At 37.0% G+C, this 60948-nt stretch overlaps 1 long non-coding RNA gene across 1 annotated transcript; it reads left to right on the forward strand.

The window, feature by feature from the left end:
• Positions 1-6807: 6807 nt before the first annotated feature.
• LOC150092759 (uncharacterized) lies at positions 6808-58653 on the forward strand. Its single transcript, XR_016550508.1, has 4 exons — positions 6808-6864; positions 21296-21439; positions 37897-38006; positions 58537-58653. It is a non-coding gene; the product is annotated as an uncharacterized LOC150092759 (long non-coding RNA).
• The last annotated feature ends 2295 nt before the right edge of the window (positions 58654-60948 follow it).

Genomic DNA, 60948 nt, shown 5'->3' on the forward strand with positions numbered 1-60948 from the left:
CATACGCATCTCGACAGATTTGTGTGTCTGCCCGAAATAAGGAATATCGCAGTCACATAATATTTTATATACACCAGGGTATTTGAATTGATGATGACAAGGTTTTGGGTGGCTAATTAAGGAACGGATCTTTGGAAGTGGAGTGAACAAGGTTCTGATATTGTATTTTCTTAGAACTTTTGCTAATTTGTGTGAAACAGTACTTATGTAAGGAATAGATATATTGCCTTTGAATCTATTTGTTTCTTCTGAGTGATGTCTAGGAGGATTAAGAAGGAATTTGTCAATGATTTTCTTGGAATATCCATTAACTCTGAAAGAAGTTTTCAGATGGTTTATTTCTGTAAGCAGTTCATTTGGGTCATCAAGAAGAGAACGTGCTCTATGTCCCAAGGTGGAAATTATTCCAAGCTTATGAGGAGGGAAATGATGAGACTGACTGTGCAGATATCTGTTGGTATGTGTGGGCTTTCTATATATCGATATTTTTAGTTTACCAGAAGAGTGAGTCAGTTTGACATCAAGAGCGTAGAGATAAACGTTTGTTTATCTCTACGCTCTCTCCATCCGTTAATTCCTCGCATATATGGTGTTCCTAAAATCCATAAAGAGAACACCCCATTACGCCCAATTGTAGAAGGTATCGATTCTCCTACATACAATCTTTCAAAATATCTTGCCAAATACCTCAAAAGTTTTTCAGGGAAGTCACCATCCTTTATCAAGAACACTACAGAATTTGTTACATACATCAAGGATATTACAGTTGATGAAAATGGACATAACTTCTTTGTTCACTAATGTCCCTACAGATGAAGTCCTAACATTACTCAAGGACAAGTTATCCAAAAAAATGTTAGCCTTGCTTACACATTGCATCAGGTACGGTTACTTCAAATTTCAAGATAATATATACAAACAAAATCATGGACTGGCTATGGGTAATCCTTTATCCCCTGTACTCACAAATATTTACTTAGAGGATTTTGAAACCAAGGCTATCTCTTCCTTTATTTTAACACCTAAAGTTTGGAAACGTTATGTGGATGATGTCTTCATTGTTTGGAGCCATGGACATGAATCCCTTATGGTTTTCCTCGAACATCTCAATAGCCGACATCAAAGTATTAAGTTTACTGCTGAGCTTGAAACAGATAATTCCTTGCCTTTTCTTGATGTCAAACTGACTCGCTCTTCTGGTAAACTAAAAATATTGATATATAGAAAGCCCACACATAGCAACAGATATCTGCACAGTCAGTCTCATCATTTCCTTCCTCATAAGCTTGGAATAATTTCCACCTTGGGACATAGAGCCCGTTCTCTTCTTGATGACCCAAATGAACTGCTTACAGAAATAAACCATCTGAAAACTTCTTTCGGAGTTAATGGATATTCCAAGAAAATCATTGACAAATTCCTTCTTAATCCTCCTAGACATCACTCAGAAGAAACAAATAGATTCAAAGGCAATATATCTATTCCTTACATAAGTACTGTTTCACACAAATTAGCAAAAGTTCTAAGAAAATACAATATCAGAACCTTGTTCACTCCACTTCCAAAGATCCGTTCCTTAATTAGCCACCCAAAACCTTGTCATCATCAACTCAAATACCCTGGTGTATATAAAATATTATGTGACTGCGATATTCCTTATTTCGGGCAGACAGACAAATCTGTCGAAATGCGTATGGAAGAACACATGAGAGACATTACTTACAAGAGACAGCGAGCGAGTGCATTATCAAGTAGAATATCCTTTTCTCGGCTAATCCTAATGATGATAACCAAAGTCACAAAGTCTGCTGGGAAAAATCTACTAACATCTTCTGTTGCAGTGACGAAATAGAGAGAAAAATTGTGGAATCTAGAGAAATCATCTTCAATCCTGTTCATCTAAATAACAACTTAAGCTACAACCTCCCAGATAGTCATTCAGCTGTAATCATGTACTGGCGTTCATGTGATGCAGCAAACACGCACTCTCCCAACAATGCAACAAATGAAAGAACAGCTTTAAATACAACTACAACGTTTTCATGCTAATTATGTATAAAGACTGTCTGTGTTGTTCATAGTCTTTTAACCCTCAATGTTTAGTGTTTTTTCTTTTATAATGTCACCTGAAGAAGGCTGTTACAGGCTGAAACTAGTAGTGTGTTTATATTAAAACCTTTTTACTTAAATCTCGGTTCTAGTCATTTAATTCTTCATATATATATATATATATATATATATATCAGATATATTACTACACATCACCTTTTTCAAACAGCATAGTTAGTTGGAAACAGATGATACATGTAGTAATAAAGCTGCATATCTTTCCAGAAATTATTCACAGTATTGTTAATATCGCATTAAATAACTGATGTAAGGAGTTTTATATTTTGCAGGAATATTTACAGTTAACTAGATGTACTATTATCTACCCATATGTTAACAGTAAACTCTCAGTTATGTAATTCTTAAATAATCAAACCTTCAGTTAACTAGACTTCAAATTGTTTGGTGTATCAACTGACTGTCATATGATTTACATTTACTAAAATGGGAGGACGCTCGTGAGTCAAGCGTGGTGGACGTGTGTAAGACGAGCTCTGGATTGAGATAAGTTATTCTTGGACTACTTACGTATATATGAGTATTTGTTTGAGTAAGAGCTACTGAAAAAGTTGTGCGCTACCAGTATTATTAGCGTGGGGGATTTTTTGCCTCAACTTAATTACGAATTCGTTATTATTAGACCTAAGAGTAGTAACCGGCAGACGAAACATGGCGGCAGCTTTGTCATTCCGTGACTTTAACTTAGACGTCAGTCGTTGCAAGTCTAGCTGACCCTGCACGTAGTGCAAGACCAAGGCAACTCATGGTAAAAATAGAATAAGCTCCGATCACTAATCTTAATATTTACTCTTAATGCAAAGCACATCTCCTGGAGGAGATGTATGATGCTTTGTATTAAAGGCAAGGGGCCACTACCCAGACCGGTTTCGACCTTTATTGAGGTTTCATCAGTGGGAGCCAGGCTAGAAATACCAAGATTTTAGTAATACAGAGCTTATAAGTATTTTACCAGAACAAGTTACCATAAGGTGTTTTAACCTTATTAAATAAAAAATTTCAGGAGGAGATATAAATGTAGAAAGTATTTTACCTTGGGTATAGTAAATGTTAAAGATACTAAGCTTCACTTGTTTTGTTAAGTGTGAGGTGTGCTATATGTATTCTTTCAATTACATAAATAATTTGTGGATGTTTAGAGTGGATGGAAGGAGGGTGTGTGGGAAGTGTGACTGAACGAGGAATTGATGACAAAGTGTTAGTAGCAAGAATGTTGTGGGGAAAATGAGTGCACGTACGAAAGAGGATGGTGTGAAAGAGAGGCGAAAAAATGTTAAAATATCAGTGAAAAAGAAAACGAGTGATTTTAAAACTGTAACGGATTAAAAAGGACAAAAGTGAGGCGAGAGTGGTGGAAGGAAATGAATTGAGAGAACAAATGAAGCCGGAAATGGCATGAGGCAAGAATCGAAAGTGAAAAACATCGAAAGAATGAATGATAGCGAAAGTTAGACGCATCTTGGACCGAAAGTACGGAAACTCAGAAGGATCAATGAAAGTGAAAGTGATAAGAGAGGGTCAAGAGTTAGAAAATTAGAAAGACTGAATGATAGAGAGAACGTGACACGAGATTCGAAAGTTGAATTGGATTGGATGAGGCAAGAGATGAAATGGATGCAGAAAGAAATTAAGGAAATTCAGGTAAAAATGATCAAAACAAATCATGATGGCATGAAAGAGTTAACGAGAAATGAGCGAGTGGCGTTGTATGACGACTCTATTTATTAAAGGTGTGCTGGATGATAGAATGCACAGGATATGTTTTCCAGGTGGTAGGATGAGTAGAGTGATTGAGGCATTGGATATGAGAATGCAGCAAGCAAAGGAGTTGATGGTTTTAATAGGTATGAATGATTTGACAGAGGACAAAAAGCACGTCAGAATGGATATCAGGAGGCTGCTTAGAAGAATAAAATAAAAGAGAATAGTGTGACACGGAGGGTAGTCAGCGTGTTGCCTAGGTATGACTGTGGTGAGATGAGGCGGAGACCAAGAATTACGAATGATATGCTGGCTGCAATGTGTGAAGAGAGGGAAGTACAGTTTGTTAATGAGTTTGAAGGATGAGGTGAACTGTATGGGAGTGATGGACTGCATTTCAGTGGTTATGGTGCGAGTCGCTTGCTGCTGGAAGGTAGAAAAGTGAATAGAGAGAATGAATCAGATCAAGTGGGAAGTGATGTGGAAGAGCAGGAGTGTAAGACAGGAGAGACTGTGGTTATGAATGGAGAAGTGAGTGGTATGAGTAGAGTGTGCAAGAGGAGCAGGAAAACAGGGAAGCTCAAGGTGGACAGGGGTACACAGCATGAGAAAGGTGGATGCTCCAAGAGGAGGTGAGAGCATGTGTTGACAGGAAAGGAATGGGATGACCTGGAATTAAGAGGAAACAGTTGGAATTCAAAAGGATTCTAAAATGAATAAGCAGAAAGGGAAATGGCCCCAGTCGAGCATGGAGAGATCACATCGAGTGAGTGGTATCAGTGGAACTAGTTGTAGACCCAGAAATGAGCTGTTGTTTGTATACAAATGCTAGAAGTATAAGAAACAAGGCAGATGAAATGGGTGCACTGATTACATCTGTTCACCCAAAAAGAATGGTGGATTAAGTGACACATGGTTGGAAGAGGACGACATCCTGACAGGAATAGAGATGGAAGGGTATGATGTGTTTCGTGAGGATAGAAGGGGTGAAAAGGGAGGGGGGGTGCTATTGTTGATAGAGAAAGAGTTATGTCCATACAGTAGAGATGCAAGAGGGAAATAGTGCCAGTGTTTTTGAGGCAGTATGGTGTGAGATAGAGGTGAATGGAATCAAATACTTGGTTGGATGTTATTATAGACCAAGTAATGTGGATGGTGGTAATAATGAAATGTATAATCAAATTAGCCAAGCAAATAAGGGTGATCATTATGGGCGATTTTAATTATGGCAATATAGACTGGAATGATGAGATAGCAACTGGAAGTAAAGAAAATGAGTTTCTTGAGTTTTTGTGGGATAACTACCTCAGACAGTATGTAACAGAGGGGCACACGAGGATTGAGGATCTTGGATTTGGTTATCTCATCAAAGGATGTAATCATAAATGAGGTGTTAAATCATCCATAGATTGGTGAGGGTGACCATGAGGTGATTACCTGGGTGGTTTCCAGCAGTGTGAGGACCTCTGTAAGAAAAGGGTATATGTGGAACTAAAAGGGGGGAGGGGGTGATTATGAAGAGCTCAGGGACAGCTTGCGGGTGTAGCATGGAATGAGGAGTTATCTGGAAAAGAGATAAATGCAGCTTGGAGGATTTTCAAAAACTGTCTAGTAGATGCAATGTCTAAATGTATTCCAAGGGTGAGAAGGTTAAATAAGGTAGGTGTGAGATGGATGAATAAAGAGATTAAGTATGTGATACAGAGAAAAGGGGCATTGTGGAGGCAGCATAAGAGAAGTGGAAATAACCAATTCCATGAGGTCTACAAAGACCAGGCAAGGAGGATGACTTGATTGGTGAGGGTAGCTAAAGAGAGGTATGAACAGCAGTTAGCTAATGAAGCCAAAAAGAATCCTAAGGAGTTCTTTCGATATGTAGCCAGCAAAAGAAAGAATGATTATGGAAGGATGACATTAATTGGAGAAAATGATATAAAGACAGCTGTTGCAGAATGTGATGTGTGGTGGAGATACTTAATGAGCAGTTCATAAAGGTCTTTCAATCTTGTGAATGTGACTTCATGGAGAGATTGAGAGCAGATGATGATGGGGAGGAGAGACTGCCTGTGAGTGAGTAAGAGGTGTATGGGGAGTTGAGCAAACTAGATGTTAATAAGGCTGTGGAACTTGATAATATATCACCACATATTCTGATGGAATGCGCCAGGGAGTTGATACCTGCCTTGACATAATTTTTTAATGCGAGTCTTGCACTCGGTCAAGTTCCTAAGGAGTGGAAGGAGGGCAAGGTTGTGACACTTCATAAAGGAGGTGATCAAACTCAAGCATCAAACTATAATCCTATATGTGTGTCAGGTGTTGTGGTTAAGTTGTTGGAGAAGGTTGTGAGAACTAGGATCCAACATATACAACATTACAATAAAGTTACTGTTCCCTTGGACAGAGGAGAAGGACAGATAGTAATATACTTGGATTTCACAAAGGCTTTTGATAGTTTGAGTGTGTTTAAGACATGGAATGATAAATTGTGTGTGTGTGATAAAAGGACCTCCCAGATGAGTCTTTGACTGCATGAGGTCTTGGAGTAATAATAATGATAACTGTATTGTTTGTTAAGTGACCACAAACTCGATTTTCCAACAAAAATGGTAAACTGAACAAGTTTTATATAATGGGGAAAAAAGTGCCAAAATGACAGTTGTCAACTGATATACCAGCAGGCATTTTGAAGAGCTGTGTACTTTTCTTAAGAGAAGAGGAAAGTTCAAATTCCATGGACCTGCCATACATACATGACTGATATACACTTATGCTGTGGCTCAATGTATTTGTTTCATGATAATATAAATATATAATTTTGCCATTTTTAAAGAACAACTTAATGTATATTTGATAAATGTTTATTAATTCAGATTGTCAAAGCTTTAAAAATTAAAATCGGCTTCTTTCTAGGTTTTAACAATTGTGAAAAAAGTGAATGTGATCATATATGTCTTTTACGTGTTGGCGGATACTCCTGCCACTGTTATAGTCAGTTCGTTCTTTCAGATGACAATAAAACATGTGTTCATGTATGTAAGTATGTCTTTTACAGAATAGTTTTTGTCAGTACAATTTCTAAATAATTTGATATGTTTAAACTTTTGTTAATGCAAAAAAAATAAAGTAACTAAATTTTTGCATTTAGTTACTTTATTTAGTTACCTTGCAAAAAAAATTATGAGTTACATTGCAAAAAAAAATAAAGTAACTAATTTTTCAGGAGTTATTATCAGGAAAGTCCTTTCAAAATGGTTAATGAAATTTTTTCAAGCAATATAAAACATCAAACTAACATCTTGATTTTCTCTAGTTTTTTATTAAAATTTAAAACTGTAGATTTATGTGATTACCACACTAGTAGTTTAGTCTATTTTATACAAATTCGAGTTAAATTGGGTGGTATCTCTTTTATATTCCCCACTTAATCTCCCATTAGTTAGTATGGATTTATTGTGATACTGTGTAAAAAGGTTTATCTAAAGAGTCAAAAAAAAATAACTAAGAATTTTCCAAAACAAAATTGCAAGGAATTTATTATGAATTGCAGTAAGAAAAGAACAGTTTATAGGAGAGTGACTTTTCTGCAGTTTGTAGTACAAACTGCAGGAAAGTAAGAAGTGCAACAGAGGATTTGAAAGGTGATGATCAAGATGTTCTGTATAAGTGCATATTTTCAAAATTTGGTTGAGAAAGTAAAAGACTGCATATGAGACCTGAGAAGTTAACTGCTGTAGAGCCAGAATAGGTATGACAGAAAGGTGCAACAGCGAGAGAGCAAGGGAAAGAGAGAAAGTTGAGAGAGTGTGGGTGTAAAGCATAGAGATGAGGTGGAAGAAGGGGAAAGTGGATGAGAAAGGACAGAGAATGTGAAAGCGGAAAGAATTAGAGATGTCAGTGAGAGAAGATGGAGCTACAAGAAGTGTGATGTCCATATATGCAATGATTTGAGATATGCATAGTAGAGTGTTACAGGAGTGCTTACCTGGAGGAGGAATAATGATGTGGTGATGGCAATGAAGCGGAGTGAAAATGTTGACAAGATGACAGTAGTTTGGTACAAATGATCTGAGAAGAAGTGTAAATTGAATAGTGAGATTTGTGATTGATGTTAGGAATTGTGCAGCAGAAGAGCTTAAGAGGAAGATAGTATGCTTATATATAATAATACAAAGCTAAAAAGAAAAGCAATGATAAGGAATAAGGTGATAGCAAAAATGTGTAGAGAGAACAGAGATCTGGAGTATGCAGATGCTTAATGCACTTGAGGAATTGAATTTGAATGTAGGCGGATTGAATTTGAATGTAGAACAGTGCAGGCATTTTTGGAGAGGCTGTTCATTTACTGGACAAGTGAGTGTGCCAGGGCAGAGAAGCTAAAGTTGCCAGAGTGGGAAGTAGTGGGGTGGGCTTGTAGGCAGAGTAGCTTGGAAGATAAGAGTATATAGTATATTGCAGAGCCAGGTGGATGCTATAAAGAATAATAATAGTTATAGGAATACTGACAATGTGGTGATTTTTCTGTTATACATATACAAGGAGTATTAGGAATAAATAAAGGGAATGAGTTTGTGGCATTGATTGACTTAGTTTGTTCTAAAGATTATTGGTATTAGTTTAACATTGGCAACAGAGGAGACTGTCATGATAGGGATAGGAATTGAGGGATATAACATATTTCAGCAGGATAGAGAGGGTAAATGGAGTGGTGAAGTGTTATTTATGGTAATGATGAGTTCCTCTCAAGGTAGATAATCAGGAGGGAAATGGTAATGGGATTTTGAGAGTATATGGTGTGTGTGTGAAGGTGTGAAGGAGGATGTTGCTGTAGGTCTTGAAATATAGAGATATTGAGCAGAAAATGTTTAGGCAACTTAATTTGGCAAGTACAAATCAAGTAATCATTATTGGGACTTTTACTATAGCAATGTAAATGGGCAGAGGAAATGGCATTCTGTAATAATGCACATGAATTTCTGGAATTTCTGACAGGGACAAATGTCTTAGGCAGCATGTGGCGAAGGGAACACAGTGATCAAAAGATTTGGTCATAGCATCAAAGAATCTGATTGTGAATGTTAAACTTGCACCCATCTGATGAAAGTACTACATGAGTAGTTCTGATTTGGAGGATGAATAGACATGCTGAAGTATCAAAGCGGAAGGACTTTATGCTGAATTATAAGGCAGTTGATTATAATAGACTTAGAAGCCAGCTTGAAGGAGTATAATGGATGGAAGAATTTCAAAGAAGAGCAGTTAGCAGTGCATGAGAGCTGATTTAGCAGCCACTGCAGATTACATACCTCAAGTGAAAAGGACACAGCAGTTTGGTAAAATTGATGACTAGATGCATCAAGTAAAAGTGATTACAGATGAAAACAAGACTCTGTGTGTGTGTGTGTGTGTGTGTGTGTGTGTGTGTGTGTGTGTGTGTGTGTGTGTGTGTGTGTGTGTGTGTGTGTGTGTGTGTGTGTGTGTGTGTGTGTAAAAGACGTAAACACAGAGTGTTAACAGTTTCATAAGAAATATAAGGCTCAAGCTGTTAAGAAAATAACTAGGTTAGTAAGGAAAGAAAAATTAGAATACAAGATAGACTAGCATTATGATCAGTGAAGAATACTAGCGAGCTCTTTCACTATGGAGTCGGTAGGGGAAATGATTGTCGATTGTGGATGAATAACCTTGCTTGGATGATGAGGGTAGTCAGGTGACAATGCAAATTATGTAATAAGAGCTGTTTAATGATCACAATATCAGGACGTTTTCATCTTTATAAAATCAGTGTTACTGCTTTTAAGCAGTGAGGATAAGGATTAGAAGTAAATGAAGAGGATGCACTCTGAATGCCAGTAAGGCAGAGGACAAAATAGGATTTCATCACATTTTAAGAGTGTGCTAAGAACTGATCTGCCTACATAATAAAAGTCTTGCAATAGGGTAAGTTCCTAAGGAGTGGAAAGAGGATGAGATAGTGCCATTGTATAAAGTTGGTGGGTGGTAGAATGAAGTATTAAACTATATATATTAGTTTAGATTTCTCTTGTGATTGTTGAGAATTTGAAAAAAAATGGAAAACGCTCATATACAGAATTGGGTGGAGGATATTAATATTTATGAAGGCCTGTGTGGATTTGTTAAGAGGCATTCTTGTATCAATTATCTGATGGCCTTTTATAATCAACTAACCAGAGTAGTGTATGGAGGTAGAGTCACATAATGTAATTTTTCTGGATTTTGCAAGCCTTTGACAGAATGCCACATGATAAGTTGATATTTAAGTTGCAACATATAGATTTAGATGTTAAATATCTAAATACAAGGGTGGTCTGAAAAGTTCTTGACCTAACAATGAAAAAATGAATTTATAATTTCAAAATTATTATTATTTTTATTTTTCAACATAATCTCCCTTAAGACTAATACATTTATTTCAGCGATGCTCCAGCATCATTATAAAATCCCTGTACTAGTTCTCAGTAAGATCTGCAAAATACCCCTCTACAGCTGCAATCACCTCTTGATTCGAAGATAAATGCTGACAAATTAGGAAGAGTTTCAGTTTGGGGAGAGATAGAAGTCAGAGGGAGCCAAATCTGGGGAACAGGGTGGATGTTCCAACAATTCATAGTGCAGATCCCTTAATTTTCCCATTGCCAAAATACCTTTGTGGGCAGGTGCATTGCCCTGATGAAAGATAATTTTTTCTTCTTCAAACTGGGTCTTTTCTCAAGAATTTTTTCGTCTAGTCTGGTTAAAAGATCGGAATAATATTCCCCGGTTATTGTTTTACCCTTTTCAAGATAATTAATAAACAAAATGCCTTTATCATCCCAAAACACCGATGCCATGACCTTTCCTGTTGATGGAACCGACTTTGTCTTCTTTGGCGCTGAACAACTGGCTTCTGTCCACTGTTTTTGATCTGCTGTGAGCAAGCGCAGCACCCATCTTGTACAAAGCTTTTTCATTTGAAATTCTTCATGCAAAATATATCCTACACGTTCTTTTGAAATGCCTATAGTATCGGCAATTTCACACACCTTGACTCGCCGGTCATCCAATACCATATCGCACACTTGATCAGTGATTTCTGGTATTACACTTTTTGGACATCCTTCACGTGGATCATCTTCAAGGCTGGTACGGCCATGTTTAAACTCGGCAGCCTATTTCTTAATTGTTGAAAACAAAGGAGAAGCATGCCCATAAACTTTTATGACTTCGAATGAATTTCTTTTGGCATTAAATCTTCTTTTACAAAGAATTTTTTAATGCACGATACTGAATTTTATCCATTTCGAGGAATACAGACAACATTTTTGCTTCAGACAGTTGTATAAAACAAACTACTTGAGAGAATGACTTGCAGTTTCACATGGATGCTTATGACAGATGTACCAACTTAGAAAAAAAAATTTTTCCAATAGTGTTGCTATCTATGGTTGAGGCTGAGAACTTTTCAGACCACCCTTGTATATTAAAAATATAACCCCACTCATCTGTCAGTCCATTCGAATCTTCCTGAAGAACAGTGTTTCTGAAAGCATGTATATGGACCCATACGGGTATGTAAAAGGTCTACGGGGGAAGGGGGGGGGGTATGTGGCACTTTTTCAAAAAATTTTGATTTTTTTTTTTTTTTACTTTTATATTTTTGTTATCATATTATTGCAGATAAGTGCAGATCTTTTCTATAATTAGATTTTTAAATTCTTGAAAACTTAAAGGAAGTTTTAAACAAAATGTGTCTTGGCATATATGCAGAAAGACATTTTGCCAAGGTCATGCCATCTGGTTAACAGCAGAGTTGCATTCTAATATGTGGTTTGATTTGTTTGCAATAAAGAGAGAGCATGATGTAGAAAAGATGATAGTTATGGTGGATACAAATGACCTAAGTGGTGGTATTAATCGGGTAGCAACAGATTTAAGAACATTGTTAGATATTGTGAAGAAGAAATGTGTGTGTGCTGCCTCATTATGAGTTAAGTAGATGAGCGATGATAATGAATGATATGATTGCAAGAATGTGCAAAAAAGAGGTCTGGAATTTGTTGATGTATGGAGTGTGTTTGAAGGCAAAAGACAGCTGTATGCAAGAGATGGGCTGCATTTGAACATGGAAGGCCATAAGAAATTGAAGAAGTTACTATTTTCTGAACAAGTTGAAGCAGAGAACTAAAATTGAAAAGATTGAGTGTAAGAGGGAGAAACTTAAACTTAAGCAGGGATTGTATAATTTTGATCCTTTTTCACAGAATAAATTCAAGAATAGAGTGGATAAAAATCGGCATGGGACTATTGAAATTAGTAGCATTTATATATGTTCTAAAGCTAGTACAAGAACTAAAGGGAATCTGTAATTTTTGTATACTAATGCAAGAAGCATTCGAAATAAGAGGGAAGAATTTTTGACATTAGTCAGTGTAATCTCACCAAAAGTTGTAGGCATTAGTGAAACTTGGCTGTCAGCAGAAGATGTGGTTACTGGAATTGAATGTGATCGGTACAGTATTTTCAGGGAGGAGAGAGAAGATAGAATGGGGGGGGGGGGGAGTACTGTTGATGATAGCTGATGAGTTTCTGCCAAAGAAAGTAATATATCAAGAGGAGAGACGTGTGAATGATAGTTCATTTGAGGCGGTCTGGTGTGTGAAATAGTGACCAACAAAACCAAATATACAGTTGGATGCTGCTAGAGTCTGGGGGGGGGGGGGTACAGGGAGTGATATTGAAGTCATTCATCAGCAAATTAGTGCTGATGCATGAATTAATGCATCAGCACTAATTTGCAATTAGTGAAAATTAGTGCAGCAAATCACTAACCCTGCAATGAGTGCAGGGGGTTAGTGATTATTATGGGGGATTTTAATTATGGTGATATCAATTGGAAAGAGGAAATATCATGTGGTGAAATGGAATTCATACACCTTCTAAGAGATAATTACTTGAAAGAGCACATGACTGAAGGGACTCACTTGTGGTGTGAGAGCATTGGATCTGGTCATAGGTTCAGAAGACCTATACATAAGTAAGGTGTCCTTGTTACCTCCAACTGGTGAGAGCGATTATGTGGTATTGACTTAGGAGGTTGCAAAATTTGTGAATTTCTCTCTTAAGAAACAGAATTACAGGTTAGGTAATTATAACAAGCTTCGTGGTGAGCTTACAGCCTTCCCATGGCAGAACATATTGCAGGGGAAAGATATTAGCAGCGCATGGGATGTAATCAGCGGGTATCTGAGGAAGCAATATCAGAATGTATTCCCATGGTTAGGAAGACAAACAAGATAGATGTTAAATGGATGAGTAGTAGTATTAGGCTTAATCGACAAAAAAAGAAAATGTTATGGAGAAAGGCAATCAGTACACCCATGAGCAATACAAGACTCAAGCTAGGAAGGTTACCAGCATTCTAAGGAAAGCTAAATCAGATTATGAGAAGACCTTAGCCAAAGAGATCAAGAGTAATCCCAAAGAGTTCTTCAGCTATGTGGCAAGTAAAAGGAAGAATAACCTTAGTGGGTGTTGATGGTATTCAGGTGACCAATTCAGATATAATAGGAGAGTTACTGAGTGATCACTTTTCAAAGGTCTATCACCCAAGTGGGGATATCTCTGTACTTGTAGCAATAACTAATGTGAGAATTGAAGTTAATAAATCAGAGGTACTTAGTATATTGCAAAATTTAAATGCAAACACTGCTTTTGGTTTAGATGGAATATCAGCTCGGGTGTTGCACGAATGTGCAAAGGAATTGTCAACTCCTCTTACTTGGTTATTCAACTTAAGTTTGAACTCTGGTATGGTCCCTAGGGAGTGGAAGGAAGGCAAATTGGTTCCTTTGAATAAAGGTGGCTCTAAGACTGAGGTAGTTAATTACTGACATAGGTAATGTCGGGAGTGGTGGTAAAAGTATTGGAAAAGTTGGTTAAAGACAGAATTCGAGGATGGGTGGATCAGAATATGATACTCAGTAGGGGCCAACATGGTTTTGTTAAAGGTCAATCCTGCCTTAGCAATTTATTAACTTTTTATAATAGAATGACATCTGAGTTGGACAAAGGAAATGACTACACAGTGGTACTTCTGGATTTTGCTAAGGCTTTTGACAGGATACCCCATGGAATACTGTTGCACAAATTAGAGCAAATGGGGATGGATACTAAACTGGTGATATGGATAAGAGAATGGCTCAGGGAGAGATACCAGAAAGTGGTGTATGGAGGAGCAGAGCCCAGGATGAGGCAGGTGACCAGTAATGTGCCTCAGAGCTCTGTGCTTGGGCTGTTATTGTTTAATTTCTACATAAATGATATAGGAAATGGCTTGAAGGGAGACATTCAGTTGTTTGCTGATGATGCAAAGTTGGGTAACGCAATAGAAAATCAAGCTGATGTTGAGAGCTTGCAGGATGACTTAAATAAGCTGGTAAAATGGGCAAAAGGTAATTGATGTCAGTTCAATGTGGAAAAGTGGAAAATTATGCATTTTGGGATTAAAAGATTACCAGCTATGTACCACATTGATGGAACTGTACTCCAATGAGGAGTACAGTTCCATCAATGTGGTACATAGCTGGTAATCTTTACAGTTCCAGTTCTTTACAGTACTTTACAGTTACAGTAAAGTACAGTTTCAGGATGAGGCTAGGGACTTGGGGGTGTTGGTGGATTATGAAGATCATGAATTTTGGAGGGCACATTGGTAAGGTGTCAAAGATTGCATATAGGATTACTTGGTTATTGAAGAACACACTAACATCCAGAGATAAAGAGGTTATTATTCCCCTTTATAAGGCATTGATACTTCCACATTTGGATTACTATGCTCAACTCTGGTCACCTAGATTCCTTGGAGATGAGGAGGTTGTGGAGAGGGTTCAGAGGAGAGTGACTAAGTTGGTGAGTTATGTAAAAAAATGTTCCCTCCATTGATAAATTGAGAGCTTGTGGATTGCACAGGTTGAGTGATAGGCAGAGAAGAGGGGATATGATAGAAACATTTAAATTACTACTACTAAATCACTTAAGGAATTGACAACGTACATAAGAATATAAATTAAATTACACTTTAATAAATATTTCCGATATTTCGGCAAAGTCATGTTTCCATCTTCAAAAGTAACTTACAAAAAAAAGGCACGTCCACGTAGGCACTACATTATAAGGCATTGATACTTCCACATTTGGATTACTATGCTCAACTCTGGTCACCTAGATTCCTTGGAGATGAGGAGGTTGTGGAGAGGGTTCAGAGGAGAGTGACTAAGTTGGTGAGTTATGTAAAAAAAATGTTCCCTCCATTGATAAATTGAGAGCTTGTGGATTGCACAGGTTGAGTGATAGGCAGAGAAGAGGGGATATGATAGAAACATTTAAATTACTACTACTAAATCACTTAAGGAATTGACAACGTACATAAGAATATAAATTAAATTACACTTTAATAAATATTTCCGATATTTCGGCAAAGTCATGTTTCCATCTTCAAAAGTAACTTACAAAAAAAAGGCACGTCCAGGTAGGCACTACAACACAGTAACTGAGAATGAAGTGAGGAAGTTATTGTTCTCCTAAAAGTCCTGATGGTGCCCCCTAGTGGGCTATGTAGGTGTTCTTGGCCGCTGGGCTGAAGGTCTGCTGATGTAAGCCTCCCAAATTTGGGGCAATCTCATGCATCATCAGGACTTTTAAGAGAACAATAGCTTCCTCACTTCAGTCTCAGTTATTGTGTTGTAGTTCCTACATACATGTGCCTTTTTTGTATGTTCCTTTTGAAGATGGCAACGTGACGTTGCCGAAATATCGGAAATAGTTATTAAAGTGTGATTTAATTTATATTCTTATGTACATTGTCAATTCCTTAAGTGATTTAGTAATGCATAACCAATGTATAAGCTTGTCTATGAGAATTTAAATTACTAAAAGGTTTTTATAAGATCGATGAAGGGGAAATATTTCAGCTGTGTGATAGTGATAGAAGAACAAGAGGTCATCCCTGCAAATAATATGCAGTGTTGTTGGCATCAGGAAATTAAGGAAAAGTGTGGTTAACAAGGGCGTGAGAACTAGATTTCACCTGGAGGGTTGGGAATGAGTGGAATGCATTGTTTCACTCAGTTGTGAATTCTTCATCTGTAAATGAATTCAAGAAAAGGTATGATAGATATTGTTTTGATAGTTTGGGTGATGAGTCTACGGACTCCATGGAGGTACCCATAATAATAATAAATAAATATTATTACTTGTTTCCTTGTGTTTTTCATGTGAATTAAAGAAAAAATAGTTACACTGATATTCAATTTGTTGTCTATTAAATACCAGTGCTTTGTGTAAGAGAAGCATACCAGGAAAAGAAGACAACCACAGAGGTCTGTTCAGTTTATTTGTTAATGATATTTCACTGAAGGGACTTGACTTCACTATTACTCCTTATATATTTCCCCAAATTTGCTTCATCAGCAACTAACTGAATATTGCAAATTTGGAGAAAAAATATATAAGGAGCAATGCTGATGTTAAGTCTCTTCAGGAAGTTTAAATTAATAAAATAATGAAAATGCTGTTTTAATTTTTCGAATTGCAGGATATTACACTTAATTACATTTAATGAAATTTACATTTAATAACAATAAAGAGAAACTAAGTACTGTGCATAAGCCTAAAGTGGCTCTAAATGACGATGAAGCACTTGGTTATATATATGAATGTGCAATGAACCATTATTTCTATTTTCCATAGTTATTTAATATTATTTTCAGTATTTTTTTTAAAAGAAAAATTACTTTTTGTCATATATACATGTCAACCCATTGATATTTTTATGGAAATTTTATATAGTAAATATTTCAAGAAAAAATTCAAGGCAGCGTCCTCAAATTGCCGAAAATTGTGGTGGTGTGCCTTGTTTTAGAGGCACATGTGTTGTTATAGCAGGAGCTCCAGTATGCAGGTAACTCTTAAAATAGTGATGTTTCTGCTATCATTTTATTCTTTAGTAACAAATAGATTACACTAGAATTAGTGCTGCTACTGCAGAAATTGGAAAACAGTATTATTGTCAGCCATAGTCTCTCAAGCCATTGCAGGAAATCCATCTCAAAATTCATAATTGGACTTCATCCACCACTCTACACACACACACACACACACACACACAGAAAAAGTCAGAATTTTCTTTCGTATTCACCACATTTATTGTTATTATTCATACCAGAATATCATGTATCAGTATCATGAAGTTATAGAGAACTTCCTGTAACATTCCGTTAAGATATATGCTGATATGCCAAGTCCTATTCCCTTATTAACATCACACTTAACTCCTCACATACTTCTTGCTTGCTCACCAGTAAGTCATCTTCTCCTGTCTCTATACTTGAGCTTCTCATCATCTCACACTGATGAGGATGAACCCCTCCCCCCTCTCTCCATATTTTGGCTATGGCCTCTGCAGCAGTTACCAATCTACCATTTCGATAATCATTCTTTGTTATATTTTTAATTTCCCATAATCATATTGGACAAAAAATATAATCCTCAACTCCTCAATGTAGCTAAAAATGCTTAAAACATCGTCATTCTCCTTTCCAGAAAACTGTGGAATAACCTGTTGAGGGTTGATGATGACGCTTCGACAGATGGCACGTATGACTCGGCATAAGGCAGCGGTCTCCACTGGCTGCATGGCTGTGCCGTTGCTATGCTTGAAGCGGATTGCTACCTGACTTTTTAGCCATCGTTGACCTTCCTTCTAGTTATTGCCATGAACTGCTTCCATCGGAACCCACTTTTGAGAGAGAGAGACACCACCAAGAACAGAGGACTAAGAGAGGGCTATATTCGCTGGAAAATCCTTATATATCCCCTAGTTCACTCTCCCAACTACATCACTGGTTGCTCACAACACCTAACTCTTTTTTTTGCACACTGCCCTATGCTTCTCCCCGAAATGCACCCCATCATGTGGGTGCCGTACACGTGTCTCAGACTTCACATTGCAATGCCCTGGGGTTATGTTGAAAAGCCGATTAGACTAAAGTGGACTTGGCTTAAATTTTCTTCTTCTAAAGTAACTTTCACTAAGACCTTTTAGACTCGGGTATATTATTTCTAAGACAGTTTACAATTTATCACTTACAAAATTCTGTTAATAAAATATTAATACATTAAAGTTTTCACTTACACCTATGTACAAGCATTTCCTTTTTATAGTTTTTAGACCTTAGTAAAATCCTGAATGAAATGCTCAATAACAAATTGAACCTTTCATTCCAGATTTAACAACAGTACCTTCTTTCACATTTCATGTTTAATCCCATCATTCATCCATCTCACACCTACTTTATTCAGCCTTTTGACCTTTGGAATATGTTCAATGATTGATGCTGTTAATTATCTTTTGGTCAGTGCCCAAACAGCATTTATCTCCTTCTGCTTTACTCCCCATTCCATGCAATAGCTCCAAACTGTCTTGTAAGTGCTTCATAATAATCACTGACCTTGTAGCTACATATACAGGGTGTTCGGGATAAATTTGACAGTTTCGTAAGGAAAAAGAAAATCTTCTTTGTATCTATTAAATTTAATGAATTGACAAAAAAACATTACAGGCAGAGTTAATTACAATACTATCAACAAGATTTACTCAAAATAACCACCATTAGCATCGATCACAGCTTCAATTCTGCTTCGGAACCTCGAACAAGCTGATGCTACAGTCTCCCTGGGAAGGGCCGCAAAAACTGTTTTAATTTTATCCATTAACTGGGCTTTTGTATTACTGGAAGTGCGATTGGTGTCTTTTTCAACTGCTCCCCATACAAAATAATCCATGGGGTTAAGGTCTGGGGAGTTTGGAGGCCAAACATTTGGACTGGTGAAGTCGTAGAAATTTTCAGACAACCATTTTTGACTTTTCCCAGAGGTGTGGCAAGGGGCCGAATCCTGATGCCATACATACGGCCTACCATTGGCTACCCTTGTTATCCAGGGCTTGACTACAGTTAGCAACTCCACGAACAAAGCCCGAATTCCAATGCCAGGGTTCTTCAACACCTGTTCCTGCAGATTTGCGAGGAATTCTGCTGTACGAACGCAATCAGATCGTCTGCTAGGGATCTTTCTTCTTGCTACATCCTCGTAGTCACCATTGCAAGTCTCTAGTTCATGCCTGATTGTTTTTACTGTATTCAGGGAGCATTGGGCAGCAGTCGTAATATCCTTATTTTGATGGCGGGCACGAATCATCATGATACAAGTTATTCTCTTCCATGATTCAGGTGGGTTCCAGCTATCCATCCTTTCTGACATCTTGTATATGAATGAAGAAGGGTCCAAACTTTTAAATGAAGAGAAGTGTGTGTTAATACATGTAACTTACGGAAAAATATAATTAATTATAAATATGTCAAATTTATCCCGAACACCCTGTATATACTTTACTCGCAGTTCTTCATATGGCTAGCCACCATCCAGGTGATCACTTCATGATCACTCACTAACTGGAGGGAGATTTAAACCCCACTCACAATCGCATCCTCTGATAATGATTGGATCTAAGATTCATTCCTTGCATGCCCTCCTTTACATGAGAAAGTGGATCTCCTATCTGCAGGAGATCCACTTTCTCATGCAAAAATAACATCAAACCATGCTCTAAATCTTCATGTTCTGCACTCATTGCATTCTCAGGCAGTACATTCCACCACTTACCAACCATTCGCCATACAAAGAACCTGCTCCTTCCTTACTCACACCCTTCTTCTACAGCTTTCATGGGTGACCTCTTGTTCTACCCTTGTCTCCCCCTCTATGCTTTGAAATATAAGTTTGAAATTCTACATATTCCCCATGAACTGTTATGCACTTGTTATAACACTGCTGCATCATTTGCAATCCTCTGAGAAAAAAGTATTTTCTTTGTTGCACAAACCAATCCTCAACTGCAGATATGACTTCATCTGTGGTAAATTTTGGAATAGGAAATAGATGGTGACTATTTCCTATTGATGTTTCCTCACCCATCCTATTTGCCAGACCTGGGTCTGCTGAATAGGGTGGATGAGGCAGACACTGAAAGCCCAAGTTCTATATTGTCTGTTGGGTTTCATGAGCATTGTGAGCAGGGCATTGTCCTGCAAAAGCAACACAACTCTGCTCAGTTTTCCACACTGTTTTTCTTTTAGTATCTCCTTCAGATACTAAATATGAAAAACTGCTTTCAACTTTTTCAACAACTTTTTTGAGGCACTTGGTAAGGATTATACCATCCATATCCCAAAAGACAATGGCAAGAACCTTCCCTGCTAACTTTTGGATTCTGAACTTCTTTGGCTATGGAGAACCTTTGTATCTCCATTCCATTGACTGTTGTTTAGTCTCTGGAACATAGTGACGAAGCCATGTTTCACCAACAGTCACAATACAAGCCAGGAAATTTGCACCTATTTCTTAAAATGATCCAAAATACTTTGAGATGACAGTATGCATTCTCTCTTTTGGTCGGCATTCAAACATTTGGGGACCCACTTTGCTGAGAGCTTCTGCATGTACAGATGTTGGTGGGCTGAAAAGGTTCTACAGAAAATAGTGGGAGATCAGGGGAGAACTAGAGGTCATCCCTGGAAGCTGTATAAAGAAAGTGTGAGTAGGGGAGAAGCAGGTTGCCTTGCCTGAGAGAGTTTGAGAATTTGAGTATGTTTAAAGCACGGTATGATGAGCTGTGTGTTTGATAAAAGGACCTCCTAGATGAGTCTTTGATTCTATGGGGTCTTGGGTAATAATAATAAGTCATTCCCTGGATATCCCTAGAATCTTTGCAGTTGTTTTATCTGGTATTCATCTATCATCAAGGATTCTGGCATGCACTGCATTGAAGTTTTCAGGTGGAAGGGCTCCCTGACTTGGGGCATCTGTTGTCTCATGATGCCCAGTTTTAAATTTGGCCGTCCATCTGTCAACTTCACATTAAATAAGTGCATTACTATTTCTACATGTTTACTTCATAGAATATTAATGACTGATTTATTAATTTCTTCTCACACTGCACTTCGGCTGTCCTTTACCAATCAAATCACTTTCCTGGCCTACTCTTTATACAACTGATCATTATCAACATTTATCTTGTGTTTCCTCCAGTGCTTTCTTCTTCCAGATTTTATGCTGAATCTCTTCATTCATCCATTTTACTCTTATCTTGTTTATTCTTTTCATCTTTGGAATGCAATCAGACATTGCTGCTATTAGATAACTTGATCAATGCCCATGCAGCATTTATCTCTTTCCCACTCAATGTATGGTTGTAGAATAATAAAGAAGAGAAGTGATGTTTTGCACATCTTTTTGAGCATTATTATACACACCTATCTACTATGATAATCATATCCCATGAATGACTGGGAAAACTTATAGTGAAAGCATAAGTAACATGTCTTTTTTTTTCCCCCCCTCCATTCTATAGGTGTTCAGATTCTTATCATGGACGCAGCTGTGAACATAAATTATACTCTGAAATCCCATCTAAGTGGAGTCAGATTATTGGATTAGTTTCAGGTATAATTGTAATAGTTGCTGTTATTATCTTAATCATCTGGAGGCAACAAAGGTTGGTATTTCAGAAGTTTGTGATTAAATCGTTCAATTAATTTAAAGTAATTTGTTCTTTACCTCCAGTATTGCAAACAAGAGTGAAGCAAGGGACTATGATGCAACCGGGGGGGGGGGGGTGAACAGTCACACTGATACTTCTGCATTTGACAGACACACGGGTTAATACAACTCAGAGGAATGGATCTGCAAAGTAGGCTTCAGACAGAAAGATAGTGGCTAGCTAACAGATATTAGATAGTGTGATGTGTTAAGGTGCTGAATCTGAGAGGAAAGTGCAAAGGAGATCAACTCTGTTAATTCCTTGGATACCTCAGCGAAGTTGCAAAATAAAAAAATAATAATTTATTACTGATGTCTTGATGAATAGGTGACTGTTATTTTGTTAATTAGCAAGTTGTCTGGGACTGATAAAGGATACTGATAGGATAAAAATCAAGAAATCTTAATTTTATTATTTTATTTATTTATTTACTTTATTTTATTTTTTTTGCCAATGATATTTCAGTTGATTTAGTAAACTGAATATGAAGTATGTAATATTTAGACATTAAACAAAAGCTTAATATTTTTTTTTGGTTTTGAGACAAAATTTGGTTGACTGCATCTCTTTGAAGAGCATCTAATTTTATGGAGAACACTTGGATTGTTTATGCTGTAGCATAATAAAACAAATCGGACATCTATATAATAATAATTAAATAGATTTAATTACAAAGTCAGTATTTCATCTTTGCCACAAATACGTTATCAGACCACAATCAACAAGCGAATCAAGAGGGCACATCAGTGCATAGCCACTATGAAGGAAATTGGAAACAAAAGATTGCATATAAATAAAAAGAATGTACATATCTGACCCTAATGTACAAAAGAGTGAAGAATACTCACAATATAATATACAGTCAAGTTATAATGGGATTCCATTCCAATGATGATTATTATTAGACACCTCCAGGAAGTCCAAAGACTCATCGAGGGAGGGCACCTGCTCTACAACTCTGTCTCCGCTACTCAATCCACCAACTGACTGCAACTACACCAACGCCATCTACCACTGACCACCACCACTAGTATTTCCAAAGACAATTACAAACATCCATGCCCATGGAGGGGTTGTAACCCGCAGTCTTTTGGCTGGAGAGCGGATATGCTAACCACTCAGCCAGCCAGGCTGATCCAATCATAAGTTGGAAATCACTATCTGAACCATAAGGAAATGATAACAGTCAACATGCCTGAATGTTAAAATGTGTATAACTGTTTTGGTTATATTTTTAACTAGTTTTATTATTTGTCTATAGTGAATAATCCTAATCCTGTGACTTTCTCTCTTTGAGAGGATTGCAGCTATTACTAGGGAGATAGTTATGAAGCAAGATGGTTTCCCCATTGCCTTCTTGCTGATAGTGAATAATACAGTTTACAAATTATAACATAAAATTACTGTCTACAGAACTGTGCCATAATATATATGAAACATGAGTGCACAGTGCTTCTCTGCACTTACCAGTAAAATAATCAGTTGGAAACATGTGGAGCAGAAATAATTCTTCCAAGTTGCTGCTTTATTAATTGGATGAGTCATTAAAGTAAGCAGGGGAAGCTAGGTCATCAGCAACAATAATTCAACAATTGCAATTAAACATTCTTATTATGGGTCACTGTATGCATAACTTGCAGAAGATTTAGGTTCATCTTAAGGGGATGAGGTGGCAGCAAGAGAGGACTTCTTTAAAAAATATGTACATTTATGTCCAACTTAATCTACACAGTTGCCTTTTCTTTTCTGCATAAATATTGCTGAGCTTGCATCATTCTTGAGCATCTCACTAAATCTCTATGTTTGGGGTCCATTTCCTGAAACAACCAAATTGCTTTATTAAAAGAGATGCCTCTGCCAATTTTTTTCACTGTAAACTTTTTGGGGCTTGGTTCCTTCTTGATTTTTCTTCTTTTCTTTCCTATCTTCATCTGTGTTTTTAGCTCTATAAGGTCTTCATTTGAGAGCTCTTATGTCACAGCTTCCACTAACTGTTCATGAACCTTCAACTCCAACTCTTTGCTCAGGCTATGGCTGTTAGTGACAATATAGTATTACTACATAAAGTAGCAATACTGTCTTGTCACTAACATCAATAGCCTGAGTAAAGCATGTCTTAAATTCTTGAAGGCAGTTATAACACCCTGTTCCTGAACCCTGTTCCATACAGGAGTGAGGTGGTATTCATGAATATGTTAATAGGATGATGGCCATAAGTATCAGTGGTCAAAAGCTGCACACATCCTAAGTTGAGGACTGACTGTATATTCATAATAGAATATAGATGAGATGCTCCTGGAAATAAATTTAAAATATATATAAAAAATAAATAAAATAAAGAGAAAACACTTTTTATTAGTAAAGTCTGATTTTAGTTAGTATGGATCTCTTAGGAAGTGTAATGTCAAGCATATGAAAGTATGAGGGCAGTATGGTTGATAAAGAATGTGTGTGATATCCAAAAGAGTGCAAATAATAACAGACATGATAATTTTATGAATAAATGTGAAGCACGAGTAAATACGAGAATTAAAAGCTGAGTTGTGAGAATTAAGGAATGAACTGAAGTGAATAAAGAATGTAATTAGACAACAACTGGCATGTCGAATTGGAACAGTGAAAAAGGATGGGGATGTAACTGTTACTTAAGGTAGTTATGTCAAAAGATAGTCTCAGAATTATTATTTATTATTATTATTATTATTTCGGGCGACTCCAGGAGTCCTTAGACTCATCGAGGGAGGTCCTAAATATCATGTCCACAAAACTATGCGATTACATTCTCACAGTATCTATCATACCTTGTCTTGAACTAGTTCACCGTCATAGCACCCACAACAGACTCTGGCAGCTTATTCCACTCATTTACCACTCTAAAAGTAAAGAACCCAGGTCTAACACCCCTGCTAACCACACTCTTGCCAAGCTTCCATAGGTGTCCCCTAGTTCTCCCACCACCAGTCCTGATCTCAAAAATATCCTCTGAATTAATCCTATAGAAACCCTTTAGTCATCTGAATGTCTCAATCATATCTCCCCTTTTCCGCCTATCAACTAATTTCTGCAACCCACAAATCTTCAACCTGTTCTCATATGGTTCATTCCATAGACCTGTTATCATCTTAGTCACTCGCCTCTGGATCCTCTCCACCTCCTCCCCATCAAGAAGGAACCGAGGTGACCAAATCTGGCCACAGTAGTCGAGATGAGGTCTTATCAAGGCTCGGTACAGAGGTACAATAACTTGCTTGTCTCTGCTCGTCAAGGTATTTTTCAACAACCAAGTGAGTTGATGAGCTGATTTAGCTACTTTTGCAGTGTGCCCCCTAAACTTCATCTCCCTATCCACCAACACTCCCAAGTCCCTGGCCACATCAATCTCTTGGAGTACAGTTCCACCAATGTGGTATACTGCTGCCAATCTTTTCACCCCAAAATGCATAACCTTACATTTTGTCACATTAAATTGACATTCATTCTCCTTAGCCCAGAACTCCAATCTATCTAAGTCATCCTGCAAGACTTTGACATCTTCTGCATTCACTATTGCCATACCCAACTTTGCATCATCAGCGAACAAATGAATTGTTCCACTTAGATCCTTCTCTATATCGTTAATGAACAGATTAAACAGCAGTGGTCCAAGAACAGAACCCTGCAGCACACCACTAGTCACAGGCCGTCTTTTGGACTCTACTCCTGAATAAACTACTCTTTGATATCTCTCCATCAACCAACCACCTATCCATCTCACCAACCCTATATCCATTCCCATATGTTGTAGTTTACGGATTAGTATTCCATGTGGTATCCTGTCAAATGCCTTTGCCAGGTCCAGCAGTATCACTGTAAACCCATTTCCCTTATCCAGTTCAGCCGTCACCTTGTTATAAAACTTGAGCAAGTTACTGAAGCATGATCTACCCTTCACAAAGCCATGCTGTCCGTCGTACAGTATCTCATTATTATCAATCCATTCCTGTATTTTTCCCTTGACTACTTTCTCCAAGTCCTTGACAACGATTCCTGATATTCTGATCGGTCGGTAATTTGCAACCGTAGTCTTGGATCCTCCTTTATGCAGTGAAACTATTTTCCCCTCTTTCCACACCTTCGGGACTAAGCCAGACCTGAGACTCAGATTAAACAACATGGTCAAGGGCACTGATAATTCTTTAGCCGCTTCACGCAAGACCCGTGCCGGTATACCATCCAATCCCACAGATGTGTTCACATTAAGGTTCTGTAATAGACTAGTCACCTCCACTTCATTCATCACTATTCCCGTATAAACTAATGGTTCCTTCATTTTTTCAATGTCACCACCTGGATGATATGCTTTTGCAAAGTGCATGCTCAGTAACTCCACTATATCGACTGATTCAGTGACCTCCTTACCATCGTCATTCCTTAAAATCATTTTGCCGTGTACAGTTTTTTTCTTGCTTGCAGCATATTGAAAGAACTGTTTTGGATTCTCTTTTGCTTGCAAAGATAGTTTCCTTTCATAATCCGCTTTTGCTTTTTTTACCACACTCGTTACCTTTCTGGCCTGCACTTTATACCGTTCGTGTGCCTGCAGGTCACCCCTTTCTTTAAATTCCCTCCACAGTTGTTTCTTTTTTTGTAGCTCTAGCTTAATGGTGTTATTCATCCATTTAACCTCTACTTGTTTTACTATTCGGACCCTAGGTATACAATCAGCCATTACCTCCTGTAAATGCTCCTTGACCACTTCCCATGCTCTATCGACGTCCAGCCTTTGCAGTTGTACATGCCATGGCACTGATCCAAGCAATCTCCTAAGCTTGTCATACTTGCCAGCACGGTAATTCCAAATATACCCTGTCTTAATCGAAAATTCCACACCTTTAGCCACCTCCCAGGTCAAGACCTTATGATCACTCTCACCAATAGGTGGCAACATGGTCATATTCGTAGTCAAATTCTCAGATGCTATTACGAGGTCAAGCACTCTCACACCCCTAGTATTTTCAATTACATGCTGTCTCAGATAGTTATCCCTTAATAATTGAATAAATCCTTTTCCTTCCTCACATGTGTCCTCTCCTCCTTCCAATCAATGTTACCATAGTTGAAATCCCCCATAATAATTACCCTCCTTCCACTCATTTCATCAATTTCCCTATGCATACTATCTCCACCATCTATTCCATCACCTGGTCTATAGCAGCACCCAACTGTATATTTTATTCTGCCAGTCTCAATTTATCACCTTTTTTTCTCATTTATCACGTTTCATCAATTAATACGTTTGTTTCTGTGATGGTGTCTTTTAGAGTAATAAGTCCACTCCTGAAAGGTTAAACACCATATTAGCACTATTTATTAGTCACGAATAAAATAACTAATCCATTGTCATTATCATGAGTAAAATGGCGATTTTCAGGCAGTGAAAATCATCTACCATCTAAAGATTCAAAAAAGTTCCATATTTCATCTGAGAGTCCACATCTCACCCTTAAAGACCAAATATATTAGTACCATGGATGGAATAAAGGGTCTGTAGTTGGCCATTATTAGCCTATCCATAGTAATAGTATATTATAGATTTACCAAGTTTCATGGGTAAGACTGTCATATATATAAAAAATAAAAAAAAATCCAGGTCTGCAAAAAAGTGATGATCAAGATATGTAAAACTGATTAAAAAAAATAAGACGTGTGCAGTATATACATTCTGCCTATTTTGGCATGATTTTAAAATGTAGATTACCAGTGTAGATTACCATAAAAGCTTGCCTATAACATGTACAATTCTTCATACCTGTTTTAGCTTGTTTGAAAAGAAGCTGCATATTATGCATGTGTATAATTATAATGGTTAAACACATGTAATAAATATTGTACTGAATATCATCCATTAGAAATCCTTTATTGTGGTATAAGTATCTAGCTATACATCTTTTATGAATGAATATGCTTTATATATGTTATTTTGATAAAATGATCTCAAGATGGATGCCAATGTTATACTGCCTCAAAAAAAGTTAATAGTCTTAAAATATGCTGAAGTTCATGGCAATTAGAGAAGACCGACGTGCGTAGTTTTAGTAAAGAGCTCCAGAAAAGATAGGTGCTATTTTGCTTAATGATAGGCGATATTGCTTGAATTTTAGTATACTGTTGTTTATTTTTGATGACTTAATGTGTCTGTGTGATTTTTGGCCTTGGAGAATTGTTACTAACTTTATTAATTGGAATTTTGAATCGTGCCTTCTTTGAATATAATACAATTGCAGTACTCAAAAGTACACCCATGGGATGTCAACTAGTGTGACTAGGTGAGCATTGCAAAATTCAATTGCTGTTAACGATGTAAATTTTTCAAAAATGGTTGGTGTTGGGAGTGTAATATGTATGCATGGTGAAATGTGAGAGACGTGTTTGTGGAGAGACTGTACAGGTTTTGATGAAAACCTGAAAGATTTGATGAAACAGTTATTCAAACACTGAAATGCAGATTGATATTAGACGTTTAGTGGAAACAAATGAAAATGTGCAAAAGAATAGGATGAAAGAAGTGATGAGTTGATTCAAGAATTAATAGTGTATGGAGATTCCATTGCTAAAGAATTGGTTTATGAGAGAATCCATAAGGTCTGCTCTCCAGGAGAGAGAATGATCAAAATGATTCATGCTTTGGACATGAAGAGGAAATGGACAAGATAATTAGTGGTGGTTGTGGAGACAAATGATTTAAGTGAACATAAGGAGAATGTAAAGGCAAATATCAGGAGGTTATTGAAGATAGTGAAAGATAACAGTATAGTGGGAAAGACTATCAGTGTGCTGCCAAGGTATGACAATGATGAGTTGCAGTGGAGAGCCCATATCATTCTTGATTTTCTGTTAGCAGAGCTGTGTTAGGAGAGGGAAGTGCAATTTGTGAATGTATGGCATATATTTGAGGGAAGAATGGAATTATACAGACATGATGGATTGCATTTGAATAGCTTTGGAGTGACTGAACTGGAGAAACTGTTGCTAGATAGAAGTGCAGTGTGCGATGCAAGCAAGAGATCAGAAGTAAGAGATAAAGTGAAAGATCAGGAGAGTGGTACTGAAGAGACAGAAGTACTTGGCAATGGAAACAGTAGTAGTATGAGAAATGAAGTGAGAACAGAAATGCAAGAGGCAGGGAAACAAAGAAGGAGTCTAGGTGAACAGGGAGACACGGTATAGGGAGAGTGGATGTTGGAAGTAATAGTAGTGAATGTATGTATGGGGATGATCAGCATAGAAATAGAATAGATCAGGATGTGATTGAGGAAGTTGAGACTAAGTGAATATATGTGGTAAGCAGTGATAAAGGTGATTGAGCAAGGGAGCAATTGTAGTGGGGAAATCACAACTAACAAGTGGCTTGGGTAGGACTGGTTATAGATCCAAAAGTGAACTACTGTGTTTATTTACAAATCCCAAGAGTATCAGAAATCAGGAAGATGAAATAGTTTCACTGATTGAATTTATTCATTCCAAAATCATTGGAAGAAGTGAAACATGGCTGAATGCAGATGATATCCTAACAAGAATAGAAATGGAAGGATACAGTGTTTTTTGCAAAGATAGAAATGGCAAGAAAGGGCGGGGATGCTGATATTAGCAGGTGAATGAATTCTCATAAAGTAGACATGAAAGAGGAAAATAGTAGCAATGGTTATGAGGCAGTGTGGTAATATGGAGGTTGAGAGGAAGACATATTTTGTTAGATGTTGCTATAGGCCAGTGAATGTGGAGAATGGTGATGAAGAAATGTATAAACAACTTGGATTAGTGAACAAAGGAATGGTGATTATTATGGGCGATTTTAATTATGCTAGTATAAATTGGAATAAGGAAAATTAATTTCTTCATCATGATCATGAAGTGATCACTTGTGTTGTGGCTCATATGCAAAATATGAAAAGTCATATGCAGACTTTTCTGACGAAAGGATATATATATATATATATATATATATATATATATCCTAAAATTATAACAAGTTTAGGAGACAGTTTGGAGCTATAGCATGGAATTAGGAGTTGAGCAGTAAGGAAATAAATGGTGCTTGGCAACTGCCAAAGCAATACATATCAGTATCAATGTGAATGTATTCCAAAGATCAGAAGGCCAAATAAGGTAGGTGTGAAATGGATGAATGAAGGGATTATGCATGAAATCTGGAAGAAGGCACTTTGAAGGCAGAGATAAATAATGGTAATAATCAGTTACATGAAGCTCATAATGAACAAGCCAGGAGTGTGACTCAGTAAGAACAACAAAAGTGCAGTATGAGCAGAAATTATCAAATCAGACAAAGAAAAACCCTAAAAAGTTTTTTAGATATATGGCAAGTAGAAGTAAGAATGATTATAGTAAGATGATGTTAATGGATGAAAATGATAGAAAGGTAACTGCTGCAGAAGGCATCCTTGAAGTATTCAGTTCAGTAATCAGTTTATAAGTCTTATTCATCCTCATCAGGATGAAACCATGAGAAACTCTAGTGTAGAGGATATGGGAGAGGATGGATTAATTGTGAGTGAGCAGGAAGTATATGAGGAAATAAATAAACCTGTCAATAAGGCAATAAAATTTCATGACATATATCACCACGTGCCTTAAGGGAATGTTCCAGGGAATTGACAATAGCATTGGCATGCCTGTTTAATAAGTCTTAAAACAGCACAGGTTCCAAGAGAGTGAAAAGAAGGTAAAATCGTTTCACTGCATAAAGTTGGTGATAAGGCTGTAGCTTCAAATTATAGGCCAATCTGTATATCTGGAGTTGTGGTGAAGGTACTGGAGAGATTGGTGAAAAGTAGGATACAGAAATGGGTCGATAACAGCAGTATTGTCTGTGGTTATCAGCATTGGTTTGTTAAAGGGAGGTCATGTTTTACTAACTTATGTACTAGAACAAGGTGACAAATGTCTTGGACAATGGAGTTGAATATACAGTGGTATACTTAGATTTTGTAAAAGCTTTTGATAGACTGCCACATGACAAGCTGTTAAACAAATTAAAACTGATGGGACTGGATAACAGACTCCTGAGTTGAATCAGTGACTGACTGTCAGATAGCTATCAGAAAGTTGTATGTGGGGGTGCAGTATCCTGAAAGAGGGAGGTTGACATGGAAGAAATTTTTTATAGAATGGGAGAAGGGTGGTAAGAAAAGAGGCCATCCATGGAAAATGTATAAGAAATGTGTGAGTAGAGGAGTTAGGATAAATTTCTTTACATGTAATGGTTGGTGAGTGGAACACATTGATTGAAGAACTTTATTGATAGTATTTTTGCTATAGCCATTATTTATAAATGTATTGCTAATAATTTGTAATTCTTGTTTAAGAGCTTGTTCATTAGAGCAAATTGCTACAGCTCTGTTTTTGAGGGTTTTAATGACTTGAAGCTTTTGTGAAGGGTGGTCTGCAACTCTACACATACTGGCCAATATATATACATGCTAACTCTTATCACTTCCTTCACAAAAACTTGGAGTCATTAACACCCTCAAAAACAGAGCTATAATAATTTGCTCTAATGAGCAAGCTCTTAAACAAGAATTACAAATTATTAGCAATACATTTATAAATAATGGCTATAGCAAAAATACTATCAATAAAGTTCTTCATAAAACTTCATAAAAAAAATGCATATAATATAGATTACAGTAAAACCATAGTTATCCCATACATTAAAGGGTTATCAGATAAAATAAATAGAATTCTACACATTATAATCTTAATGCTACTTTTAAACCACCTATGAGATTAAAAAGCATATTCAGCTGCTCTAAGGATCCTCTTCCAACCTGGAATATACCATATCCAATACACTTGTAATGTACCTTTTATTTGTGAAACTGGACATACAATTCTTATCCATGTAAAAAAAAATAAATAAAATTTTTAAAAAATGACACATTAAATTTAACAATTTTTGTGAAACAGACCTCTCAGCTCATGCTCTCAACACCCTACACCAAATTGATTGGAAAAGTACCTGTTCGTTACATCATACAAAAACCTGGTATGAATGGAAATTTAAAGAAGCCTCTGAAATTTTGATCAACCCATCCTAATCCTAACAATAATGGTAGCATAAAAATAACAAGAATTTGGTTGGCACACATTCAACCCACTTAAGTTCTAGAAGTTTTCCAGCAAACCCTTACTTTAGGGCTCCTAGAATAATTTCAGCATATTAGTCACCATCCAGTACAACCCATACTGTTTTATTCTAATTTATATGTGTACTTATTTGAGTAATTATGTGAGAGCATGTTGCTCTGAAGCTTTATATATCTCTTAATGATTTGTTAACCAGATAGATAATGTTAATAACAGGACTCTAGCTTTTATGTAGTAAGGTTTTTTTTCCCCATTAGTGGTTAGGCCAGGAGTTTAACAGTTGACTAAATTAATGTATACAATGTTTAATAATGTTTGTTTGTATACAAATGCTAGAAATATAAGAAACAAGGCAGATGAAATGGTTGCATAAATTGCATCTGTTCCCAAAGATTGTCGAAATAAGTGAGACATGGAAGAGGATAACATCCTGACAGGAATAGAGATGGAAGGGTATGATATATTTCGTGAGGATAGAAGAGGTAAAAAGGGAGGGGGAGTACTATTGATGATAGAGAAAGAGTTATGTCCATACAAAGTAGAGATGCAAGACGGAAATAGTGCCAGTGGTTTTGAGGCGGTATGGTGTGAGATAGAGGTGAATGGAATCAAATACTTGGTAGGATGTTGTTATAGACCAAGTAATGTGGATGGTGGTGATAATGAAATGTATAATCAAATTAGCCAAGCAAATAAGAAAAAAGGTGATCATTATAGGTGATTTTAATTATGGCAATATAGACTGGAATGATGAGATAGCAACTGGAAGTAAAGAAAATGAGTTTTTGAGGGATAACTACCTCAGACAGTATGTAACAGATGGCACATGAGGATTGAGGGTCTTGGATTTGGTCATCTCATCAGAGGATATAATCATAAATGAGGTGTCAAATCATCCACCAATTGGTGAGAGTGAGATGATTACCTGGGTGGTTGCCAGCAGTATGAGGGCCTCTGTGAGAAGAGAGTATATGTGGAACTACAAGGGAGGGGGGGGGGAGGATTATGAAGAGCTCAGGAGACAGCTTGTGGGTGTAGCATGGAATGAGGAGTTATCTGGAAAAGAGATCAATGCAGCTTGGAGGATTTTCAAAAACTGTCTAGTAGATGCAATGTCTAAATGTATTCCAAGGGTGAGAAGTTACATAAGATAGGTGTGAAATGGATGAATAAAGAGAATAAGCATGCAATACAGAGAAAAAGGGCATTATGGAAGCAGCATAAGAGAAGTGGAAATAACCAATTCCATGAGGTCTACAAAGACCAGGCAAGAAGGGTGACTTGGTTGGTGAGGGTAGCTAACGAGAGGTATGAACAGCAGTTAGCTAATGAAGCCAAAAAGAATCCTAAGGAGTTCTTTCGATATGTAGCCAGCAAAAGAAAGAATGATTATGGAAGGATGACATTGATTGGAGAAAATGGTATAAAGACAGCTGTTGCAGAATGTGTGGTGGAGATACTTAATAAGCAGTAATAAAGGTCTTTCAATCTTGTGAATGTGAGATGAATGGAGAGATATGATAGCAGTTGATGATGGGAAAGAGAGACTGAATGTAAGTGAGCAAGAGGTGTATGGGGAGTTGAGTAAACTAGATGTTAATAAGGCTGTGGGACTTGATAAAAGATCACCACGTATACTGAAGGAATGTGCCAGGGAGTTGACACCTGCCTTGACATATTTTTTAATACGAGTCTTGCACTCAGTCAAGTTCTTAAGGAGTGGAAGGAGGGCAAGATTGTGCCACTTCATAAAAGAGGTGATCGAACTCGAGCATCAAACTATAGGCCTATCTGTGTGTGTCAGGTGTTGTGGTTAAGTTGTTTGAGAAGCTTGTGAGAACTAGGATCCAGAGTTTGGTTGACTACAATGGTATTATCTTTAATGGATAGCATGGATTTGCTAAAGGGAGATCATGTTTTAGTAATCTACTTACTTATTATAATAAAGTGAGTGCTTCCTTGGACAGAGAAGAAGGATACACAGTAATATACTTGGATTTCACAAAGGCTTTTGATAGAGTACCTCATGATTTTTAATTACGTTGATATCAATTGGAAGGAGGAAATAACACGTAGCAAAAAGGAAAATGAGTTCATACATTTTCTACGAGATAATTACTTGAAACAGCACATAACTGAAGGGACACATGGTGTGTGAGTGTTGGACCTGGTTATTGGTTCAGAGTTTATATGCATAAGTAAGGTGTCCTCGTTACCTCCAATTGGTGAAAGTGATCATGTGGTATCGACTTGGGAGGTTGCAAAATCTGTGGACTTTTCAGTTAAGAAGGGGTATATACGGAACTACAGGTTAGGCAATAATAACAAGCTTCGGAGTGAGCTTACAGCCATCCCATGGCAGAACATATTGCAAGGGAAAGATGTTAGCAGTGCATGGGATAAAATCAGTGGGAGCTGAGGAAAGCAATATCAGATTGTGTCCCGCATGGTCAGAAAGTCAAACAAGGCAGGCGTTAAATGAATGAGCAGTAGTATCAAGCTTGAGCTGCAAAAAAAGAAAAGGTTATGGAGAATTTACAAGGAGAAAGGCGACCAGTACACCCATGAGCAGTACAAGGCTCAAGCTAGGAAGGTTACCAGCATAGTAAGAAAAGCTAAATCAGATTATGAGAAGACCTTAGCCAAAGAGATCAAGGGTAATCCCAAAGAGTTCTTCCGCTATGTGGCAAGTAAGAGGAAGAATGACTTCGGAAGGATAACTTTAGTGGGTGCTGATGGTATTGAGGTGACAAAATCAGATGTAATAGTCGAGTTACTGAGTGATCAATTTTCAAAAATCTATCACCCAAGTGAGGATATCTCTATACCTGTAGCAATACCTAATGTGAGAATTGAAGCTAAAGAATCAGAAGTATTAAATATATTGCAAAATTTAAGTGCAAACACTGCTGTAGGCTTAGATGGAATATCAGCTTGGGTGTTGCATGAATGTGCAAATGAATTGTCAACCCCTCTTACTTGGATATTTAATTTAAGTTTGAACTCTGGTATGGTCCCTAGGGAGTGGAAGTTAGGCAAAGTGGTTCCTTTGCATAAGGGTGGCTCTAAAACTGTGATAGTTAATTACAGACCAATCGCCATCTCAGGAGTAGTGGTAAAAGTATTGGAAAAGTTGGTTAAAGACAAAATTCAAGAATAGGTGGATCAGGATATGATACTCTATAGAGGCCAACATGGTTTTGTTAAAGGTAGATCCTGCCTTAGCAATCTATTAACTATTCATAATAGAATAACATCTGAGTTGGACAAAGGAGCAGGCTACACAGTGGTACTTCTGGATTTTGCTAAGGCTTTTGACAGGATACCCCATAGAACACTGTTACGCAAATTGGAGCAGATGGGAATGGATATTAAATTGGTGATATGGATAGGAGAATGGCTCAGGGAGAGATACCATAAGGTGGTGTATGGAGGAGCCAAGTCCAGAATGAGGCAGGTGACCAGTGGTGTGGCGCAGGGCTCTGTGCTTGGGCCAATGTTGTTTAATTTGTATATAAATGATATAGGAAATGGCTTAAAGGGAGATAATGAGTTGTTTGCTGATGATGCAAAGTTGTGTAGTGCAATAAAAAATCAAGCTGATGTTGAAAGTTTGCAGGATGACTTAAATAAGCTGGTAAAATGGGCAAAAGATAATGGATGTCAGTTCAATGTGGAAAAGTGGAAAATCATGATTTTGGGATTAAAAGAATACCAGCTGTGTACTACAGTGATGGAAAGGTACTCCAAGAGATTGATAAGGCTAGGGACTTAGGGGTGTTGGTAGATAGGGAGATGAAGTTCAGAGGACACATTGCTAAGGCGTCCAAGATTGCACATAGGATTACTTGGTTGTTGAGGAACACACTGACATCCAGAGATAAAGAGGTTATTATTCCCCTTTATAAAGCATTGATACTTCCACATTTGGATTACTGTGCTCAGGTCTGGTCACCTGGATTCCTTGGAGATGAGGAGGCTGTGGAGAGGGTTCAGAGAAGAGTGACCAAGTTGGTGAGTGATATAAAAAATGCTCCCTACATTGATAGACTGAGAGCTTGTGGATTGCAGAGATTGGTTGATAGGCGAAGAAGAGGTGATATGATAGAAACATTTAAATTACTGAAAGGTTTTTATAGGATTGATGCAGGGGAAATGTTTCAGCTGTGTGATAGTGATGGAAGAACAAGAGATCATCTCTGGAAATTAAAGAAGAGTGTAGTTAACAAAGGTGTCAGAACAAGGTTTTTTGCCTGGAGGGTGGTGAACGAGTGGAATTCATTGCCTGACTTAGTTGTGAGCTCTTCGTCTGTAAATGAATTCAAGAAGAGATATGACAGATATTGTTTTGCTAGTATGGGTCTCCCGCGATGAGTCTACTGACTCCATGGAGATACCCGTAATAATAATAATAATGATCAGTTAACAGTCAGACTAGAGCAGATGGGGTTGGATATTATATTAGTGCATTGGATTGGAGACTGGCTATCTGATAGGTACAACAAGTTGTGTATGGGGGAGCAATATCAAGGGAAAGTGGAGTGGCTCAGAGGTCTGTTTTAGTGCCATTACTGTTTAACTTGTATATTAATGATATTGGTGAAGATTTGGATTAGAGATATTCAGTTGTTAGCAGATGATGCAAAGTTGGGACAAGCCATGAAGAGTAGTGAAGATGTAGTGGCCTTACAAGAAGGCTTGAATAAATTGAGTGATTGGGCACGGCAATGGGGATGTGAGTTCAATGTTGCAAAATGTAAGGTTTTAAAATTTGGAAAACAAAGATAGGATGCAGAATTTATGCTTGGTGAGGATATATTGTTGTAGGTGGAGGAAATAAGAGATCTGGGGGTGATAGTGGATAAGGATCTAAACAGGAGGAAGAGGGGCGATATGATAGAGACCTACAAGTTGGTAACAGGTTATTACACTTTTTCTATATAATCTTTGTCATGTAGCTTTATTTTATCCTCCTACATCAGCTACAGTCGCCCGTAAAACCGAAAACATAAACAAGAATCAAGGTCTAATTTTACCAGAAATTTGGAAAACTTTTACCAGATCATTAAACATCAAAGAAATGAACTTTCATAACAATTACATCACGAGCCATAATGAATAAATCACGTTAACAAGACACGCACATTGTCACGCACAATACCAATTTTTTGTATGAATTAGAACCATCAGTTATAACCTAGTCTGTAACCTTCATTTTAGCTTACTAGTTTGTATTCCCTGAGGATGCTAATAGAAAAAGATTGGCGAAACATGTAGGAGGATAAAATAAAGCTACTTGACAAAGATTATATAAAAAAAGTGTAATAGTCTTATGAATAATTGTCAAGAAAAAATTCAACATATTGGTAACAGGTTGTTATGGGATCAATGTTGGAGTAGTTCTACAGAAAATAGTGGTAGATTAGGGGAGAACCAGAGGTCATCCCTGGAAATTGTATAAAGAGGGTGTGAGTAGGGGAGTGAGAGGCAGGTTTTTTTCTTGTAGAGTTGTAAATTATTGAAATGCCTTGCCTGAGAGTGTGGTGTCTGCAAGGAGTTTGAGTGTGTTTAAGACACAGTATGATGAGCTGTGTGTGTATGTGTGTGTGTGATAAAGGGACCTCCAAGATGAATCTTTGACTCTATGAGGTATTGGGAGTAATAATAATAATGTAACTTTAACATACCATGTAGATTGTAATGTAGTTTGTTTCTTTGTATATATGTGTATACTCCAGATGTGGAAGTCGAAATGTTGAGTGATTATTTTTTTTTTTTATGTAAAACTGAAATTTTACTATAACACAGTAGTTGTTTACATAATTTGAATAATGAATAAAAATATGTATGTTACTGAAATGGTTTTATAGAATTGATGGAGAAGAAATTTTAATGCATGACAAGAAGGGAGGGAACAAGGGGTTACTCCATACCTTGAAATTGTCAGAATGTAAGTAAAAAGATATATTTTTTCAGCTTAGAGAGTGGTGAAGGAGTGAGTGGAATAAGTTGTACTGGCATTCATGATGATAAAGTATGATAAATATTGTATCAATAATGGTTAGTGTTCTTCTGCAGTGAATCTTTAGATTTCCTGAAGTTGTATTTATAATAATAATTATTCATTATGTGCATAATAATTTTGTTTTCCTTACTGTTTAAATGTAACACTCTTAAACTGTATAAGTAATTGTTGTCAAGAAGGATTTGTCCATTAAGTTGTGACAGAAGTTTGGTTAAAATTGCTTTTTTTTTTTTTTTTTTTTTAGCATGATGTCTTGGAAACTCGCAGACATTTTAGTCAGCTTTCACAATCCGTTATATGAGTGCAAATGCCGGCCAAAAATGGAGTGTGAGACATCCTATTCTGACTCGAACAGTAAGTAAATTCTTGTTTAAGTATTTGTATGATATATTGGCATCAGATATTCTTATTGTGATATCTTCTTTTAAATAAGAAATATTAAACTATTTTTGCTTTATGCTATACAGTATTAAATCTGTACTCTAGTGTTATGGTGAGGAATCATTTTGTCAATAAATACTTATGGAGGATTTTACAAAATTAATGCCTCCCTATTTTTTATCAGAAAATGTAATTTATCTAACAGTAGTTTTTAAGTGAATTGCTCTGCCATCTTTCATGTATGTTCTTTTCTTTTTTAACAAAATTTCCATCATTCTCTGTACAGTTTTGTCATTACTGAGTAAAACACTTGCATGCCAATCCTCTAAAAGTCTTACCCCAGTATCATAGCTCTTTACAAACAGCTTGCATTTTTGGAAATTATGGAGACAACTACCGTGTTTGAATAAAAACTTTAGTTTACTATTACTAAAATTTTACAATTCGACGTTTCGACCTTTATGTCAAGGTCATCTTCTGGAGCGTACAAATATACACACGAAACAAGCTATACTACAATCATACTGGTTCGTTAAAGACACCGACTAACCGCTACCACAATTGTTGGCCTGACCTCTGGTGAAAAAAAAAAAAAAAAATTTACATCAACGCTAGAGTCCTATTATTTGTGTTGTCTACTATATACATATATTAACATCATTCCAGCCAGTTGGAGTGGAATGGTTTCTAATAATAGCAGATTGGCTAGAGTCCTGACTTATGTTGAATCTTTCAAATTAGGTTGGCTGAATGTGTGCCATCCAGATCCTTGGAATTTTCATACCATCTTTATTGTTGATATTTGGGTGGTTTATGGCCAAGAAGTGACGGCCACCAGACACAGTTAAAAAACTCAAACCCCACTACGCCCGCCCCCCCCAGAATATATGGGGTTCTGAAAATACACAAACAAAATGTACCCCTTCAACCAATAGTGGAAGGAATAGACAGTCCCAATTACCACCTAGCCAAGAAATTAGCAGCAACACTCAAGGAGTTGGTAGGTCATTCCCCCTCCTACGTAAAAAACACACAACACTTTATAAACATAATCAAAAACATAATTTCCGCCCGACATTACGGCCCTCTTTGCCCACGTACTAAAGTCCGGTTACTTCGTGTGGCAAAACAAATTCTACCTACAAAAGGAAGGTACGGCCATGGGCTCACCATTATCCCCCCCAATCGCGAACTTCTACATGGAAACCTTTGAGCAAAGGGCTCTTGATTCCGCCATGCTTCGACCGACAATCTGGCTCAGATACGTTGACGTCGTGTTCACGATCTGGCCGCACGGTCGACAAACGCTAAACACATTCCTCAGCCACCTAAACAAACAACATGAACGCATACAATTTACCATCGAAATCGAAAACCAAAATTCGCTCCCGTTCCTAGACACACTAGTTACACGTCTTCCTTCAGGCAATCTATCCTTCACGGTCTACCGAAAACCGACACACACGGGCCAATACATACATGCGAATTCATATCACCACCCAGCACAAAAATATGGAGTCATAAACACCCTTAAAAACAGAGCCACAACTATTTGCTCTAACCAGAAAGCCCTGAAACAAGAACTAAAAATCATTAGTGACACATTCATAAACAATGGCTATAACAAAAATACTGTCAATAAAATACTCTATAAAACCACAACAAAAATGAATCTAAATTACGGTAAAACCATAGCCATCCCATACATTAAAGGGTTATCGGAAAAAATCAACAGAATCCTACAACATTATAACCTTAATGCCATCTTTAAACCACCCACTAAACTTAAAACCATATTCAGCTCCTCTAAGGATCCTCTCCTCCCATTAGCACATCCTGGAGTCTATTGCATCCGCTGCACCTGTAACTTACTGTACATTGGTGAAACAGGACGGACAATCCCTATATGCAAGAAAGAACACATTAGATACATTAAATATAACCATTATGGTGAAGCAGGCCTCTCAGACCATGCACTCAACACCTTACACCAAATCAACTGGAAAAGCACCTGCTCCTTACACCGCACAAAAACATGGTACGAAAGAAAATTTAAAGAATCCTGCGAAATCCTGATAAACCACCCAAATATCAACAATAAAGATGGTATGAAAATTCCAAGGATCTGGATGGCACACATTCAGCCAACCTAATTTGAAAGATTCAACATAAGTCAGGACTCTAGCCAATCTGCTATTATTAGAAACCATTCCACTCCAACTGGCTGGAATGATGTTAATATATGTATATAGTAGACAACACAAATAATAGGACTCTAGCGTTGATGTAATTTTTTTTTTTTTTTTTTTTTTTTTTTTTTTCACCAGAGGTCAGGCCAACAATTGTGGTAGCGGTTAGTCAGTGTCTTTAACGAACCAGTATGATTGTAGTATAGCTTGTTTCGTGTGTATATTTGTACGCTCCAGAAGATGACCTTGACATAAAGGTCGAAACGTCGAATTGTAAAATTTTAGTAATAGTAAACTAAAGTTTTTATTCAAACACGGTAGTTGTCTCCATGATTTCCAAAAATGCATTCGGATCACCGTGCAAGCCTAAAAGAAAGGTTACAAACAGCTTGTTTCAGCTCTCATTAGCTACCAAATGGCATACTTGGAGTGCATTCTTCGGATGCTTGACTAACTGATTAGGATGGGGAAGATTAGTTCAGCCAAGTACTGCAGACACGTCCCTCATTATCCAGAGAACTAATTGGTCTGCCATTGATAACTGAGCCATTAATAGTGTATCAGGCATTCTTTTTACGTTCTGTGCATTCACTTCTTGTTCTATGGTTGTTTTTTCTTTAATTCATCACACAGAAAAAGAATTCTTGAATTTCTTTTGGCCTGCTCTTTATATTTCTGTGTAGCCTGGTCATTACTCTTCTCCTGATATTAGATCTGCACCGCTTTCTTTTTATTCATCCATTTAACTCTTATGCAATTTATTATGCTAACTCCAGATATACAGCCAGATATAACCCTATGGATAGTATAATTTCCATTACTTCTAAGCCTCAATGGAGTCTGAAATCCATTGCAGGAGGTTGAACACTCACAGACCACAATAACTATCACACTGTGCTTTTAAGATATTCAGTATTGGAACACTCATTAACCACTTGGCAAGCAAAAAAAAATCTCCTTTTCACTTCCTTGCTCACATGATCTTTGTACAGTTTCCAGGAATGACCTTTCATTCTTGCATCACCCATTATCCTATACAATAATTCTCCTATATCTGTTTGATAACTCCTCTCACCAATGTATATGTCTTGATCATGTCATTCCTTATCACCGATATACCCAGATGACCAGATCTGTGCACCAAAATCTAAATGAGGCATAAACATCATCTTATATAAGCTATCGCCTCCTTATCTGTACATGTCAGCATTTGTTGCATTATTATAAGTGTCTCCATGGAGTTAGAAGACTCATTGTTAAATTCCCTCCATAGTTGTTTCTTTTTTTTGCAGCTCAAGCTTAATGGTGTTATTCATCCATTTAATCCCTACTTGATTTATTATTCGGACTCTAGGTATACAGTCAGCCATTGCCTCATGCAAACACTTCATCCATGCACTGCCTCCCATGCGCTACTAACATGTTAGTAGTGCATGGGAGGCAGTTAAGAACATGAGCAACCTCCCAAGTCAAGACCCTATGATCACTCTCACCAACTGGTGGCAACGTGGTCATATTCGTTACAGCCTAATTCTCAGATGCAATTACTAGGTCAAGCACTTTTGAACCCCTAGTGTTTTCCATTACACTCAGATAGTTATCCCTTAATAACTGCATAAAATCCAATTCATTCCTCCCATGTGTCCTCTCCTCCTTCCACTCATTGCGTCTATTTGCTTATGCATACTATCTCCACCATCTATTCCATCACCTGGTCTATAGCAGCACCCAACTGTATATTTTGTTCTGCTAGTCTCAATCTCATACCAAATAGCCTCAAATGTGCTCTTTTCTCTATCCTGCAGTTCCACTTCTATTCTCCTTGGCTGTAGCTCATCAGCTGTCATCAATAACACTCCTCCCCCCATTTTATTCTCCTGTCACTCCTGAACACACCATACCTCTCACATTCTATCCCACTAGCTATATCATCTTCTGTCAGCCATGTTTCACTAATGCCAATAACCTGTGGCCTGGAAGTGTGTCAACCAAGGCCAAAAATTCTTCTTTCTTGTTCCTAATACTTCTGGCATTAGTATACATGAATTTCAGAAGCCCATTTGTCCCATCCCTATTTTGATGCCTTATACTAACTATCCCATTCTGATTTATTGTCCTTCGTACTTGCTTGGGCATATTATACACATTCATACACTCGACTGTCTCCCTAAAGTCTACATATCTACTTCACCCCCCCCTCAACAACTCTAGTTTCCCTGATTCTGCACATCCACTTCATTCAACAACACCTTTTCAAGTCTCCATACACCAAATCCATTCAAATGTAAACCATCCATCTTATATAAATCATTTTGCCCATCGAACTCACTCCACACATCCACAAATTCCACACCATTCCTCCTGCATAATCTTCCCATAAAGTCATTAGCAATTTTGGCTCTCCTCCTATACTGTTCACTGTCATACCACGTCAACAGACTCACCATCCTAACTCTCTCACTCTTCTCTTTTGCTACCTCAAGCAATTCCTTCAAATCCTCTCTCATAGCCATTTTGTCTCCTTTCAAATCATTTGTTCTTGCTACCACTATCAATTCTTTCACCCTTTGCTTTTGCATTCTAATTGACTCACTTACATCCTTAACATTCGCAGCAGGTTGGTATGATTTTGTTAAACTCTCATCTATTATACCTCTTACTAACGAATTTCTGTACAACACTCAAATCTATCTACCCCCATCTTGCTCGATTTTAACAGTAGTTTATCATGTGGTAATTAATGAGATGATTTAAAATCACAGTATAAGCATCTCCTCTGCCCAATACACTGTAACCAAGTTACTAAAGCATAACCAACCGTTAAGAAAACAATGATGTGCTCTCAAAAGATTCCCCATTCTCATCAATCCAGATGGTGTAGTATTCTGTATTTACACCTTCACCACTACATCTGATATACATAGCAGCTAATAATTTGACACTATTGACTTGAATTCCCCCTTATCTATTGGCACTAGTTTTCCCTTTTTCTGCTCTTCTGGGATTGTTTCTTTTGCAAGACTTTTGTTGAACAACCCAAATCAAGGGTGCAAGCTCTTTTGCACATTCCTTAGTATACATGGTGATATCCCATCCAGACCCACAGCCTTATTAACATCAAAGTTATTTAATATTCTCAATACTTCCCATTCTTGAATTGTCAATCTTTTGTCCTCCCTATTGCTATTCAACACTACTTTTAATCTCTTACATGAAACACACCAACAAAATACTTATTGAACATTAACACTATATCTTCATCAGATGTGATTCATGTTCCATCTCCAACAAATAAAATCAGTCTTCCATATTGACCCTTTTGTTCCTATCTTGTCTTTCTTTATCTGTTATTTTACACCAATCCTGGTATCATACACAGTCCCACCATCTAGTTTTCATTTCCATGACTGGCTATACACTCTCCTCCTGTCATCAACAATCTACCCAGCTTCACAACCACTCTCACTCAAATGCAGACTATCTGCAGTAACCAGCTCTCTTCTGCCTTCAAATTTATCCCATACATCCACATACTCAAGTCCTCTCTTACTGCACATTATAGCTATCAAAGCATTCATAATCATTGATCTTCTCATTTCTCTACTATCATACTTTAGCAATACACTCACAAATCCCATGATATTATCTCATTCACACTTCCTCACAAATCATTTGTTCCAACCAGCACGATCAACTCCTATGCGTTTGCTGTTCTTTTCATAGTCTCAGTCACTCTTCCTATCATTGCTTCTCTCAGACATACTTTTGACACCTGCTCGTTTACACATTTTTCACCATGCAGCAATACTCTACTTTTTACTATTCTACTGTAATCATATATCTTTGAGTTGTCTACCACTGTCGCCTTGTTTCTTGCACCTCCAAATACCAATCTCCTCTCTAAATATCCTATTTCAATCTGTACATCCCTCAGTTCATTCCTCAATCTTACCTATCCTTTTCTAATATCATCACTTGTGTTCATATCTTTCATGCCAGCTTGCTAACCATTCTTCATTTGCTCTTCTACTTTTCCACCATCTTTTGAATTGTCCTATGTCAGGGGTAGAGCGATTTTTGGTCGATCTCTTGGGTATATCTCCTTACTTACAAATATAATTAAAACTGAAAACATAATATTTTATTTATCATTATTTTGTATTATTTTTAATTAACTTTAAGTGTATTGCTATTGTTTATTTATTTTTCGTTAAAATTGTCAAATCAGTAATTTTCTTATAAGTCTGGGTAAATGAACTAATTTGGATCAGTGGAAGTCAAACAGTGAGCTGAGTGAATACGATTATAAGCAAAGTGTAAAAACTTGATTGTAGCTTAAATATTAAATATTCCAAAGCACGTTACATCGATTTTTTACTTAGGTAAAGTCCGATGTGAATATTGTAAAAAAATAAACTTTGTTTGTTCTCGGTATAGTTTGTATTAGATGTTTTTATAAATAACTCTTTTGAGGCTAACTGTATATACTGCTTTAATAAGAATATGTTAGAGTGTTAAAAACAAAGACAATGTTTTTGTCGGCAAAGCTGTACATGCCGGCATTTGAAAGATTGTTATTGAAACTTGTATGTATGAGAAAGGCTTACAGGCTCTAAGTGTAAACATCTCCGAAGTCAGTCAGAAAGAGTTCAAACAACTTTCCGATGGCCGGCAACTTACAATCAAAAGAAAGCGGAGGAGAACAAAAGACGTGCCGAACTTGAAACTTAAGATGAAAGATTCATACCGATTCTTTGGGGGTTGCCAAACTTCATGCGAGGTCTCAGAGGAGGCCTAATAAAAAGGGACTGAAGCAAGTAGAAGGGGTCCAGGTTCCAGAATTGCTGTCAGAGAGGAGGCTGCCTGGTCCAGAGTCCCCGTCAGAGAGACTGCCCGGATCCGTGTTGCTTGAGAGAGGAGTTTCCCTCTTCCAAAAAAGGAACTTCTCGGTTCGAGATGTCGCTAGAGAGAGAGAGACTACTTCTAGGCCACAGACAAGGTTTCAAATTGCCGAAAGGAAGAGTTCCAATTGCTGGAGAAAAGTTTCCAGACCAGGTTAATGTCAGACATTCACCAGTGTGTTGTGTTTTCATTACAATTTGATGAATCAAACGACTTCACTGATATTGCTCAGTTAATGGTATTTATTCACATGGTATTTCAAGATTATTCAAGTAAAGAAGAACTTTTGAAAATTATACCATTATTGGGAAGGACTAGGGGAGAAGACATTTTTTCAGCATTTGATGAATTTGTGAAACAACACAAACTTCCGCTTTTTAAACTTGTGTCTATTACTACTGATGGTGCTCCTGCAATGATAGGTAATAAATCAGACTTCTTTTCATTATCTAAAAACAATGACAAATATCCAGAGTTTTTAATGTACCACTGTATTATTCACCAACAAATACTGTGTGTAGTAAAGGATTAAACACAAAAGATGTTTTGGATATTACATTTAAAATTGTAAATTCTGTTCGAGGAAAAGCCCTGCAACGGCGGTTATTTAAATTACAGGCAGATGATGATAGGGAACTTCTGTTGTACAATAATGTTTGCTGGCTCAGCAGAAGTCAATTTTTAGAAAGATTTCTTGTATTAATTAACGATATAAAAAATTTTCTTGATGAAAAAGGAGATATTTATCCACAATTGAGTGATAGCTGTTACACTTATTATTTTTAGTAGATTTCTGTATGACATTAAGCAATTTAAATTTAGAGTTCCAAGGTAGAGATAAAAATTTAATTGACATGTTAAGTTCAATAAAAACTTTCCAACAATACTTTTATTAAAGAAAAATATAAATGACCGCAAATTTAGATATCTCCCATATTTATTAAAAGTTTTTGGACAAAATCAAGAAATGCTTCACTATGATTTAAAAGAATTAGTTGAGGAAGAAATAAATTCAAGATTTAAAGATTTTAATAAAACTGAAATGATTGTATCTTTTATCAATAATCCATTTCAAGAAAACTTGAACATCACAGAAATTTCAAATACAATTAGTGGGTTGTTTGATATAAACCAAGCTGAAGTAGAACTTGAGATAATAAACATTCAGAATAGTTTACATTTAAAATCAATAAACAATGAAGTCATTTGGAAGTATGCACATGAAAAATTCCCAATATTAACTGATATTGCGCGAAAAATTCTGTCGTTTCAGATCGACATACTCGTCAGAATCTGCTTTTTCAAATATAAAAAAAAAAAAATCATAAAAAATTAATTAAGAAACCAAATTACAAATGATCATTTGGATGATTGTCTGCAATTGGCCACTTCTTCATATCAACTTGACTATGAAAATATTGCGAGGTACAAACAATGCCAAATTTCATGTGAAGTTTTTTTTTTTAATCAACCAGCATTTCCTGTAACTTGTGAGTTTGTAATCAATCTGTTGTTTTTTCTAACTTTGGTTTTCCAAAATAGAGAAATAAATATTTTATCCCAATATTTCATTACATTCTTGCTGATGTCACCAATACATCACTACCCATTGACTCTGCATTCAAATTGCACTTAGCACACATTCTCCTTCCACCTATCTTAAAAATCCATAGCTAATTGACATAATATAATGAATACGTATAGCACACCTCACATTTGATTAAATGACTAAATTCAAAATGCAACTTATTTACAGACAAAGCTACTGCCATTTTGCTTTTTATGCAAGTTAGTACACCTCACTCTAAATTTACAGATTTTATACATAAACTCAAACAAGTGCACCACAAACACTACAAGCACACAACTCTATAGCAACTTTTGCACAGAAGCACATAAAATTCATACTTAATTAGCCAAACAAACTTGAACAAACCTGCCAATGAACTGCCATCTAGTGGATTTAGATGGTGGTGGTGGTAGTTCCACATGTCTTTTTTTTTATTTAGAACAGCATGATCAGGAAGCAAAACAGCTACCTGATTCATATGCCTCTGTAGCGCAATTGGAAGAACGACGGTACATTGCGCCCTTCGATTGGAATAGGCCTAAGTTCGATTCTCGTCGCGACGGGAGGAATCTTTATCTGGTCGATTTCAATCGATGGTGAGTTAGCCGATCTCATACGGAGGTAGCAGGGTTTTTTCTCCCGGAAACTCGGGTTTTTCATCCCGCATACATACAAATCGGCCCTTCAGAACACACGCAATTTACAGACAAAAATTACTAGTTGTGGTGGTGTTGGAGGTGGGCGGTAGATGGCGTTGATTCGTAGTAGAGGTAAGGTGTAGGGACAGTTGAAGATGTCCTCCCGCGATGAGTCTTCGGACTCCTTGAAGGTATCAGGAATAATAATAATAATAATATACAGATTCTGAGATACTTTTTATACAGATTCTTTTTTTTTATTTAGACCAGCATGATCAGGAAGCAAAACAGCTACCTGATTCATATACAGATTCTGAGATGCTGTTACTAGATGTGATATTCTTGCACCATGAGCCTTTTTGCTCATGCGCTGTTTAAAGTAGTTATCCATCTATAACATTATAAATGCACTCATTTTGTATGCCTTATCCTTCCTTCAGTCTTTTATCCTCCTCATAGTCAAAAGTATCCATAATGATGTTCACTTTATAAGGTTTCTCCACCTATACTCCCCTTCTGTTCAAGATGACCCTGGTGTGTAGCAGCATGCAACTATGTATTTTGTCCTGTTAACCTCTACCTCACACTAGACAGTCTGGAATCCATTGCCTGCATTACTGATACCATCACCATTTCCGATATATGTCTAAAACAGTTAACTTTATCTGCATATTATGATCAATATCCTTTCGACTCCAATTCATCTTTTATGAAAAGACACAGTATGCATTGCATTCTATTCCTGTGAGGATATAGAATGCTATGGGCAAAGTGTATTCAAGTTAACCAAACAAGTAGTATTTACAAGGGCACCCTAATGCCAACAATTTTTGTTACATTTGCATTTACTGGTGCTAAGAACCCCTTGTCTTTATTCCTTGGATGATGAATAGAAGCAGAAAAGATTGAGGATTAATCATCCTGTAAAGCTTATGTGCTCAGGTGACTCACATGGATGACATAACAGGGATTGTTAGTAATCTCTTTGTTAGGGTGTGTTTATCCTAATGATGTAGAATGCTTAAATCCTACCTATCTTTATAGGAGATTAGGGAAGGTTATTCAGAGTATTTAGAATATTCTGTCAGCAAGCTGGTGGGGATAATGAGATTCTGCCATATATTTTAACCATGGCTATAGTGAATGAAATATATCAACTGACTTATACTTAATAGCCATGCCATTTCAGTGGTACATTAATGGTACAGTCATACCCCGCCTTATGTGAATCTGGAGTTACGTGGTTTCTTATATGTACGTATTCCCGTCCCGCTTCACGCCTAACCACTAGTCGTATCTTTCAGGTGCTGAGCCGCATTCGCCAGTGTCGCACATGCTGTGAACAAGCACTGACGTGTTTCGTGCGGTCTCCATTCATACACGATTTTTATAGTCTACAAACCTTGCGATTGTTTAATGTTATGTTCTTGATAAAAATTTTATCACATAAAAAATAATAATGTCATCCAAAAGAAGCAAGTCTGATTCTTCCACAGCTAGCAAGAAAAGAAAAACATTGACTTTGGAAACAAAACTCAACGTTATTAAGGATTTTGAAGGCGGAATGAAAATTTGTGAGCTAGCAAAGAAAGAGTCCACAGTAAGAACAATCATAAAAGAAAGGTTTACAGATTTTGGAGGACATAGATTCCAACGAGGAACGAATTGTAGCCACAAGGCAAGGAATAAAAAAAATCATTAGCTTGCTATGAAGAAATTTTGCGTGACAAGAAAAAGACATTATGCCATCAGACGAATCTATTAGATTTTATGAAACCATCAACATCAAAATAACTTTCTTTTTTTATGTACGAAAAACTACAATTATGATTATATTTCTTAAAAAATATAGGTGTTTTTGTAAACCTTTGGTCCCAGTCGTATGTTTGTATATATAAATTACATGCAAAATTATACCCCGAGTTACGCAAATTCGACTTACACACTTTTTGTTGGTCCCACCTACCGCGTAATTTCGGGGTTTTACTATATTTCAATGTATACTTGCATCCATATTTTCATCAACAGATACAGCTAAACATGCCTTGGTTAGTAAGTGGTTAAGGAAATCTAATAAGAAACTGACAGTGCTGACCTTTGCCATTTAATGAAAGTCTTGCAATCAGAAGAGTTCCTAAGGAATGGATGGAGAGCAAGATAACAGCATTCCTTAAAGGATGGTAGTAAAAAGAAAGCATCAGGACATAAGTTTATTGTGGTTTTTAAAATTCTGAAGAAAATAGTAAGTGCTCATATGCAGAGAAAGCATAGCATAAGAGATAGCATTGTTGCTTACCTATATTTAATAAAGTAAAAGCGAGAGTCATCTATGATGGACGTATACACTGTAGTTTTTCTGGATTTTGCAAAAGTATTTCACAAGTTAATATTTAATTTGCAACATAATTTGCCAGCTTGGTTGACTGTGTATTTAGATTATCTGCTATTCAACCAACAGGCTGCAGGTTGGAATTCTGTCACGGGCATGGCTGTTTGTGATTGTCTTTAAGTGCCAGTGAACTTCATTACCCAGTGTGAGACAACTGCCCTGCTTATTGGAGGCCTGAAGAGTCTTGAAAAAGTTTTAGGTTTGATCAATAGAACAGTGTTTCCATACTGCTTAAAAATAAATAAAAGAAAAAAAATTAATTTTAAAAAATACAAAAATCCTTAGCCCACCCACAATGCTAACTACTATAGGTCTACAACTTTTCTGTGAATGGAAGTTACATGCTTCTATTCACAAAATTAATGTGTGATAGATATCAGAACAGTGTATGTGGAAGCAGTATCAGGAAGAAAGAAAATTACATGTGTGTGTGGGGGGGGATTCCATGGGGCTCATTACTGAGACTATTACTCTTCAAACTTTATGCCAATAATACTGTAACTAGATTGTGGAAGGGGGGGGAAGGTGAATAATCAGTTGTTTGAAAATGATATGACAGTAAGTAGTATTATTAGTAATAATGGTATGAATGCTGTGACTTTTCAAGAGGATTTGAATAAACTGTGCAAAGCAAATAGATAAATGTAAAAAAAGTTTAATGTGGTAAGTGTAATTTTGGAAACTGCAGTTGGAAGACTGCTTGGATGACAATACAGAAATTGACATTAAGGGAACAGCAGAGGTAAAGACAGCCCAGAGAATTGCTACAGTATGAGCAGAACATTGGCTAGCAAAAATAAGGGTATGATGCTTCTATTGTCTAAGGCCATAATAAGACCACATCTAGATTATTATTATTACACAAGACCCAATGGAGTCAAAGATTCATCTAGGAGGTCCTTTTATCAAACACACAGCTCATCATACCATGCTTTAAACACTCAAATTCTCTGCAGACACCATACTCTCAGGCAAGGCATTCCAATCATTCACAACTCTGCATGAAAAAAACCTGCTTCTCTCACTCCCCTACTCACACCCTCCTTATACAGCTTCCAGGGATGACCTCTGGTTCTCCCCTGATCTCATTCTATTTTCTGTAGAACCTCTCTAGCACTGATCCTATAACAACCTCTTAATAACTTGTAGGTCTCTATCATATCTACCCTCCTCCTCCTCCTCCTGTCCATCAGACTCTGCAAGTTGCATCTTCTCAATCTTTCCTCATACTCGACATTCCAGAGGTCAGAAACTACCTTAGTCAGTCGCCTCTGAACTCTCTCCAACATCTCTTCATCCTTCTGAAAACCAGATGACCAAATCTGGGCACAATAGTCAATGTGTGGCCTAATCAAAGATTTATACAATGGAACAAGAATCTCCATACTTCTACAAGTCAGTGTCCTCTGCATCATTCCCAGAAGCTTTTATGTTGTCTTCACAATTTTGGCTATGTGTCCTCTAAATTTCAGATCCTTATCCACTATCATCCCCAGATCTCTTATTTCGTCCACTTGCCGACAATATATCCTCACCAAGCATAAATTCTTCATCCCATTTTTGTTTTCCAAATTGCCAACTCGCATCCCATTCCCAATCACTCAATTTATTCAAGTCTTCTTGTAAGGCCACAACATCCTCTCTACTCTTCATGGTTCGTCCCAACTTTGCATCATCTGCAAACAACTGAATATCTCCTTTCAAATCTTCACCAATATCATTAATATACAAGTTAAACAGCAATGACTCTAAAACAGACCCCTGAGGCACACCACTAGTGACTTTCCTTTTCCTGGATATTGCTCTCCCATACACAACTTGTTGATACCTATCAGATAGCCAGTCTCCAATCCAATGCATCAATCTAATATCCAACCCCATCCACTCCAGTTTGACTATCAACTTATCATGTAGTAATCTTCAAAAGCCTTTGCAAAATCTAAGTATATTACTGTGTATCCTTCTCCTCTATCCATGGAAGCAGTCACCTTATTGTAATAAGTAAGTAGATTACTAAAACATGACTTCTCTTTAACAAATCCATGCTGTCCATCAAAGATAATACCATTGTTTGTCAACCTAATTCTGATCCTAGTTCTCACAAGCTTCTCCAACAACTTAACTACAACACCTGACACACAGATAGGCCTATAGTTTGATGCTCAAGTTCAATCACCTCCTTTATGAAGTGGCATAATTTTGTCCTCCTTCCACACCTTGGGAACTTGACTGAGTGCAAGACTTTTATTAAAAAAAATATGTCAAGGCTGGCGTGAACTCCCTGCCATATTCCTTCACAATACATGGTGATATATTATCAAGTCCCACAGCCTTATTTACATCTAGTTTGCTCAACTCCTCATACACATCTTGCTCATTTACAGTCAGTCTCTCTTCCCCATCATCAACTGCTCATTAAATATCTCCATCACACCATCTGCAACAGCTGTCTTTATACCATTTTCTCCAATCAATATCATCCTTCCATAATCTGATCATCATCAAAACATAAAGGGAATGAATGAAAAAATTTTAGAGAGGATAGAAAGGTAAGTAACAAAAATTGTATCAGGAATGCAGAGCATTGGGTATGAGAAGAGAATGAAAACATGTAATCTGAATATCTTACAGACAAAAAATGAAATGTTCATACAGTTGTTTAAACCATTCAGGTATTTACTGATTCGTTCAGGAAATACTAAGTCAATTGTAAATAATATAACACTGAGGATTATTACTAATAGTACCAATGCTGTGACTATTCAAGAGGATTTGAATAAACTAGAAAAGTGAGTAGATGTATTGGGAAAAATAATTGTAATGTAGTAAGTGTAAGGTATGAAATCTTAATCTTGTGGCTGTATGAACAGCCATGAGACTGAGATTTCATAATGTCCTAAGCACTTCCAATTTATCTACTATCAACTTGCAGTGTATCACTGTAAGTTTAAAAGGAATTTAAATTTCTTTAGGAAATATATTATTTATTCCAGGAAATTTAATTCCTAGAAAGGAATTTCCAGGAATTTAACATTACCTTGGATTAATGAGAACCTTTCAACTGGTTTTTCAAAAGAGTAGAAGAGCGATAAAATAATATACCACTCCACAAAGGAAATGCTAAAACCAAGGCTTGAAGCTAGGAATGATTGGCTAATAGGGTAAGATTGTCTGTAGGCATTAGCATGGTTTGGTTAAGAGGAGGTCATGTTTTAGCTATTTACTTATGTATTACAACAGAGATGACCAAAGCAGTGAACAAGAGAGTTGCATATGTTTTGATATATCTATACTTTATAAAAGTCTTTGATAGCTTGCCACATGACAGGTTGGTATTTAGAATGAGCAAATAGGATAACTTGCATATGGGGGGGGGGGACTGCATCCCAAAAGAGGATGATAACTGGTGTGCCACAAGGTACAGTTTTTGGGCTACTGTTATCTAACATATATTAATGATATTGGAAGATTAAATGTGAAGTTGTTTGCAGATGATGCAAAACATTGGTAGTGCTGTCCACCCGGAAACTTGGAGGAGCAAAGATAATGTTGTGCTTTCCAGGATGATTTGAATAAATTCTCTATAGGCAGATTTATGAGGTATTTAATGATTCAATGTTGCAATGTAAAGTTTTAAAAATTGGAAAGCAAAGATTAGATGCTATGTATTCACTTTGTGAAGTTGAAAATGTGAGGACCGCACAAACAAAATGTGGCAATGGTGAAAGAGGATATAACAAGTACAGATTTTGTCACTTTCCACCCCCGATAATAATAAAGAAATTTTGGAAAAATTCAGAAAAGAAAAAAAAGCAGTTAGTATCATATGGGCACTAGAATGTTGTGTCTGAGGACCAGCCATCTACAAAGCATGATAAATAAGAGGAAAAGGTCAATATCTTACAGATATATAAGTTGGTGTGATATTATATTGGGTTGCTAAAGAGATTATTCATAGAATTGGGGGGGGGGGGGAGAAGTTGCTTCTTAAAAGTCATATAAGGAAGATGAGAACAAGAAAATGAGCAGGTTTTGCACTTGGACAGTGGCAGATGCATTCAGCGTATTGCCAAAGCATGTCACAAGTGTGGGAATAATGAATGAGCTGAAGGCATGGTATAGTAGGAGTAGTGTAATGATCTCTCATGGTAATGACTTCTTGGATATCTGATTATGAGAATAAAAGTAATATCTGTATATTCTTCATCCCTCTAGTGCTGTCCACCTAGTTATCTGCATGCTATCTATATGTCCTTCCCTAAATCCTATCCTCAAAATTATCATTCTGCTATCCTCTTTCATACTCTGTCCCAGTCTCCTAAAAATCCACGCGACCAAGTTCATGTACAGAGATGAGTGTTAACTGAAGATATCTGTGTGTGATCCTTATTTTTTTTTTATTTCTTTTTATGACCTTTGTTTTCATTACACCAACAATCCATTATATTGTCCTCCTCCACTATTTTTTATGTTGAGTCCATACACAAGAGGTTGATTAATCAACTTCCAGTACATTATTACTGTGTATAGGCAATGGGTTAGGAAAGGAGAAACTTGTTTACATTTGATTTAAAAGCCTGCTTATTGTATTCCTTGGGAAACACATAAGGGGAAAGACTGTTCACAATACAGCAGCAGTTATGAAGGAGGAGGAAAAGAAACTCGTTCTGTGGATTTCAAGGTTTACTGTGAAGGGATGTTGGGATGGCAGCTGCACATTCCAATGGACTTATTACTGAGTGGGGAAATTACAGATGCTATTTCATATAAACATTTGCCATGGAAACCAAATGTTCATGGGAACCAAATACCTAAGCAAAAGTGGGAGGAGAAAGTTGGTAAGAGATGGGTTATTAATAAGTCTAATTGCCCTTCTCTGTATTAAGTTAAGCATTTTGGGGGAGCTCTTAGAACCCCCACTCCAAATGTGAGAGCAGTATTTAATAGCTAGGTGGATTTGTGATTTGTATACGGTTAACAGTTGTTCAGAGGCGAAGTAACATCTTGAGTGAAAGAGGAATCATAGTTTTTTAGAAGTTGAGGAAGAAATGGTTGTGGTGTGTATGTCAGTAGGGGTTTTATGTCTGGGTGACTCCAAACACAGAAATCTCATCTTGTCTGGAAATTTGAGTACTGTCAAAGGTAATACTGAGAGAAAATGGTTCTTTTTTGTGAGAAATAAGGCAGAATTGGTTTTGATTGATTTGTGTTGTCCATCCCTTTAGGACAGGTAGAGTCCCCTAATGAGGGGCTTATGACAAATTTTTAATACAGTCAGTTTGTCACTCCTCTGCTGCATTCCCTAAGGGCAATATTCATAACTGTAAATCTGTGTTTTACAGGGCCAGTTTTGTCTGTTCTGGGGGACGAAAAACTTGAGTTTCTGGGTGAAAAATCCCCTACCTCCATATGAGACTGGCTAAATTACCTTTCGTCAAAAGAGACTAGATAAGTTCCTCACATAACAGATAGGAATTGAACCCAGGTCTTTCCAACCAAAGGGCTCCGTCTATAACAGACGGGACTCACTGAGTCCCGTCTGTTATAGACGGGTTTTGCTAGCATTGAAATTAATGGGGTTATCTGAACCTCATTGGAGGATGGCTTGGAGATCAAAATTGAGGGCAGTGGTGGTGGATGTTCTGTAGGTTGAGATTATTTCAATAGAGTGAGGTTTACCAAATGAAAAGGAGGAGTACAATGTGCTATCATCTGCAAGATTGTGTATTGGGTTAGAGGTCAACTGAAGTAGGTCATTGATATATAGATGGAAGATGGCTGGTGAGAGAACATAACCTGGTAGAACCCTGGCATTAGCTGAATGGTGAGAGGATAATGAACCATCCACCATCATACATAGTGTGTGTCCAGACTAAGCTGGCAATCCAGCTGCAGAAGTCCTGAGATAAATCAAATGATGGGAGTTTGCTTAGTAAGCCTTTGTGCCAGACTTGCTCAAAAGCTTTAGAGATATCAAGTGCAACCACTTGAGATTCACCAAACTTCTCCATGGCATTTGTCCAGAAAAGGGCAATATATGTAAGTAGTTCTCCCATTGATCAGTAGTGATGGAATCCATACTGGGGTCATTTATTAGCTGGGTGTCTTCGAGGTAGTACAGGAGTTGGGAATTACTTGTTCTATCCATTACTTTAGAAGGACTGAGGTGAGTGAGATAGCACAGTAGTTTGATGGCAGTGATTTGCCACCCTTCTTTGGGAATGGGTTAAACACAGGTAAATTTCCAGGCTGTGAGATAAATACCAGTGGAGTAAGAGAATATATACAGGCAACATAGGGATAGGAGTCAGTTCTGGTGCACAAACTTTCAGGACAATTGGAGGAATGCCATCAGGGCCAAGAGACTTTTTTTGTATCTAATTTGGACAGTATTCTTCTATCTCTTTCTGGAATGGTTGGAGGCATTACTATCGTCAGTTATGCATGCATTGGAAGCAAAGTGTGAACAGGAGATTGGCTTTTTCTGTTGGTGATGATACAATAGAACCATCTGGATATGATAGGGATGGGAATAGTGTGTTGGGTAAAAGTTATGACTAGTTGCTTTGGCAAGAGACCAAAAGGCTCAGCTGCTGTTTAGACAGGCTGCAAGTTTCCTGCTTTTTGCTCTTTCAAACTCTGTTTTGGGAGCATGGATAGTTTTCTTGCAGCTATTTCAGGCTTGAGTATAAACACTAAGGGAGGATGGAGTTCTTGATATAAGCCAGTTATTGTATGCTTGATTTTTTTATTTGTACAGGACCAGGGCTTAGATAGGGGATGGCAGTTCAGAATAGTATGAGGAATGTATGTTTCTGTGCCAGTAAGGATTACTTTAGTGATATGTTCGGTGCATATGTTTGGATTGCTGGAAGGCCAGAAACAATAGTCCAACCATGCAAATGAGGCATAGAAGTTGCATGTCACAGAGGCTGTCACACTTGTCACTGTTATAATGCCAAGCTACTCTTGTGTGGGAGTGGCTGTGTAAGCATTGTTGCATGGGGAGAAGACAATGGGTTATTTGAGAGGGTCACTGGTAAGGAAGAGATCTATAGTGTTTGGGGAGTGGTTAGGGTTATCTGGTATTCTGGTTGGCATGTGAACAATTTGTGTAAGGTTGTTAGCAATGTTAAAGGTTTCAGCATCTCTGTACAACCAGAGGAGAAAAGTCAGTTGGTGTTGTGGACATAATCTCCTAGGAGGATGATTTTGCTGTTAGGGAAGTGGGACTGGTGAAACTCAATGTTTAAGGCGAGGAAATTAAAGAGCTCAGAGTGGTTGGTGGCATTAGGGGAGTGATAGAGACAGCAAATGAATTTGACTGAGTGGGAAGGGAGATTTTCAACCAAAGCAGGTCAAGGTCAGGCAACTCTAGATTGGGTACTCTCTGGCAAGGTATGTCAGAGTGGACATATTGGAAGTTTTTTTCTTTTTTTTTTTTTACTTGGTTAGACTATAAGTTATATATTTAGAGTGGACATATGTGCTGATTCCATCCTTGGGTCAAAAGGAGTTAAAGGGCATTCTCACTTATATCTGGTATGCCAATTTATTAATTCAAAATGCAAGATTTGACACATGGCAACATGGAATCATTCTGCTCTTACTTGCTGTTAATACCATGTTACCATTTTAAATCCTTTGAAGAGAGAGCAGTACTCATGCAAGAGCAGAAACCCGGCACTCTAGTGCATGTTGCAGGAGCAGTAAATACATGACTCTTACAGTAAGCCAATCTATTTATGCCACCAGCATCACACTGATCTTAACTTATACAATAATGCCTTTGCTAAATTCAGTAATGGCACATTGTATATATTTCCCTTATCCAGAGCAATTGTTCTATTTATTAATAAAAGCCAAAACTGTTTTATGTCATTATTATATGACACCTCCAAATAGTCCAAGAACTCATCATGGGAGAATACTCCATACCAAACAACCAACTGTCTACACTACTTAATCCTCTGTTTACACTCTGTCACTATTCATCATCTACACTCTATACCATCTATTGGCCAATGATAGTATTTTTGTCTACTAATTATATGTTTTCTTGTCAATTTGTCTGTATGCAGGATGTGAAAAACCTTAGTTTCTGGGAGGTAAAAACTCTGCTACCTTCATATGAGATCAGCTAACTCATGACCAGTTGCAAAAATCCATCTAAAGATTCCTCTCATGTGATGAGAATCAAATTGTGGTCTTTTCTGATCAAAGGGCACAAAATGGCCCATCATTCTTCCAACTGTATGATAGAGGTCTAAATTATTATTATTATTTATTATTATTACGTGACATCTCCAGGGAGTCCAAAGACTCATCGAAGGAGGGTACCTACTCTACAACTGTCTCAATCCACCAACAACACCAACACCATCTACTACCTACCACCACCACTAGTATTTTCACAGACAATCACAAACATCCATGCCCACAGCGGGATTCTAACCTGCATCCTTTTGGCTGGAGAACAGATACACTAACCACTCGACCAACCAGGCCAGCAATTATGGTTGTCATTATTTCTGTTTGACTTCTAGATTTCTGAATAGTTGCATTCATATGAGTGAAATAAAAGTAAATTCCTAACTGAAATCTTATGCTCAGCAAATTACAAATGAATTGAAAATTTATTTAATATACTGCATTAGGATAAGCATTGGTTTTGGCTGATACTGTAAAAAATAAATGTATACTTAATTGTGTTATGACAACACTTAACTGTTATGTAATTAGCTATGAAGGTATCGCTAATTTCATCATTTAATAATTAATTGTTATTAAACAAATATAGTTTTACTAATTTCAGAATGCTAGACCCTCAAATGAACATAACAGGATGTCTCCAATTTCCAGCAGCTTTAGGAGTTTTCGAAAAATATTAAAAGGAAAAAATCCATTATAGGCATTGCAGTTTGGAATTAATTTATTATAATTTATTCTAATGAATTGTCCTTAACCGATTTGTTTAGACTTTTTTCTTTTTTATTTCATAAGTTTACTGCTTTTTTGCAAATCATTTCTTATCCTGTAAACTGTTTATTTTTATAAGCTTGGCCTGGATAAATAAAGCTTTTGCATATTTATGATTTACTCCTAATAGTCATTTGTTCCTGTTAAATTTAACGAATACTATATTATTGTTTAATCTGTTATCCAAGTATAAGGAAACACAGTTCATGTATGAAGTCTCTTCATGGCTAGGTTACTTCTATATAGAAGCTAATGACTTGATGTCATTTGCCTCAGTATCCCATAATGCAAAGCATGCTTCCTTCTGGAAGTGCATAATGCTATGTATTAAGGGAGGATCACTATCCAAACCTGTTTCAGTCATTAACTCAACCTTGGTATCTTTCCTGAGTCTGGCTCCCACTGATGAGACCTCGATAAAGGTTGAAACTGGTCTGGTTAGTGATTCTCCCTTAACATATGGCATTATGCACTTCTGAAACAAAGTGTACTTTGCATTATGGGATGCTAAAGCAATTGATGTGAAGTCATCAGCCTTTGTATACAAGCAGCCTCAGCTATAAAGATACCTCATGCACAAACTTTGTTTGCTTACACTTCAATAAAGGATTAAACAAGAATATAATTTATTGGCAAACATAATTTTACATTTTAACCAAGAGGGAAAAAACTTTTTAAATTTTATTAATAATTTTTACAATGATCCAACCCAAGAAAAACTGGAAACTTATCATATAAAAGAGCTGTCTGCAAGATACAGAATGCATTTGAATGAGGAAGGACATGGTCATCTGGAGAAAATATTGTTCTTGTGGCAAGTAAAGAGTTTTAGCACAGGAAAACACTAAAGTTGTCAGGGTGGATGAAAGCAAGGGTGGCCTCTTGTAGGAATAGACACTCGGAAGATGGGAAAACATATGGTGTTATGCAGAGTCGAGTGGAGTCTGGAAAGAATAATAATAGATATAGAAGTACAGACAATTCATTGATATTTCTTTATACAAAAGTTAGAAGTATCAGGATAAAGAAAATGAATTGGTGGCATGGATAGCATCAGCCAGTCCAAAGATTATTGGGATCAGTGAAACATGATTCAATGAAGATATATTGATAGAAGGGTGTAGTGTATTTCAGCAAGATAGGAAGGGCAAATTCTTGGTGGAATATTGCTTATGGTAAGTGATGTGTTATGTCTTCTCAGAGCTGTGGATTTGGAGGGAAATGGCACTAATGGTTTTGAGAGTTTTGTGAGGTGGGTTAGGCAGGACAGGATAATCAGTGGGATGTTGCTGTAGGCCAGGCAATATAGAGTGTGAGGAACAAGAAATGTTTAGGTAAATGTAATATGAGCAATCATTATGGGAGATTTTTAAATATAGCAGCACAAATTAGGAAGAGGAAACATTTCATAGCAAGGAATGGAAATTCTGGAATTCTTGAGGGACAAATGCCTCAAGTACCATTTAGCAGAAGTAAAAAGAGGCTCAAAAGTTTTAGATTTGGTCCTGGTGTCAGATGACGTGATTGTAACTGAAATGTCATCCCTGTCCCCAGTTAGAGTGAGTGACCATGTGGTGTTGACTTGGGAAAGTGTTGAGAAGAAAGAAATTTATGTGAATTATTATCATTATTACCCTAAGACCCTGTGGAGTCAAAGACTCATCTATGAGGTCCAATTATAAGACAGGCGAATGCAATAATCTTAGAAATCAGTTTGGGGCAGTTCCATGGATGGAAGATTTGGAAGGGCAAGATATTACCACTGCATGGGAACTAGTGAAGAAATATTTAGTAGCAGAAATTGCTTGTGTGTCTCAAATGGGAAAAGAGAAAACAAGATTTGGTGTAAAGTGGATGACTAATAATATCAAACAGGAACTGCAGATGAAAAGGAGGCTATGGAAAAAGTATAAGGGGAGAGGTGCAGATCAACTGCATGAGAAATATAAGATTCAGGAAAGTGACTAATACGATAAGGGAAGCAAAACTTGAATACAAGAATAAATTAGCATTGAGATTCAAGGAAAATCTGAAGGCATTCTTTCATTATGTGGCCAGTAGGATAAATGATAAAGAATAACACCATTAGATGAAAATGGGAGTAGAGTGACCAATGCCAAAGACATACTGGAGTTAAAGATTAAAGATACCAAGAAATTATATGCTTGGTTTAATCCTTTATCCAAGTGTAGCAAAACAAATTTGTGCTTGAAGTAATTTCAGGACTGGGACAACTCATATATAGAAG

The sequence above is a fragment of the Typopeltis vanoorti genome, chromosome 25 (genome assembly GCF_054136105.1).
Source record: "Typopeltis vanoorti isolate ZY-2024b chromosome 25, IOZ_Tvanoo_1.0, whole genome shotgun sequence".
In the NCBI taxonomy this organism is placed as follows: domain Eukaryota; kingdom Metazoa; phylum Arthropoda; class Arachnida; order Uropygi; family Thelyphonidae; genus Typopeltis; species Typopeltis vanoorti.